Source organism: Polyodon spathula, chromosome 2 (assembly GCF_017654505.1).
Source record: "Polyodon spathula isolate WHYD16114869_AA chromosome 2, ASM1765450v1, whole genome shotgun sequence".
NCBI classification, from domain to species: Eukaryota; Metazoa; Chordata; class Actinopteri; order Acipenseriformes; family Polyodontidae; genus Polyodon; species Polyodon spathula.
The window spans coordinates 20,922,847-20,978,698 of NC_054535.1; the positions used below are offsets into that span (position 1 = coordinate 20,922,847).

The 55,852-nt window shown below is 38.8% G+C and overlaps 2 protein-coding genes across 2 annotated transcripts; both read right to left on the reverse strand.

Annotated features, from left to right (window-relative positions):
• Positions 1 to 282: 282 nt before the first annotated feature.
• Positions 283 to 13,062, reverse strand: LOC121331242 (serine protease HTRA2, mitochondrial-like). The gene is made up of 8 exons (XM_041278504.1): positions 12,539 to 13,062; positions 6,069 to 6,273; positions 5,110 to 5,304; positions 4,305 to 4,337; positions 3,894 to 4,002; positions 3,237 to 3,306; positions 2,521 to 2,616; positions 283 to 2,078 (listed from the first exon to the last, which is right to left on the reverse strand). The coding sequence occupies exons 1-8, from the start codon at positions 12,961 to 12,963 to the stop codon at positions 1,913 to 1,915; spliced, it is 1,299 nt and encodes a 432-aa protein (XP_041134438.1). The 5' UTR covers positions 12,964 to 13,062; the 3' UTR covers positions 283 to 1,912.
• Positions 13,063 to 14,854: 1,792 nt separating this feature from the next.
• On the reverse strand, positions 14,855 to 26,397 carry LOC121331247 (lipid droplet-regulating VLDL assembly factor AUP1-like). The gene is made up of 12 exons (XM_041278518.1): positions 26,164 to 26,397; positions 25,456 to 25,593; positions 23,695 to 23,845; positions 23,060 to 23,247; positions 22,885 to 22,957; positions 22,393 to 22,466; positions 20,143 to 20,209; positions 18,898 to 19,003; positions 17,953 to 18,099; positions 17,613 to 17,764; positions 16,073 to 16,161; positions 14,855 to 15,163 (listed from the first exon to the last, which is right to left on the reverse strand). Exons 1-12 carry the CDS (start codon positions 26,202 to 26,204, stop codon positions 15,112 to 15,114), a joined length of 1,278 nt encoding a protein of 425 aa, XP_041134452.1. The 5' UTR covers positions 26,205 to 26,397; the 3' UTR covers positions 14,855 to 15,111.
• Between the last annotated feature and the right edge of the window lie 29,455 nt (positions 26,398 to 55,852).

Below are 55,852 nucleotides of genomic sequence, written 5' to 3' on the forward strand. Positions count from 1 at the left end.
CCACAGCTCTTTTTTTAAGCTCAATCTATTTCTATGACCAATTGTTTTAAATAGTATGAGGAGAATTAGCCTACATTTATTAGTCTTTAAGGGTTGTCAATTTTTTTTGTTTTAATTACACATAAACCCCTTTCAAAACTTAGCTTGCCATTTGATGTGTATTCTAAAGTCTACACGCAAATACATTTCAGGGGAATTACCAAGACCAAATGACATATTTTGAATGCACACTTCTACAAATCTGTTTCTACAGTGCCTGACAAAAGAAGTAAAGTCGAAGGCTTGTTAAAAATTACAGTTTTATTTATGTGTTAATCACATTGACAGACAGAAAGTTTGGTTTCTACATTGGAAAGGAAACTAGACAAATTAATTAATAGATTAACCTGTTTTTATATCACCTCACTTAATATCATACCCCGTTTATTATCGCGATTTTTCAAAAAAACACTCGCAGTTTGATTTCATAATGGAATTTATATGGAAACACTCACATCAGGCTTGCAACAGAGATTCTGTAAGTTACAGAATTTAACTGGCAGACTTTTTAATGACCCTGAAGACTATATACGTATTCTCTTATCCACAATTCACTGGTATTATGTCCCACTTTGCAATACTGACTTTGTTACATTGGTATGATTTGCCAGTAATTATTGAATGGCTAACATAAAATTGTTAAAAAACAGAGACAATATGGATTAATAATGCAATCACTCTGTAATTCAAATGTATTAGTGAGTAGACACAACTTATGGTCTGGTGTTCAAGGAGAACCCTTACAAACTGTAAACATATAGTACATGTCTGAATATTACAAAATATCATAATTTAAAAATAAAAACACCAAAATATGTAAACATCTCTAGCTTATTCAGTGATTTCTGCTGAATTATATTTAGTGGTTTCATCACTTTCAATAACCAGTTTTAATGAGGAAATGCATAACAAGGTTTTGTATTTAGCTAAAATCCTTATTTTACCAGCTAAAAGTTCATTCAATTGGGCCCTTAGCGAGTAAAGTACATCTAGTAGAAAAGCCGCTACAAACTGCTTCAGACTGGGCTCATTCACTTTGCCCTTTCAACTGTTCATCGCATCTTCATTTTTTCCAAAGTAATGTTTGGGCTCCTCACGATGACATTCTCTTCCGACTTGTTTTCAGCTCTGTTCTTCTCAATGCCTTGCTTTGGTAAACCCTCTCCTTGGTTTCACATGCAGCATAATAACCCTAATGCTACAGTACAAACATCCCCATCCATATTACCCACGTATGCTGTTGTCCGCCAAAAGTAATTACAGCAATCGTTCCATTTATTGTTTGAGAAGTGAAGCAGACGACAGTTTTTCAATCAGCCCCAACGGTGGACAAACTATGTAATAAACGTAACGTTCCTGTTACTGCTGTTGAATTGCTCACAATTTACAGACTCCAATCTATTTTGAGATGCTCAGTTGATTTATACATCCTCTTCCCTCTTGCTGTTCAGCATGGGCAGAAACCACTATAAATAATGACGGTTCTGATTCAATGATTTATTTACTGTTGCAATATCATTATCATTATTATTGATCAGATGCTGGTTATTGCAATAGTGAAGAGTACAACATGAATCGCTTTGTCTCTAAATGTTGGCTGACAACACACATTACACTTGCATTAACAAACTACACCATGACCTAATGCATTAAGTGTTTTTTTTTACCCTTCACTGAGGGCATCAATAAAAATACTGTATGACCCAAACCCACGTACATCATTCTCTCTTACATTCAAACTCATTATTATAAATATATCCCCTTAGATGAGGCCTGAGACTTGCTATTACCCTGGACCTATCCTGATTTAACCATTTCAGCAAGCACGATTGATGGCAGAGATATTGGTTTCTCTTCAGTGCTGTGAAACCCTTCACTCTGTAATTTCAGGTGTCATACGCAGCATTAGCAGGTCTTGCCCACGCTTCACTACCATGTTAATACTGTCACAGGTCCGCACTGCATTGTAGATTTCTTCAGCTGTCTTCACTGTATGTTCATTGACCTCAATGACGATATCTCCAGATTTCATTCCAGCTCTGGTGAAATAAAGAGACACTGCATTATTTATGTATTTGTTTCTATAAATTAATTATAGAGTAGATCACTTCAATTTACATTTCCTGTCCCATTACCTTTTTATTAGGTTGGCTATGATTCTGATTGTGTTTTTGTTTTTTGTGTTAAGGCTCAGGAGCTGCTCTTCAGGTCTAGTTAATGCTATACAAATACGTAATGTAGGCTAGATCAGCCAAAATGTATTTACATTAGTAAGTGCACTGCCATGTATTGCCTGCAAAAATATCTGGCTCTTTCTCATTTAAAGACACTTTGGCTTTGAGGACTACATGTAATTTTTAAGCTGGTTAAAAATCTAACATTTTTTCAAAACTAGTTCAGAATATATTTGAAAATCACAATGTAATAAGCAGCCAAGTTTGAAATAGTTCAGGCTTCAGATTACTGCCTACAGTAACACACCTGTATGCAGGAGACCCTATGATGACCTTGTGAATCAGCACACCGTGGGTCACATCCGGGAAGCTGGGGTCACGAAGCTTCAACTGTGCAATGATACTGGAAAATAGGAGATAGACAGTGAAACACTGTTGGAGAGGGACAGTCATGTGACAGCCTTCCCTGAAAACTGCAGGGAAGCATAATGCACCACATACCATACTAGGTGTTGCTGACGGAGGTAAGAAGAATCCCACTGCACTGCAATTTAAACCACTCCAGGTTTAATTATGTGCTCAATGAAGCCTACCAAAGCTTGATATCTACAGACGGTGGGGTAAATAGGCTTGTAATACAACCTGGAATGAAGCAAATTGCTTTAAAATGGGAGTCTTCTTTAAAATCTCATAAGTCTGACTAGCTCATTGTATGGGGTTGTTGAATAACTTCCTTGATACAGTATAATTGAGGGGATAAGATAAATTGACATGAAGAAGTTTAATCACAGCGTTATCTAAAACGTTGTCATGCAGATAAAGTAAATTATGTGAATGCTTAAAGACTGAACCAGCTTGCTCCACTGTTTATAAAACTAGTCAAGTACAGGGCTTTGAGAAGGATGCGGTCTAATGCTCTGGTATAAAAAAATAAAAAAAAGGGGTATCCAAAAACAATACAGAGAAATTCAGTCAATGGTTTCTTTAGCCTTTGCAATATATATATATATATTTTTTTTTTACCTGGGAGTAAGCGTAAGCATCATTACACCAACATAGCGTCTTTTAGTTTCTGATCCACCAAACCAAGATTCTGCAAAATAATAATAAAACAAATATAAAATATCAATATGAATGCATTGTGTGTCTGACATTTGTATGAATATTTTCCTTCTTTTTTTTTTTTTTTGAAGAATCAGTTCTTACAGAAACCAGCGTAAGAAGACCACAGCTAGTCTGCTGCCACCTTCTGTTTCCTACAGATAGATTTTTCTTCAGATCAATGAAAGTTTCTTTATTTCAATGTAGAAATGTCTCTACCTTGTGGTAAAATAATCTATTATAGAAGTTTTTACGTGTCCCAACTGCAGAATATAAAGTCACTCATCCAGCCACAATCGTGATATCAGGGCTGTTGTTTTCAGAGACTTTTCAAATGATGTTCTTTTACTAATATTATCACATTCCTACAGAGTCCTGCTTTATTAAAGTACTTATTACAAAAAAGTATTATTATTATTATTATTATTATTATTATTATTATTATTATTATTATAACTATTTAATGTCAATATTTTGATTATATTGAAAGAGAAAAATCAAATAACAAATCCAATAGTCTGTCAATAGTATGGTTAATACTCCACAGCTCGTTTGAGTCCATACAGAACAGTCACTTACTTTTCTTCTCCTGTGCACTGGTGAGGAATTGCTGGATATGGTCTGAAGGAATAGCAAAGGAGATACCTGCCGTCACTTTCATGGTGTTGATACCAATCACTTCACCGTCCTGAAAAACAGCCAACCAAACACAAAATTGGAGAAATAATTTATAAAATACCTACTTATAGAAGATATTACACAGATATGCTGGGTTACTGTTTCTGGAAAGGTAATGGTACACTTAGCATAAATATTATAATAATTCAGCAAGTCCTTGAGTCTCGGAGTAGTAAAATCAGAGCCAGGGTTTATTTTTATTAAAATACAATTAAGAAGCTATCAATGAGATGACTATTTTTTAAATAAATAAATCTTAACAGGAAAGCATGATTTAAAATAAAAGATAACAGGACACTGGAGCGAACTTACCAGATTTATAAGTGGTCCACCTGAGTTCCCGAACTATTATAAAACAAAAAGAGAGAACTCATTACACAACATAACGTCTTATATTATTATTATTTCTAAACAGAGAAAATCTTTAACTCCCCCTCTCCACACACACTGAAGGAGTTGGGCAAAGGGATGCCAGATCCTCTTAAGACTGCCACACACCAGGCACGATGCGATTTTTCACTGGGCGACAAGATACTTTCACAGTGACATGACCACACACCAGAAGCGACAGAGGCGATGCGACAGGTTTGAAAACTGCCAGATTTACAAAACTACTCAAAATTGCTACTGACAAATATGATCAACACTGGTACACATTCAACAACATGATGTGGAAATTCTGTGACGGTACTTCAACATATATGGCTTTAAATCATTCACACCAGGCTTATCCAGTTCTTTGAAATGGACTCCCATATATTGTCTTTCAAATCTGTATCTTTATAATTGCGATGACCTTTGTCAAAGGTATTTTTCAATGGCATGTATTATTGTTTCTTTCGTAATTTTGGATATTGTTTGCCCTGCTGGTCCACATGCATTAAATCTGTTCTCCAATTGGTAAATTGCCTAGTTGTCGTGTGACAAATTGCAAAAATTAGGATTCAAATCGTTTTTATTTTGTGTCGATCCAGTGTTACCCTGCTGCCGATGCTACTCCTGCATCGCCTGTGGTGTGAAAGATACATAACAAAAGTATAGGTTGTACTCATTTTGTCTCATTACTGCAGTTTCACTTGTCACATTGTGTCTGGTGGGTAGCAGCTTTTAGTCTTACATCAATAGCGGCGTCAGTCTGAATGTAGTCCATGTTGAAGTTGGAGAGGCCAAGCTCCCGTCCTCCTCGCTGCACTGAGCTGACAATCCCAGAGGTGATGGTGTTGCGCAAGGCAAAGGGGCTCCCCATGGCAACCACAAATTCACCCTGCCGGACATCTGAAGAGCGGCCCAGAGAAAGGGTTGGGAGAGGGTGCTGTGGAGAAACAACATCCACGTTACAGAGATACAAACAGTGAGGCCTTGCTTGCAACATCAATTGCACGTTTTCATTTCCTATAGATTATCTGAAGTCTATGTAACAGGGCGGAGCCTGGACGCGAACCGGCGACCTTGCACACTGCAAGAGAATGTCTTAACCACACGGTAAAAGTGGGGCTTGTTTGCAGCCGTGGTTTTAGAACTTTTAACCTCATTTCACCTCACTGACAGGGGATTGGACAGAATCCGTAATGGTAGTGTATCACACAACACTGGTTGCTACATCTATATACGACCCTATTTGCTGGCCTGAATGCTCTTTCCATGCCTGCAGACATGACCGAGATGATTGGGGAATCTGGAAAGTCAGCATTTGAGTTTGTGTTGGGAGCAAACGAGCTTTCTGGAACAATGGAACTACTTGTAAATCCAGTCTTCACAGATCATTTTTCCTTGCATGTCACTGTAATAAAATCAATAAATTAACCATAGGAGAAAAGACAAGCCCGATCAATACTGATTCAGCATTATCTAGATCCACAGGTTACGAAAAATATGAATTAATGAATTAAACAGAGCAAACGTGGATGAATATTTGGATTAGACTAACATATCATCAATGATGAATCAAAACTGAAAAGGATCCACATGTGCTCTGTTTACTGCATAAATTAGTATTTTCCTAAAACCCTTCCCCGACCCCAGCTACAAGTCAGCTGAATTGGGCCCCCACATAACATGATGCTGTCTTGCACCTACCTTGGCATTAATTTTAATGGTGGCTATATCCGCTACTTGGTCCACATCCTGAACCACTGCATTATATGCATCTCCGTTGGCCAGCTTCACTCTTACTCCTCGTTTGTTAGCCACCACGTGAGCGTTTGTAATAATCAGCCCATCCTGACTGATGATAAACCCAGAGCCGTTCGAAATTGGAACCTCCCGGCCTGAAAATGGATGCCTGGCAATGAAAACAACAAGAAACACGTGTGGGTATTATACCCCTTTCACACAGACGAGTTATGTGTTGTTGAAGCTGACACCCTGGGATCCTTCAAGAAGCTGCTTGATGAGATTTTGGGATCAATAAGCTACTAACAACCAAACGAGCAAGATGGGCCGAATGGCCTCCTCTCGTTTGTAAACTTTCTTATGTTCTTATGTTCTTATGACGACTCAGAACCGGCACTGATGCAGCATTTTGGTCTGTGTGAATTGCCTATACATACACTGAGCCGTCAGATTTTATGCTATCTCCGAACCACCTCGCAAGCACTGAACTGTCTTAACTGTCTCCTGTGTGAAATGCTATGTCGGCACTGAAGCACTATAGTGGGCATGGACTATAAGTCAACATCCCACATGACTGTATACCAGAAGTGTAGTGCATTTGTGTTGTTAGTGTTACACACGTTCAATACAATTGCTGATCAAGAATGATGTAGTAAGGTTTTGAAGTCATACTCACACAATCCCTTTAGCTGTGTGGAAAGGTTACGACGGTATTATACCAGCATAGACTGCGCAATTCCGTTCTGTGTGAATTTTTTAAACATCTCCGAGACGGCTCAGTAGCGGCATTTGTGTGTGAAAAGGGCTTTAGTGTGCAACTGGATTAAATCAATGTCAGTGTCATAGCCATTATAAAGTTCAGCTATAGCACAGCCATAAACTTTGATTTAATCTAGGTCTGAATCTATAGTGGTTTTAAACATGGAACAGTAGAAAGTAACACCATCGTCAAGAAGGTAATCAAAAAATACGATTTCGGCGACAAAGGGTCAGGTGAATGATAATATTGAATCAGTGACACAATGCAATTAACACCATGATGTCTTTAAAATGGCCCTAAACCAGTGGATCCCAAACTGCGGTCTGCGGACCACTTGCAGTCTGTGAGTAAACTCCAAGTGGTCCATAAACAACTCCCAAAATTCGGTTACATAGTTCTTGCAAAAACCCATTTCTACACTATCACATGTTTTACTACTACAATATGAATTGCTAACCAACACAACAAACAGCTTTAACCACATTATATATAATTAAAAGGTATATGCAGTCTGCATCTTTCCACTTTATCTGATTTATTTTATTACGGGTATGCTTATAAATTAATTTATAATCCAGGGCTGGCAAACAAGCAATGTGATTGATCGAGCAAGGTTTCAGCTGTCCGTATAGGGGCATTTCCACCCTAACGGGGTACACATGTGTAACACAAAGTTTGAAAAATAAAGTTCATGATGTGATTTTCACGCCCCTCTTATGCTCTAGAGTCTCAATGACATAGAATTATTAAAAGTAAGATAACTTTTCATGTTGTAGACTTGAAGTTTATACTCTATGCATGGTAACACTGCAAATGAGGACAGACACAAAGCATGAAAGAGCCAAAAAAATTACAATTGTGTTAACTTTGTGCATGACTTGCTATTTTTTGACATTTTATTATGAAAAACATTCAAATATAGGAGTCCAAGGTACTCCTAATGATGCTTTAAATCAAAAGTTTTGTTGCTTGCACACAATTATCAGACACCTTTATCCAAGGCGGCTTTGTGAGGGTGTGCCGAGTGGCTGATGTTAAACAGGGAGGACGCACAAGCAAAAATTCAGTTAAAAGAAACAAATGTATTTGTGAACAAAAGTAAGCTTGTTCTTTCAACAAATAACTATTTACACTGATCCTATATCAAAACAAAACAAACAAAAAAAACATTGGCAGATAACACAATCCTTCTATACCAGGGGTGTCAAACTCAAGGCCCGTGGGCCGAATACGGCCCTTGGAGGTACTTTATCGGGACCTCCCCCCACAAAGTTCGTTCATTTCAGTGTAATTTGGCACAGCCCAGTTTCAGTCTGTAGGGTTATTACACATAAGAACTCCAAATCCCATCAGCCATCAGAAAAGTAGCAGGAAGCTCAGAGCTAAAGAAACAGAAGACAGCAAGAGACAGTTAATAATATCTTGTACTTGGTGCTTAAGGCGCGTTTTCCTTTAGACACTGTAGCCTACTGGCCGTCAAACGATAATATAACTCTCAAAATGTCCAAGAAAAGAAAGATTGATAAGGAAGGCAGATTATTTCAGGAAAGGTGGGACTTTGAATATTCATTTGTAGAGCAGCAAGAAAATCCCTTTTGCTTGGTATGTAAGGAAAGTATTGCGGTAATGAAAATTCAGTTTAAGGTACCACTATGAAACGAAAAAAAAGAAAAATATGGCAAGTTTGAAGGAAAGCAAAGGTAAGAAAACCTGGCCGAATTAAAAAGAACCCTTGATTTACAGCAGAACACATTTAAAAAGGCAAAAAGTGACGTAGCACTAAAGGCAAGTTACCTTGTGTCAGAGCTAATCGCAAAGTTGTCAAATCACTTTTCTGAGGGTGCTTTTGTAAAAGACTGCAAGCTTAAAGTCACAGAAATAGTCTGTCTTGAGAAAAAGCATGTGTTTTCCAATGTCAGTCTTTCAAGAAATACTGTGGCTGAATGGATGATCTGGCTACCGATCTTCAACACAGCTCACTGAAAAAGCAAGCGATTACGTAACCTTTTCTCTTGCTGTTGACGAGAGCACTGATGTTACTGACACCGCTGCGTTATCTATCAGTATTACCCAAGAGCTTTTGGATGCTGCAGCTATGCACCTCACAAGCACAGCAAACGATATATTTCAACAGCTTGAGACGTGTACACGCAACATGAAATTACTGTGGGAGAAATTAGTTGGATTGACAACAACAGACGGAGTGTGTCCCATGTGTGGTGAAAAAAATGGGCTTGTTGCTTTGGTGGCCAAAACAATACAAAATACATTCCAACATTACAATAGTTTAACATTACTAGCAGGGTATCTACAGGTTTCATGAAGTTAAATTTAAGACTTAAGACATTTTAAATGCCAATTAGAACGCAATTTAAGACCAATTTCGCAATAAAAATAAAATGCAAAAAAGTAAAAAAAAAAAAAAAAAAAAAAAACTGTATTCCAACCAAATATAACTTTGGTACATTGAGGTACAGTACATACTGACAGCAAGAATTTACAAGGTCATCAATTACTTAAGTTTAGGTACATTTTGTTCATATCTGTTTATTTACATTTGATTTGTTGAAGACCTTCATACCTTTCACACTTTTCAATTAGACCAAAAGGAGACTGAAAATTGACTTCAACATGCATGTTGCCTTTTTTATTGCCATTTCCCACTTATAAAAATTCTAATCACTTAAATTCATCTGCAAGTAAAACTGAATAAAACCAGAACAACAACAACAACAGTACAGTACAGGCTAGAGGTGAACTTCGGAGGGAGGATGGGAAGGAGAGACAGAGTGAGAGACAGACAGGTCTTGGAATACAGAGGAACTAGACACCTGTGTGCACACACACACCTCACGGCATGTGTGGCCCTACTCTTGATTTCTGCTTCAACTCGTTTTATATCATTTATTTTGTCCTTATAGCTCCTCCTTAACGTGTTGGATGTGGTGATGAGCTGTGTGACAAGCTGCCTGACTTGCCCTCTGCTTGCTCAGCAAACTTGTCTGAATCTCTTTCTAAACTTTCAGACACCTCCAGAAGTTTTCCTCTTTTTCTTCAGTTGGCAACAAAAGATTTTTAATAATGTGATGGCAACTTTGTTAAGTGTTCCCTGTAAAACTACTTTTTTTTTTTTTTTTTTTTACATACAATTACTCATTTATAATGTTGGGTGTTTTACTAGACCAGACCAATCTAGGTAAAGCAGCAGTGTGTCCCCCAGCTGGGATTGAACTCACAACCCTCCAGACAGGAGGTTTAAAAGTGACTACCCACTACTCCACATATATTTTTTATACAGGTATACAAATGTCAGTTACTCTGGATAAAAGAATCCGCCAAATCAATCAATATGACATTTGTTTCGTTTGCTATTTATTCATTTATCAGAGATCAGAGATTTAGACAACAAAGCTACATGCCACTCCTGTGTACAATTCCATTCTAAGGTATCTATCAAACAAAAAGGAAACTGGATATTTTCAAACAGGAAATAGAACATTTCTAGAATCGAGCAGAACCTTTAGGTTTTCAGCAAAAGCTGGTCAGGCATGGATGTGAGCTTAAAAAATGTACCCATTTCAACAACAGTGCAGTGGCACAGCGGGCTAAAGCCATGTGCTCTTCAAGGGCCTCATGTTGCAAGTTCAAACAATTTGTTTGTGCGATATGTGCTGTTTTAAAACAAATAAATTGTTTTATATAAATGGTGTGGATCTTAAACTGCTTGCGTTCCCTGGTTTATTTTGATGATGACCAACATGTGGAATCACATGATTGATAGTTATTTAGCTTTTCTGTTTGAACAGTTGCCACACACTCTTAAAAAAGTAAACGGAAGAGGAATGAGAATAACAGTCTTACCTTATTTTGATGACATATCTCACTGTGTATTTCCCTTTTTTTTCATATTTGATGTAAGAAAGTTTCAGACTTTTGGTACTGGTACAGATGGTAATTCTAAGTAATTTAGTTTTTTGCCGCTGCAACACGGTGAAAACAGAAAAACTCTTGGAGCTGTATAGAGTCTTGGTAGTTTCCAACAAGTTTTTCTAACTTGTACGAGTAACTACTGTTCCTCTCAATTACAGAGGAGCTCAAGCAGAGATCTGTTAACATTAGCTAAAAACAAGGCAATAAAATTGGCAACAATTTCAAACAAAATTCAATTATTGTTGAATGTTGCTATTACAAGCATTGCATAATTAATTAGGGGCCTTACATTTAATATGCAAACAACAACAAGTTAAGCCTGACATAAGACTTGTTAAGTGTCAGCAAAAAAAAATAAGACGTGTTTGCTTCTACTAGCAGCTAATGTGTAAGGCTTTTTTTGTGTACTCGAATATGTAATATGCTATTCAAATACTTTATTTTTGTGAAATCATGTATTCAACTACACTGACCGATCCCTGTGATTATTATAATTCAATTTTAGTATTGCTGTGACCATATTGTAACAGCTCAGTTGCATGTTTGCTTGTGAAAGAATTAGTATCATTTGTACACATACATTTTCAAATCATAATAGTATTTTCATTTTTTGACAAGCACACACAAAATGTGTGCATGTTAAATGGCTGAAGTAACATATAATGAAAGGCTTCGTTTAGCCACTTTCTTTTGAGATGTGGGCTCTCTTTGGTTACCATACACAGTTAGAAACATACTGAAAACATAAAATGCAGATAAAATTGCATCCGGGCCAGTAAAATTAGTAACTCGATGGCCCAAGGGGTCAGCAGTTAAAAATCTAAACGTAGAGTCCTGATCATTCTTATATTTTGCATTTTGTTTTGACACCCATTGCTCTATGATTATGGTTCAGCTAAACCCTAAACACAGAACGAAGAATGGAAATCCCCAGACTTTTTCAGATACTATTTATTACAGAAACATAGATGTATGGTATCTGCTGCGAACTATTTCACCTTTCAGTACAGGAGCTGGGTGGGCAGATACTGTAGCTTGGTAATGCACAAGCATTGGTGATAAGCTTTTTAAAATGCTAAGGTATACCCTCTGAACTATAAATTTAAAACAAACCAGAAAGTACTGTCTTAATAAATTTAGGCAAGATATTTCCCTTCAGAATATAGAATGCTCACAAATAAATTCAGAACTTTCAAATACAAAACAAAACAGACATGGTCTAGACTGGATCAATAGGACTACAGTAGCCCCAATGTAGATCAAGTCTGTATGTCAGTTTACAGTTTTACATTATAACCTGAGAAATGACCTATTCATCCAACCGTGATGAAACTGGTTGTGGACCTTCTTTGCCACAAGTGAAACCGGGGTATATTTTGTCTGTTTTGTCAGCAACACTGTGGATTACCCCAGAAACATTAATTTTTACTTTTCTCTATAGCTGGTGACCTACAACTATCATTAATATCTTTAAAAAGCCGTTTCAAATTCTCGAAAGCCGTTGCTTAACTTGACCAACGAAACTGAAAGAGTGGGTTAACACTTACACACAGCTGTAGTGTAGAATTCATCACTTTTTATACATTAACATTATAATACTAATTGAAAAACAATATTCCTTCTACAATGTGTTGCTTGTCAAAACAACAAATCAAATCAATAACTGTAGCCCAAGGTTAAAGTGTGTGTGTGTATGTATGTGTATATATATATATATATATACATATATATATATCGTTCGTACCTTCCAATAATCTCAATGTACACAACAGCGGGTGCGGATTTTTCCACGACGTCGGCAATAAAGTTGTATTTGAAGCGGGGGCTGTCTGGTTTGAACGGTGAAGCACAACAGACTGTCGGAAACAAGTGTCCCAATACTGAACCGCTCGCACCGCCTTCTGCAGTAATTTTCTCCAGCGGCGGCTGTTCCCCTCCCTGTAGGCTGGAATAAAGCAAAGCTGTTCCGCCGATGCCCAAAGCAACAGCGCAGGCTGTTCTGAACAGGCCTGCTCGGCTGGAGTCATTACACAAGCCGCTTCCTGCAGTGCCCTGATCTCTTCCACTGTTAGTGAGGGTTCGTAAAGGAAAAAGCCGCGACTGGAACCGAGAATCTAAAATACATCTCCTGACCACCTTTATTAAACTGCTGTTTACGAGCGCTGCCATGTTGTAAATTTTCCAGAGCGAACTACCATTAAAGACGTCTGTAAACAAAATAACCCGTGTGGTTTACAGCATGTGATTGGTGCGCTCGGCAATTCTGCAGTGACGTTTTTCAGTGTGCGCTGTAAAAGCTGTGTTGCAAAACATTTCATCATTCTCCACATACGTGAAGTGCACAAAGTAGGTTGGCTGTTTCCATGTGTGTTTAGAAGATAAGTATCCAAATATGAATAGATGGTAAACGGGGAAAATGCGTTTTACGTGTATAAGTCGCTATTTGGGTAAATATATATCAATGATATGATGCGCTATACAATAATTAATACAGTGAAGTCCCCTAATAGTTATTATGTACTCATTAATCGAGTGTATCTGTTCTATTTTCCCAAATTCTACAGGATATACACTCCCAGCCTATTGTTATCACATTTAATCTCATTTGGGTAGAATCTTATCCACTGCTGATTTTCTTAACAAAAATAAGGTGCTGCAGGCACGTGTGCTGGGATATTTCCGTTTTCTCAATGCTAAAAGAAACTTAAAATTCAATAAAAAAACGTTTCCACTATAAGTACCCCACAATCAAATGTCTTGAAGAGGCAAAACGTGTGTCATTTAAGTTTATTTTACTATTTCCAAACTTACCGAGTGGTTACGGTAGTTGTCCCAGTTTCACATATACTTAATTTGTGTGTGTGTGTGTGTTTATTGTGTGTAATATATATATATATATATATATATATATATAATGGCCATAGGTTGCAAGAGGGCCCAGACCCTAATACAGATCTGCTTTAAAATTTGTTTTGGTACACTATGAATTCATTTTTTTGGAAAGAGGCACTGAACATCTACACCAAGGAAGAGCCCATGACACACACTTTTACTGCTAAATTTCATGTAAACCTACAGATACCTTCATAACAAAGCATTTTTTTACAAAAGTGAAACAGGGTTAGTATTAGGCAGATGTAATGCAATTATCAGTCATACAAATTGCTGACACTAATTTATTGCAATGCTTAATTCAATATAAGGAATTTACAAAAATGTAAATCTCTTTAAAATAAAAAGCTCTGCATTTTAGATTTTTAAAACCACCCATAAATATGTAAATTATATATATATACACACACACAGCATTTACATAACCCAATGGGGGGGAAAAAAAAAAATTCTTAAAAAAACATAAGAGTTGCTTTTGTGGATGAGGGGGGAAAAAGTAACAAGAACCAGATATCTACAATTACTGATTTAATTTAATTTTTGCAAAACTCCTAAAATGCTAATTCAAACGTATTCATACCCTTTGATGCTATGATAGCATTGTCTACAAGGTGCTAGAAATTTCAATATGATAATGCAGAACTCTAGAAAATGTTGGATTGTAGGTGAACATTCTTAGAGAGTATAAAAGGGTTAGGCATATGATGATTGCTGTCATTTCCAATAGGTCAATATGAGAAAAAGTAAGAGCTATCTGAAGACCTTCGGTAGAAAGTTATTTCTTGTCATAAAGCTCGAGAAGGATACAAGATTTCCAAGCATTTCAGTATACAATATCAACTCTTGTTTCTATTATCAAGAAGTACTATCAAACGCTCCCTCGGTCTTTCACCAAGAACAAGTAGAAGAATTGTGAGGAAAGTTAATAACAAATCAGAGACTGACTGCCAAAGATATTCAAATTGACTTGGCTGCAAGTGGGACTGGGGTTTCCATTTCAACCATAGGTCAAGTATTGCATAGTGAAGGTCTCAATGGTCGCAGATCAAGGAAAATGCCACTCAGGAAAAACGTCACAAGGACAAAAGCTTAAAGTTTGCAAAACGGTATTTGAACGATGGATAGGTGTTCTGGTCTAAGGTTTTGTGGAGTGATGAAACAAAAAAAGTTGAGCTATTTGGTCTTTATTTAGATCTAATATACGGTAAAATGGCTAATATCTTTTGGTATGCTATGGAACCAATCTTTTTTTTTTTTTATTGTTCCACCCCCCACCCCACCCCCACACACACACGTCACTTCTCACACTTGTTTACATCAACTGTTCCACAGACATGAAGTCTTCAGTTTATTAAAATCCTTTGACAATAATGGCTGTTATTCCACACAAATTAATCTGTATTGTTAAACCCTCTTCTCTTTACATCACTGGGTATTGTCCGTTTGCTGATTGAGTCCGTGTTTTTCTATGTAACGTCTGCAAAGAAACCAGAAAAATACAGGTCTGAAATAGCACACAGTCTCCCTCTTGCATTACAAAACAGTTCCATAATGTACCACTGTTCATAGTACTTCATTTTTACAATTATTGTTATAGAAATATTACATCCAATACCAAGAGTAAACCTTAAACTATAAAAACTAATGCATTGGCTTTGCATATAAAAAGGTACACATGTTACAGGGTTTCTGGAAATATAACTCCCATTAGTCTGAGACATCTTGGGTTTTACTGTGAGCTTAATAAGGAATATTTGAGCTTTTGGCAAACCAGTGTGAGGAAAAGTTCCGATTCATCTGGAATCCATACCCAAAATACATTGTGACATTTCAGTCTAAAAATACGCATTTCAAGAATATTTCACAATTATTTATTAAAGCAGAAAAAAAAACAACATTGTCCACTGAAACTTGATAATTTTTTCTAGAGCGATTATAAACAAATGTTCACAAAAATCTAAAAGCTTACATAAAGAGTAATGCTAAATTGTAATTACATGTTTTATGTTCACCTTTCAATTACATTTTCATTCAGTGAAATAAAAGAAAAAAACAAATGTAAACAGACACATGAAATGTCCTCTTGTACTGGACAGTGCGACCTTTAACAGGAATATATCCGACCTTTGCAGCCAGTGTCTTTTAAAAACTTGTGCAGTGTGTTCAATCGTTTACCTGAAGCAAACTAAATCAGCTGCCAGGTTCCTAAATGCAGTGTAACAGGTAGTGAGTCAATAAGACAAATGTTTGCTGTACTTATTTTCAATGATAAAAAAAGTACATTTATACTATTCTTTACAATAGGATATTACACAGCAATGTGTTAATTTCAGAGAAACCCTGAAATCATAAAAAAATTAAATACAGTCTTAACCATGTATCATACCTTCTTGCATATTCGTAAAGGGCCTCTTTCCTATCTTGCAGCGACATGTGTCTGTCAGCTGTAGATTTCCCAAATGACTCAGCTGCAGGCTGTCAAGAAACAAAATAAATTTAGTCATTTCTTTTGATTTTGAAAATGAACAGGCTTGTCAGTCAGATTCCCCACCCTCCCACACCTATAAATTCGACATTAGAGCCACTGGTAACATGAAAAAGTAGACCTGCATCCACTGTACGCACATGGCAATGTTTGACATACATACACACACCAATACGTAACCCCAGATTCAAATACGCTCATTAAAATTGCATTTCATCAAGTGTCTTTCAATATGTTTAAAAAAAAATAAAGAAAAAAAAAAAAAAAAAAAGACAAATACACCACACGTACACCAAATAACTTGTACTAAAAGATACTTAGCAAATTTCCTCAAAACTCGACAAACGGTTCTATACACGCATACAAAACTCTGCGACAGGAATACGTCCCAATTGAGAATGAAGTGGAATGGAGAAAATGTATTTATTGATCAAGGGCTAACAAATAGTGTGTGTGTTTTTTTTTTTTTTTTTTTTTTTTTTTTACATACCGTAAAACTTCAAATAATTGGCAGGTCTCAAATAAATCACCTGTCTCCAATACACACTTGGTCTGCTGGCAAATATTGTAAATAAATGCAGTCTCTATTAATTACTATTAAACGCCGGGTCTTTGTCATTGCCATTGAGCTGAGGAAGAGGAGCTTGAGCATAATTAACTGCTAATAAAAGTGACAGTGATAAAAGTGACTTGGGATTAACAAATAGAAAATGTAATTTAAGGTAGGCCTACATGTAATGCATATTTGTTTAATGCAGTTATTACATAATTAAAGGTTTTGACACATTAAGTGTGCCAGATACAAACCTCTTGGTGTATTTTAACGTGTTTTGTTGTATGAAATGTACAAGTTTGAGATTAAACAATAAATTATTTGATAATGCTACTTAATGCTTTTAATGTTAATTTTTAAAAACATTTTTGTAGTTTATATTATGCTGTAAGCACAGCCTACACACACCCGTGTTCTGATATCTACAGGGCTGTCTTAGTGGATTTAACTGATTATTATTATCAATGGTAGATTTAATTCTGTTTTTAAATACAAATTTGTACTTCTGCTTGTTCATTTTCCAACTTTTGCATAGGCTACCGTATTCTTGTTAACCAGTGCATATAAAAAGACTAATAATACTTTCGCTTTATACTTGAGGGTGTACAATACAGTGTAATTTTGTTATAACACAAAATTGTTCCCACTGACACACAACCTCTTTTCCTGTGGTCCTGGAACATTTAAATTGAGTTACGGTGTTGCTACAAGGTTGTGTATTAATGGCTTCTCAATGACCGCATAAAGCATGCAAAGCTAAAGATCTAATATATAAATGCCTGTCTCCAATATACACTTGATCGGCTGGCAAATATTGTAAATAAAATGCTAGTTTTGAAGTTTTATAGTATACTGTTCTGGCATTTATATTTCAAGGAAATAAATTACCTTCAAAGCAGGAGCCGAGGCTGTGGCTCCAATGGCATTCAAGGAACTAGTCCGGATAGCGGCCACACTCGACCCACCAAAGGAGCTTGAGTTAATTTCCTCTGCTCCCTCCAACAGGTTAGTGATGGTCGTGTCAACGCAGTTTGTTTGCACTGTTTCAGACAGAAGCAATAAACGACAGACTTTTAAAGTTTTATTGTAAAAGAACAGCATTTTATTATTGGATGGAGGATTCTCTAGATAGATCGCTGGGGATATGTATCCCCATTGAGGAAAATAGGAACTCTGGTTAACTGGCTGCCCATTCAAAAGCTGCAGATGCAAACAAAAATGTATATACCAAGATCTCTCTTGATGACACTGAGGGGAACATGTGGAAGCACTTCCTTAACCTGCTGAACCATCCCAGAAATCCTCATGTCTTCCATCGAGTTACTAGCCATAAACCCCAAAGAGATAGTCCTGGGTCTTGCGCCTAGTGACTGATCTGCAAAGAGAAAGTCATATTTCTAGGCTTGCTTATTGGCACAGCATGCATACACACAATGCAGTTAACCTTTGCCATAAAGCAATTCCACCTACAGTTATATGTGATGCTATCCACCAAGTTAAATTAAAAGACTAAATGCGCAAAGCAATTTACTGCAGAGTCGTAAGCGCCTCTTTTTTTTGTAAGAAAAACAAAAAAAAAATCTAATGAAATAAACCAATTGAGGAATTTAAGAGTTCTTAACTATTCCTAAGCTGTCAATTTCTAGATTTATAAATTAAAAAGCTGTTTATTCTCTTTTCAGGTACAATTGCTAATGACACTTGAGGGTTTGCACATTTCCCCATTATGTCTTGTCTAATAGCCAAAAAATAAAATGTGTTCTCTGCCTAATCGTAAAGACAGAGTCAGTGAAATTGCTAATGTGAGAGACCATAAAATACTAGACACTAGAAAAACCTTTAATGGAAATCTACCGAACACAACGCATGTCCCAGGGTAGTGTTGTAATCTCTACACCAGCTCTCCACACAGTTTTTAAAATGGTTTACAATGACTATTGTGTTGTTTCATTTTCGTTTACTTGTATTTACTGCATCAGGTTGGATGTGACCATGTACATCATATAGCCTTGAACAGGTATAGTTTAGATATTCATTTAAGATTTGTACCCAAAAAGAAGCTTTCCAAATTCTGTCATCAAGGCTACGGCTCAGAAAAAAAAATGGTCTAATAAAGCCACAATGTCAGTATTCTTTATTCACAATAGACATTACCAGCAATATAGGTACTTACTTGAGTTTATAGTACGAGGTGCAATATGCCTTTTCCTCTTAAGGTGCTCGGCTTTATCTGCTCGAGTGATCTGCGTGGATACAACACCAAGCTCCATTGCTAACAGCTGTCAAAAAGAAAAAGGGGATGCAAACAGGCTTTTTCATAACAGTGACATCTGCGGGTAAAGGTTTGCCTACAGCTGTTAGCCTTCTCAAAGTTTTATCCTGGTTCCAAGTTAACATCCTCTACCAGTCTAAACTTTAACAGTAATGCAGATTCCCCAGGCTAGTGAAATTATATAGAGTTTAGTGAACTTTGACAGATTGGCACAACACTGCAAAGTATCTCTTCCCTCCCAGGACAGCGGATCTTGGAATGTCTATTCAATTTTAAAACTAATTCTGAATTACTCAATTAAATAATTAAAGGATATTTATGTTATGGTATATAGGTATATACTCAAATAATTAAAGGATATTTATGTTATGGTATATATGTTATTACAATATACACACTTGTGGCGAATGTGCCATATACTTTTTACAAATTGACTGGTGAAATACAGTGTCATTTTATATATAGCAATTTATTTTTATGAGCTTTGCATTAACAGTACAAGCCAAAAAACATCCCCACACACTGACCAAATACTGGGACAATGAATGGACAACACAAATAAACTGAAATAACTGAAAATGAGTGCAATTAACAAGCCACTTGGTTCCAGGATTCTGCTTCACTACTTTGCTCTCACAGTACTGCACAGACTGGCAGCCTCTTGGGTAACTATCAATAAAATACAGCAAAGTCATGATGTTGCAATACTGCATGCTGTAACAATTTGTGAAACTAAATCCCAGTCTTACTTCCGAAGCATTATACTCATATATGAAATCCTTTGTTCATAATGAAGTACATTTCTATAATTGTGGGGCGTATTTTTTCCTATAGAGACACAAGTTACCCTGTATTTGACAAACAGATTTTTTTTTTTTTTTTTTTTTACTGTCTACAGGAAGAGGAACAAAACCCCTTGGCAGCAGCAACGCTAATCCTTTTCATCTTGACTATCTGAAACATGATTGCTGGTAATACTACTACAACAATAAATCAAAGACAAAAGAAATCACTGATAACATATTGTTCCAACTCTAGCAGCTATGTTTGGAAGTTGGTAGTGGTCTTGACAGGTTGCTGTATGTCAAATACGATGATAAGGTTGGAGTCAAGATGGACAAACTCCCTCACGGCAGAACTAGTTACCTCCTGCACTTTATTTCCAAACTCTTGACTGGAGTCTCCATCTTGTCTGGATACAGTAGGGAGCCATCTGAGGAAACAGGCAGTACAACTTCACCAAAAAGCAGTGCCGCAGTGTACACCATGCCCAGAGCTTGTCTAACAATGCAACTGTTCTACTACTGAGTTTTTACATCTTATGACAACTTGCAATTTTAGTTTTCAGATGACAAAAAAATAACATTTTTTTTATGCATAATTTTAAAAAATGAATTTTCTATATGTACAGTGGTAGCTAGAGCCAGGTATTTAAATGTCATGATACACTCATGGTGCGACAATGTAAAAATGTCAGCTTTGCAATCCTGTTTTTTTTTTCCTGACTTAATTAAAAAAGCTGCACTTCATCATTCCTGCCACCAGGGTGAACATGGGAGCAGAAAATGCAGTAAACAAACCAGCAGGAAGCATGGAGGCCAATCCTTCATATTTTCAGTGTTGCTAAAAAGGCACATAGTTTGGAGCAGGGATGCCACAGTATAGACTACCACGGTTTTTAAAACCATAACCAACCTAAAAAAAATGAAAAAAAAAAAACGCACAAGCCGTGCTGCCTTGCGTGGTGTTCACCATAGGAAACAGTTGTGTTGAAACTAAACAAGCAAAATGTTGGACAGTAAACAAACTCGTACAAGTAATGAAAGTGACCTCTTTCCCCTGCAAAATGGATAAAATCATCCACCCAGGGATATTCTGGGTATGAAAACAATGAAAAGGGTTTTGTTGTTGAGGATGGAAAACCAGTATGCAGAGCATGCATGTTTCAGCAGTAGCTAGAAGTGGGAATAAATCACCTGATTGCCCACACTGTGGGCCATGGTCCATGCCAATTAATAAAATAAACTTGTTATGTAAATCTACCGTTACCCTGTTACTCCATTCCACTTTTTTTTGGCTCCACTTGTCATCTCAAACTACTTTCTAATAATCTAATGTATTCTTATATTAACACTGCTGTTCAGAGATCGGTGCCACAAACGGGGAAATTATATATATATATATATATATATATATATATATATATATATATATATATTTTTTTTAAAAGAAACCCCCCTGTTAAATTATATAAAGAGCATTTATTTATTTTTAATAAAATGATTTGCAGAATAGTGTACTGGTAAATTAAAGCCTATACATAATTTATTTACACGTATGAGTCAGTTGCCATCTGTAGCTTTCTGTTTATTATGGATGTTTCCTTTTTACTGTCATCAGTAATTCCATCCACATTGCAGAATGTTTTCATTTCAAATGGTGAAGCATTTAACATGTTCTTGTGATGCTGCAATTTTGTTTGCCATAATTATTTTCATACCACGAGTCTCTCGTCCAGCTCCTCAAAATACTTCCAAATGTGGCTTTGCCTTGTTCTTTTGTTTAGAGATGCCATTTTATTAAAAATAACAACCTTCAGAACAAACGCTTGTCATTAACAGTCCGTGTGGACTTAACCATGCCACTCCTGCTACAGCATGAATGAAGCGCCTGATTGACAGGAACCCAACACACCCCTGTGTCAATCTTTCTGTTGTACCAATTAGAAAAGCTACCTGGATGCAATTGCCAAACCCCTTCCTTTTTATGATATCTGACCTTACTGTGGCACCAGAGCAGGCAGATACAAGACCGACTGACTGTATAGGATAATAAATGACTAAAATTAATACATAAAAAAAAATACGCTTGGTGAAATTTGTCACGTGACCGATTATACGTCTAGCATCAACGTTTAACCACTTCTTTACAGTGAATATGTTTAAACGTTTAAAATTCCCCATCCCTAATATCGCATTGACTTCAGTTTTACCGCGGAGAGAACAGCAGTATTTGACATTTTCATACCTAACGAGCTACCACTGTAGTTTGTTTTAATTTTAGTATTTGGTAGTATTCGTCTGTGTTACAAAAAGCAGAAGAATACACTGTCAAACAAGACTTTGTGAACTGAAGTCTCTCCTCCTGGATTACATCACCACATATTAAGCAGTCTTTGCCTCATAGGACATCATTGCAAGTGAAATGTAAACTGGCATATTTTGTTATACATTGATCAAAAACTCCCTTGCATGTCTAATGTTTTCAGATTTGTAGCACTGTTCAAATGCAGCAGTGAAGAGGAAGCAGGTGTCCAAGGGGAATAAGATAATATGGCTGCCAGGTTATTCTGCTCTCCCCCCACCCACACCAGTAATAGTCAGTAATAGTTAGTACCTTACTTGATACACGGTGAAAGGGATGAAAAAGGTCCAAAGTAGTTCTAACATCCAGGAGGACTCTTCAACATTCTAAAACAATTCAATAAAACAGGGTTCAGGGCATGTTAACCAATGACATGCTGTGTAAAATGTTTTCATTAACAAATCATTCACTATTGTCAAAAATCAACTCGTGCTGGCAGAGAAACACACTGGGCAAGGCAAGATTGATTAAAAATCAGATTGATTTCATGAACAGATGTATGGCTGGCTATTTTTTTTTTTCTTTTACAAGTTTTTTTGTACACTAGTGTGCATAGAAATACACTTGCCATCAATCTCCAACTCAAATGCTTGAATCATACTTTGAAACCAAAGAATCTAGGGCCAAAAGCCTGACAACAAAATTGCTGTCCAATTTCCCATTTAAGATACCTGTGTTATGCTCTATATGCAATACTTCAAAGCTGATATGTACATTGTTGTTTGTAAATAAAAGTACTATTACCGCTGGTATAAAAGGCCTCTTGACAGACAGAGCCACTGGCTGGACAGAGTCTGAAACAGAGAAGGGCCAGGAACTGAAACAGAAAAGAAAACAAGGAAAATGCTGTTACTTCCTACATCCTGTCAATTTAAAAGAGAACACTGTGAAAAACCTGAAGAGAGACATTTATATTTACCTAAATTTGAGGAGCCCAGTCTTGCCGTTTGTGGTTTCCTCTTCTGGGAATAGCAAAAGAGGCAGGCTGCCCTCCATTGAGCAGTACTGTTTAAGAGACTCTGTCCTTTCAGACCTGCTGGATGTGAGCCCAAACTCCATGAACCCCCGGGCCCAGCAAACGAAGCCAGGAGAGACATCCAACATGGGCTACAAAACAAACACTAAAATTAGCACAACTAATAAAGCAGCACAACATTAGATACATTAAAAAAAAATAATAAACCTAGAAATGGGAGTTTTTGTGAATAAGCTGATTGAATGGCTTGTAAACATGCAGTAAAATGGATGTGGAAAAGTTTTGATCACCATATTAACAAGCAGTCTGAACAATATTACATTAAGGTAAGATATATTAACCCTTTGCCTACAAATTTAAGTAATACAGTATTGGGGTGCCACAGTTAACAGTTATTTAAAGCAATTCTTTAAAAAAAAAATAACTATATAACATATTGGTGCCTGGAGTATTTCTGCTGTTGGTGACAATACTCACTATTTAGCAAAGCACTTTATTACTTGTTTTATAACCCATGCAGAAAGAATCAAATAAATATTTAATATAAAAATGTAATTAAAAAAGCATGCTGTACTTACTGTGTTACAAGATGTCAGGAGGTTGATTACATTGTGATCAAATTGTGTCACGTGATTGCAGATGTACACTTTTACATTCTTGTCCCTCAGTCTAGGATCATTCTGCTTAACAAACATTCCCATAACAGAGCACATAACCCGGACAATAAATCTGGAACACAAAAGGGGTCACAGAAGGGATGTTTATGAGGAGAAAACAGATACTGTCACCACTTGCCTTGTGAATGCAGGTTTTAAATCCAGAAGAGCTTAAAAGGGTGTTTTTGTCTTTACAAATGAAAAGCCAGAGTGACAGCCCCTCCTAATATTTTAAAAGGGGTCATATTTAGATCCACTGTTCAGATAAACTCAAAGCAATGCACTATCTCTGAATCTTAAGTCAACACATAGTGGTGTAGTAAGACTAAATAATGCAAGACCACTGGATTGTATAACACTAACCTGTCACACTTGAGAAACCTGTTGACAGACAATCTCATTGAAGCAAGAACATTATGCACAGCAGTGACTTAACACTGGCCCCTAGTCACAACATTGTAATCTGTCTTATTGAATTAAATAACATTTGACATTCGCTATGTTCTAGACTACTGTTGGTTTCTTTAACAATATAAATAAATTACATCCATAACCATTGAATTCATCACAAAAATCCTTTAAAAAACATGATTTTTAAACACTTAGGTTGTAAGGCTCAGTCCCTTTTCCAGATATTTGTCATGTAATTAAATTCAATTCCATCCCATGGGAAAGCACCGTCTAAAATATGTTGCCAAAACATGCATAATTTGACCATACACCTGTCAGATGTGGTACATGTTGCTTTATACATACTGTGACAAAGAAAGGCCTTCACAAGAAGATACTTTATATAAAACTGAATACCTATAAAGGAATATTCTTGTATGATAAATAAGTAACTATTTTTGTAGTACTCGTTTTTAGGGCATAAAACTACCAGAAACTAAAGTCAAATAAGAAACATAATCTATTCCACCTCTGGTGTGACTTAGTAGTAGTAATCATAATAAAGCTTCCTGCTAAAATAGTAATAATATAACATACTTTACTTACCATAAGCAATTGCATTTATTGTGTGTGGAGTAGTACCGAAGATGTAATGTGTGTCTGTATAAGCAAGTGTATCAAGTTGCAATAAGTGGGTACAGCAAGTATCTCTAAGGGGTCCGGTAAACAATGGTATTATTGCATGCAGCCAGGGAAACAGCATCCACATCACCACAGAATAGAAACTTCAGTTACTGTTCAAATCACAAGCAAGGCTGCATTAGAAGGCTAATCTGTCATTAGGCAGGATAATCAAACACTGAGAATTAATCCAAATACCACAAAACGTTATAATTTATGTAGGTTAAAACGATCCCATGATGGGAAGAGAAAAGACTGTAGCCAGCTATACGTGGAGGAAAAAATAATTAGAAATAAGCAAACAAGTTTGAGAGCGATTCCTGATCTAACTTTGAAGCACCCAGATCCAGCAATAAACTCAACAACATTCAACAATATCAATGTTTCAACAGGGTTACAAACACCTAGGCTACAGGTGGTATTACAAACCCTTACTAGCGCTAGACTAACTTACCTAAAATAACATTAGTTAGTTCAAAATTGTGGCCTACTACTACTACGGGCCTGAGAAAACCCTCAGAGAATTGCTGCAATATAGAAAACAAGCTTTACAGTTCCTTTCTAGTTATGCTGTGGATGTGTGTACTGTGTATGACATCAGGAATAACTTACCTTTTTACAAGGCTATCTGGCAGAGCGCAGCTCACTAAAAATACATGGACGCCAATAAATAACCTGAGAAGCATCAAGCACAGTCCGACTGGAGCGTACAGCAAGAACAGGAGCAGAAAGAGGCCATCCTTTGGCAACCTAAAAAAATACATAGCGATTAAAATTCAGAACTTGACTAATAAAACATATAGAACTTGTAACACTCATACTAGTTTACTTTCCACTTTACAGCGCTAGTTCGACACTTCATATCATTATTTGCACATTACAGATCGCCATTTAGTTCAGGAAGTCATAATATCTCACATTCATTAGCAATACATGTGTTTGTTTGTTTGTTTGTTTTTAACATTAGCGGAAATACACTGCAATCATTGCAAGTTACCCAAACCAATCTATCGTACCGTATATCACACGCAAGTTAAATCTCTGCCGATAAACACTTAAATGACAACAATGTATTCGTTAAGTTTCGATGTAAACAGCACAGTATACTTATAGTTATACTGCCGGGTTTGCTGAAAGAGCGTTTGGTGATACCAATACTATTAATAAATCAAAACCTAGCCAAGTCAGCCCTAATTAAAAAAAACAAACAAATAAACAAAAAACAAACAAACAAACAACAACTAAAAAACAGTATATCAACTTGGCTGCACACGAGCCTTGTTTGATACTAAAAATAAATAAATTAAATATGTTACATACCTCTGGAAGTCAAATAGTTGCTCTATTCCTGGTGTTGCCATTATTTAATGTTCCTGTATGTCGATTCCACTGGTTGTAAGATTATTTCATGCATGCTATTTTATTTATTTATTTTTATTTTTTGATTATTCCAACACTACTCTTCGCCGCTAGTAACCCTTCCTAAAACAGGAGCCATGTTGGAAATGCGTGGAGCTTTGTCATTGGCCTGCAAAGAGTTATGGACGATGTAGTCCAACGTGTCTAGTTCCTGTTAGGAACAGTCCAAGGACTGAAATCGCGTGTTTTCACTTGGTTCATTGACGCACGCGAGGGTTTGGTCTTGTTTATTTGTAACTTTTCAGATTAAGCGCATAATACAAGTCACTTGACCCGTGGTATAGCAGGGGGAAGCAGGTATTATGGGTTCAAATATCCGTCTTGATTATTCAATTTAATATATGTTGTTATTTTTCTATCACCCACGGTTATATCATGAACATCCAGAACTTTAGACACTCAATGAGGGTTTCTGTCTGAAGACATGTTCGTGCAGTTTTTGGTGAACACTAAGGGTTCACTTATTTAATTGACAAAAAATAACATATACTGTGTTAACACTGACAATAACAAATAAGCAATGTCAAATGCAGCATACCGATTTAAACTTGAATAAGTTAACTCAAATAACATGTTAATGTATTTTATATGTTGTTTGTGCCCAATACGGAGACTAAAATTACCTAACTGGATTTGTAACTATAATCAATACTCATATGGAAGGAATCTGGTGTAGTGGTAAATAAAAAAGTGGGTAAACTCCCGTTTACCGGTGGATTTTCTTGGTGTTACTGCATCTTGTAAAGCGTTGTGATTGTGGTCCACTATGAAAGGTAAACACCCAGAGGGAAATTCTACTGCGCATCTTTATCATTTTTAGTTCTCCTGAGAAGAAATTGAGGTCTCAGTTTCATATCATGTATGTCTCTATCATGTCTGAAATGTTTCTCCTAAAAGCGCTATTGGAGAAATAACACGAGCAACAAATGAGACAACAAAATGAGATGATTGAGAGACACATGAGTATTAGAAGAGAAATAAAATTGAGCAGTATGAGAAATAAGTGATATCTCATTTTCCTATCAATTACATCTCTTCAGTGTCTTCTCCTAAAAGCGCAATTGGAGAAATACAATGAGCAGCAAGTGAGACTTGTTTGAGACCCATGAGAAATACAATTGAGCGACTGGTTTCAGGTAACCAATAGTTAACTAATGTGCACTGAATACAAAATCATTCAAGTGACAAATAATACTTATAGTTTAACCTTCCTTCCATTTCCTCAAGAGTTAAAGAAGTTATTACTTTTCCTGTAACGTGTTTTGAGATTCTTTGGTTAAGGCTCTCAGAAGTTTGAGTTTGTTATTAAAAAATCCAGCTTATTCTCTTTTGTATGCTTTAGAATAGTACCCAAGACAATTGATGCTTTTACTTCACAAATGTCTACTCTAATAGTATTTGTGAAAATAACAGAAACTTTTCAACTGCACCTCATTATCTTCTACTTATATACATGACAAAATGTTCTTTCTTGCTCACAAAAACGAAACCTTCACTCAAATCTGTGTTCACCATCTTTCAACATAAACCATCATTAAACAAATATATGCATTTATTTTGTTCCTTTGAAAAAATAAAAATCTGTGAACAGATTGGTCCTCAGCCAAAGTTTTGCTCGTTAAGCTTTACTAGGTCATTTTAAGACAAAAACAGTGACAAAAATACAGAAATTATGAATTTATTTATGAAATATAGGTCAAAACGTTACTGCGTATTACCTTGGGCATTTGGCTATGTGCACTAAAGTCTGTGTGCAGGATGGGAATATGTGTTTATAATTTTTTTTTTTTTAAATAAATAATACAACGTATGCTTCCTCCTCTGGATCTGAATAGCCTACTGTAAGAGTAGACTTGCATACACTGACCACCCACTTTGGTGAGTATGTCCAAAAAAAAAGATCTCCTTTTCTGTTCTTTTTTTCTGTGTACTGTCTGAAGGCTGTGCTCCATGCCGCTGAAAGGTATGCACTGCTCTGGTTGTGTCACTGCACACGGGCCAGACTAAACACCCGGCCCAGTAACCTCGGTGCTTACGCCCCTGGTGCTCGGTGCCTTCAGTGCCCTCGGTACCCTCGTTGTTAGGATGCTGCCTGCATTTGTGTCCTTGGTGCATAGGTGCCTTGGAGCCTTAGTGCTTCGACACCCTCTGTGCTCCAGAGCCTCAATGCCTTCAGTGCACAGGCGCTCCCTGCATCGATTACATCTGTGCTTCAACACCCTTGGTGCTCCAGAGCCTAGACGCCTCGGTGCTCAGACGTTCCCTGCATCTATACCCTCGGTGTCCTCGGTGCTTCGACAGCTCAGAGCCTTGGTATCTATGTGCTTCAGCGCTTTTCAGTCCCAGAGCCTCGACGCCTCTGTGCTTTGACACCCTCTGCTTCAGTCCCCTCAGTGCCCCTGGACCTCGATGCATCGTGCTCCCCTAGTGCAGACGCTCTGTGCATCGCAGTGTCGAAGTTCTACCCTTGCACGTCCTGTGGAGGATTGTTTCCCTCACAGGACAAACACCTACTGTGTGTCATGTGCTTGGGGATTAGCCCACAGGCAGCTCACCCTGGGTAATGCTGCATGAGTGACTCGTAATAGACTTCATCATTATATGCTACAGCCAGATCAAATGATAAGGATGATGAATTTAGGTACTAAAGTTTATTAGGGTTAGGGTTAAAGTTTAACCTAACCCTAAACCTAAGGTTTGTGGGGTATTGGCCATAACTTTAAATACACCCAACAATAACCTAATTCTAAACTTAAGGTTCATGAGGTATTGGCCATTGATCACCAATTAATTCTCACAGGGTAATCACTATGTTCAGTGTTCTCCCCATAGATATAGAAGGTTTGAACTTAGTTTTCTGGAAAAGATTCATATTTATTGTCAAAAAGGTTCCAAAAAGTGCCACAACCCCATTCTGGCTACCAAAAAAAGTGCCAACCCAGACAGGAAGAGGAAGCGCAATGTAAAGGACGTTGGAAGGAGAGGAGGAGAGTGCTGATGACAATATGACAGAAACTGACACTGACAACACTACAAGGGATGTGAGAGGAAGAATTCTCTCAGCTGTGTCACATTGGTGACCTCAACGTTCTGCCTGAAACTGACGCCAATGACATAAGAGAGGAAGTCAGCGCAATGTTAGACATCACAAAAAAAAGCAGCGAATGAGGAGTAGGACCTGGATGACCTAAACAATCAAGAGGAAGTGTTTTAGTTTAACTAATATGTACAGTGTTGATATTAAGTACCTGTTTGTGTACTGCTTAATAAAATACATGCATTAGTAAACGCCCAGGTTTATTGCAGTATTACCACTTTGCTGTGAAACCTGTTTAATATTTTTTTTTTAAGGTAAAAATGTGCTGTACTACATATGTAATATGACAGATGTTAAAGTTCAAGTATACATTTTTAATTGATAAGACCTTTATTGTTACGTCAGTAGATGCACCATATACAGGGTGTGTCCCATGAATGTTGAACACATTTATTTTTCCAATAACTTAAGAAAGAGTTTTAAGTGTTAATTTTCATAACTAACGAATGTTAATCAGTGTTTTACGATGTGTTGAATGTAATATTTGACTTGTGCGTAGTTATCTCTGTGTTTTGAATCTTGTGCAGTTGTTCTGAATTCATATTAAATGTGTTCATGATTCATGGGACACCCTATATAACCACCAAATACCACACACAGTACATTTACATATAGGTTAATATTTTATTATTCACCGCCAGTTTGACACCATTACCTCCACCAGAGTATCCTTACCTACAAGGGTAGTTACATAAGACTCTGGTGTACCATACCCTTTACTAATTAATTCCACACAGACCATTATTTACACTTTATACATGTCGGCTCGCACTAGACAACAGTTATTATCAAAGGGAGTTAGATTCTGATCTCCAACAATCCTGCAACATTATCTGTGGCTTGTCGGAAGGTTTCCAGCTAGAATGGATTCCGTTGATCAGATGTACTCACAGTTTAAAGGATGTGTCTGGGTTATTCCAAACACGTGGGTCTTGGGTCAAGTCCTCTTAATTACGTACCCTTCTGATTACAAATCACCTGGATTATCTCAGTGCAAATGCACTTGAAAAGTTATTTAAGTTCATTTAAACAACTTTGGTTAGAATTATGGTACAGGATGCAGGTCTCAGAATCGGAATGGCTGTTGATTAGAAGCAATTTGTTACAGGGCCCATTAATCGTCCCATTACTTGGTTAGAGTTTACAATGCAGAGTCGGTCAGCCTTCTCAGGACATGATTTTAGCCCTTGCCGTATCTGATTCTATTCCCACTTCAGAGCAGATTTTCAGATCTCAGACACTTTCACATTTTAGAACCATCTCTGTCCAATTTTCCGAACTCTTGAACTAACAAAATCATGTTTGTCCCAGTATTTTGAATTAAACCCAGACCTGTTCTAATTGGATCGTTAAATTCCTGGGTGGTGTTTAACGTCACGCAACATGTCTCTTATTGGGAAATTTTGTCTTTGTGCTACTCTTTGGCCTTGCCCACAGCTCGTGTTTATAGTTCACTTGAATTTCCTTTGTCTTGTCAACTTGATTGATCAGACCTCCTAGCTCAGGACTGGCTTTTGTCAGTCCAGCAAGGGTCATGATCTGATGAAGGCCATTTGGTCGCTTATCAAGAGCTGATCTGAAGAGGAATTTTTACAACTCAGTTTCACAAAGCAGCATTTGTCTACTTTGAGCAAGAGATAGGGAGAGAAGAGAAAAACATTAACTTCATTAACTTACAACTTTCTCAAACAAGTTTAAACAGTATATTACTTCGAACAATAACCTGATTTGACTGCATTGTCAGTTTGATCCATTATAGGTTTTAGTAGTATAAGTTTAATAAGACAAACCTGAATTTGTTCACACTGGGCTAATCAAGCTCGTTGTAAAACCTGGAATGGGTGAAACTGCTATGCAATAACAATAGGAGTCTTATTTCCATTCCTGATGTGTGTGTATGTGTGTGTGTGTGTGTGTGTGTGCGTGTGTGTGTGTATGGTGGGCCGTGGAATTTTATAGCTGTTTGGGGGCCTCAGAAGCAAAAAGGTTGAAAATTGTACTCGTTCATTTATCAGAAGAGTTAAATATAAATCAAAGGAATCGTTATTCTAGGGAATTTCCCTTTCAGCTAAAGGCTTGTCTTGGTTTGTCTTGGGACTGTCACATCAATGTAACGAAACTTCACTGTGGTCACTGTTGTCAACTTCACAGGTTTCACACACAGGTTTCACACTAACCATGGCAACCAGAACAACAACAACAACAACAACAGCGGCGCAGAGCCTTCTTACAGGCTTAGCTCCCCCCATATGTAGATGAGAGGGGAGTGATACATATATCCCATTGGTTCTCAGCCTCACACTTCAAGCCAATGTGAACACACGGAACTCATGCACATAGTGGCTCACAGACAGGACCAATCACAGGGAGGCACAGACCACGCACAGCACGACTGACACAGAAGACCAATCGCAGGGGAGTCACAGACCATGCACTACAAGACTGATATGGACAGACAGGTCCAATCACAGGGAAGACACAGAGCATGACCACATGCAGGCCAGGACTCACACAGACACAGACAAAGGTAAACAAAACCAGCAGCGAGAAATACAGAGCGGGAAGGGGACACAATAACCGCAGGAATTACAGTACACAAACAAAGTACAACAACGGGAATTACAGTACAACACAAATGCACAGATTGTTTCACTGCTCCCACCTTAGTCTATTTTTATCCCCAAAAAGTCAGCAGGGTGTAATGCAACTCATGGCCACAATCGACCACCTCCCCACCCCTTATGGCAGTCGGTGCTGTAATGGAGGTGGTCTCCTCTCCTTCTTCCAGGGTGGTCCTTAGTCTTTTGTCAAGGGCACCTGTTTAACCCCTCTGATGACCCCTTTGCTTCTGTAAGGGGTGCCCATTCAATCCCTCTGATGACTCCTTGGCTTCTGTAAGGGGGTGCCCCTTCAACCCCTCTGATGACTCCTTGGCTTCTGTAAGGGGGTGCCCCTTCAACCCCTCTGATGACTCCTTGGCTTCTGTAAGGGGGTTCCCGTTCAACCCCTCTGATGACTCCTTGGCTTCTGTAAGGGGGTTCCCATTCAATCCCTCTGATGACTCCTTGGCTTCTGTAAGGGGGTGCCCGTTCAAACCCCCTTCTACCCCCTAAGCCCGCGACTCTTATCCCATCAGGGTTCCCTTACAGAAGGTGGTACTGCTGCTCTCTCCAGTGGTGGTGGTGCTGGCAGCAGAAATGGTGACAATGTCTACCCAAGGGACTTATTTGACCTGAAAAAAGAAACAAGGACCAGGGGTCACAAATGGAGATTAGACAAAGGGGCATTCAGAACAGAAAATAGGAGGCACTTTTTTACACAGAGAGTTATGAGGGTCTGGAACCAACTCCCCTGTAATGTTGTTGAAGCTGACCCCCTGGATCGAGCGAACCAATCAAGCAAGATGGGCTGAATGACCTCCTCTCGATTGTAAACTTTCTTATGTTCTTATGTTCTAATGTTCTAATGGCACCCTTGGCAGCAGCACAGGACAATCCAGCAGCAGAAAGTACCTAATTTTCACTAAAGCCATATTGTATTTACAAGCCTTGAAAGCAAATTTCTGTGACATTTCTGGTTTCCCCACTGTGTTGGGAACACATGTGTCACTAACCCCTCCAGCTCACTCTGAGCATCTTATAGGATCATTATCTATTTTGTGTTAATTGTCTAGCCTACTAAGTAGGCCACGTTAATAATAATAATAATAATAAAAATAAAATAAATAAAAAGCTACAATCATTTAGTTTCAATTTAAAATAATCTTTCATTTGCACTGTACACCAATGTGTGCAATGCAGCAGCATGATTTATTTTGTGTTGTCTTGGGTAGACTAAATTAAAAAGAGAACGTGTGCTCGGTATTCATTTGATTTTACTACTGTACAGTATACTGCATAGGCCTACTGTACAGATTTATATTTTTACTTAATGTAATGTGTAGCAGACCCAAAACACATTTGTGTTATTTCAGTGCAATGATTTAAATTAAAAATGCATTGAGCACTGTAAATGTATGTGTGGTTTTATTGTATTGTTTGTAAACACAACACCTCCTTGTTGGTCAAAACATGTCCGGTTTAGTGAGGGGGTACTGTATGATTATTAAAAACTTTTTGGGGATGAAGGTGGGGGCCCCACCATAGAATCTGATGGAATTAAATTGCCTTTCATTATATATATATATATATATATATATATATATATATATATATATATATATATATATATATATATATATATATATATATATATATATATATATACAGGCACCTCCAAAATTATTGGCACCCTTGATAAAGATGAGCAAAAAAGGCTGAATAAAATAACCAAAACAGGTAACGAGCTATATTGTAATTCTATCGAGTTAAGAAAATTCAATGGACCTTGGCCCTGTTACCACATATGCAGCTCACAAAACCAACAATAAAATGTACATCTCGTATGGGAAAACTGAACCTGCAGTGAGCGTTAAAAATGATGTAAAGAAGTGTTGCTGCGTAAAAGGTACTTATAAAGGTAAAGGTATAAAACCTGCTGCATTTTCTCATATTTTCACTAGTTTAAAGTATGCTTATTCTGTTTCTGCTCTTTTGTTAGAAGTGTGCACATTTTGTGTAGCACAGATGCATACTGCTAAACTGCATAAGCAGAAAGAAAAAGGAAAATAAACAGCCGCTTATTAAAGTGTGTCTATATATATAGACACACACACACACACACACACACACACACACACACACACACACACACACACACACACACACACAGAGTGGCTCTCAAAAGTATTCACCGAGTTTTTGCCAATGATTAACACAAAAAAGTCCATAATGTCAAAGTGAAAAATAAAATCTACAAATTGTTCTAAATTAAGTACAAATACAAAACAGAAAATAATTGATTACATAAGTATTCACCCCCTTGAGTCAATATTTGGTAGAGGCACCTTTGGAAGCAATTACAGCCATGAGTCTATTTGAATAAGTCTCTACCAGCTTTGCACTGAACACTGCAATTTTTGCCCATTCTTCTTCGCAAAATTGCTCAAGCTCCGTCAAGTTGGATGGGGACCTTTGGTGAACAGCAATTTCCACATATTCTCAATTGAATTGAGGTCCAGGCTTTGACTGGGCCACTCCAGGACATTGACCTTTTTGTTTTTAATCCTCTCCAGTGTGGCTTTGGCTGTATGTTTGGGGTCATTGTCTTGCTCCCAAGTCCCAGGTCTCTTGCAGACTTCAGCAGGTTTTCCTCCAGGATTTCTTTGTACTTTGCTGCATCCATTTTGCCTTCTATCTTCACAAGTTTTCCAGGCCCTGACGCAGAGACGCATCTCCATAGCATGATGCTGCCACCAACATGCTTCACGGTAGGGGTGGTGTTCTCAGGATGATGTGCGGTGTTAGGCTTGCGCCAAACATAGCGCTTAGCGTTGAGACCAAAAAGCTCTATTTTGGTCTCATCAGACCATAGAATCTTCTTCCACTTGGTCTCAGAGTCTCCCACATGCCTTCTGGCAAACTCTAGCCGAGATTTGATGGTTTTTTTCAACAATGGCTTTCTTTTTGCCACTCTCCCATAAAGGCCAGTTTTGTGAAGCACCCTGGCTATTGTTGCCGTAGTCACAGTGTCTCCCAGCTCAGCCATGGAAGACCGTAACTCCTTTAGAGTTGCCATAGGCCTCTTGGTGGCATCCATGACTAGTGCCCTTCTCGCCCGGATACTCAGTTTTTGAGGACGGCCTGTTCTAGACAGATTCATAGTTGTGCCATATTCTCTTCATTTCTTAATAATGGACTTTATTGTGCTCCGGGGGATATCCAATGCCTTGGAAATGTTTATATCCTACCCGATTGGTGCTTTTGAAGAACCTTATTCCGGATTTGCTTTGAATGATCCTTTGGCTTCGTGATGTAGTTTTTATTAGGAAATGTACTAACCAACTGTGGGACCTCCCAGAGACAGGTATATTTAACCTGAAATCATGTGAAACACCTTAATTGCACACAGATGGACCATTCAACCAATTATGTGACTTCTAAAGACAATTGGTTGCATCAGAGCTTATTTAGGTGTGTCATAGCAAAGGGAGTGAATACTCCAAGAGGGGACTTTATATAGTATATAGACTTTAATATATAGGTAATGGACAAAAAAATGAAAACACCTGGGTAAATGAGGGACATCAAGTATATGGAAAGCAAGGGCAAGGGCAAAAAACATCCCAGCATGCTTTGAGTTATGTTTAAAATTGCTGGACAGGCCTAGCATGGATGCAAGAGGAGACCTCAGTGACTTTGAAAGAGGGGTGGTTGTTGGGGCGCGTTTGCAGGAGCTTCAGTGAACAGCTCAACTTGTTGATGTTTCACGAGCAACGGAGTCTTAGCCGATTTTGGCATAGAACTCCGAGGGAATGACATCATCAGCAGAGGGCAACAGTGGGTGAAACGCATACTCCAGGATTGTGATATCCGTGTATTAATTCGAAGTGCAAGGCAAAACAGCTGAGCAACTGCAGATCAATTGACCGCAAATTTCAACCTGGGGCACGAGCAGCCAGTTTCATCAAAATCGGTCCGCCAAGAACTCCACAGAGTGGGGATACCATAGCTGGGTTGCAGTGCACAAACTGCTCATCACACCTGGAAATGCACGTTTGCGAGTCGAGTGGTGCAAAGAGCACAGGCAATAGACTACTGAGCAGTGGAGAAATGTGACATGGTCAGATGAATCATCCTTCACCATGTTCTCGACAAATGTACGAGTGCATGTGTGGCACCAACCTAAAGAACTCTACAGCCCTAAGTGCTTGGTTCCAACAGTGAAGGATTCCGTAATGTTGTGGGGTGCATTTTCCTGGCATGGTTTGGGTGCACTCAATCCCTTAGAAGGCAAGGTCAATGCTAATCGCTACTTATTGGTACTGAGTGATCATCTTCACCGCATGTTGCAGCATTTCTTTCCTGCCGGTGAACGGGGGGGATGGGACGGGACGGGGTGTCTTCCAGGATTACAATGCTCCCATCCACACTGATGTTATTCATATGTCATGGCCTTCTCAGTAACCAGATCTGAACCCAATCGAGCATTTATGGGTGGGTGACTTCAGACCAGAAACAGGAACCAGGAAATAAACAACAGAGAAGTGAAGTTGGGTGGAGCTGAGCGCTTGGTTTTGCTCAGCATTTAATAATGAACAGATGGAAAATAAAAGGTTGTAAAGAGACAAACAAAACGGACTAGACAGACAAACATGGTGAGTTGATATTTTAACTATTACTATGATTTTTAGCTCCGTCTCCAATCCCGTTCTCCGTTCACCGAACAGCGCATGAAGCTCACTTACTCTTCTGGCAGACGTAATGGCTAATAAAAGCACCACTTTGAGGGAAACAGGGCGTAAGGACCCCCAGCACCAGCTTGGATGGGCAGGTAGGGTCTTAATCCCCTCTGGTGAAGGTGGACCCTTGCACCAGCACAGTGACCGTGTGCCCGATAGGAGGTAACGTGTCCAGGCCAGCTTCTTGGGCTCTGGCAGTGTGCAGCAGGGACTCCGCTGTTCTGGACCCAGAGGGAGCAGACGGCGGGTGGTTCCAGGAAGTATGAACCACTTCCACAAAGTCCTCACAGAGAGGAAGGGCATGCTGAAAGAAAGCTCTCAAGGGCTTGAGGGTCTAGGTGGGGTCGAAGACGGAAAGCGGGAGTGGGGGAGCTGGGCCTTCCCGGTAGCAGGGGGCAGTCTCCCCTGAGCCTGTAGCAATGTCTCCAGCATGGTCTGCTGGGCTGTCACAGCCTGAGCCATACCCTCAAAATATCGCTCTGCAGAGCTCTGGTATTTCTCGGGAGACTAGGAAGGGGAACGCCTGCATCTGCGAGGAGAAGGACAGCGGTACCTCCACTACGATTGCCTACTTCCCAGTGAGCGCCCTCTCGAGCGGTGCCAACTCGATGGTGTCCACCGCGATTCCGCAGAGGGATGCTTACGCCTCTGCACTGGTGGTGGGGTAGGGGAGGGTGAACCAGGGGTATGGGGGATCTCCCTAGCCACTGTAGTAGGCGGGGTTCCGGAGGTCCTTTGAAAAGGGCCCTGGACAACGATCGCATCCTTCCCTGCCCCGAGGAATGGGAAACTGCTGGGGAGAGGGCTGCCCTTCTGCGCTTGGTTTTGTTGGGGAACCATTGACAAGGTAAGCAGTCCGACTCTCCTGCCAGCATCCTAAACGCCGGACACAGGTATGTGCCCATCCTCCCTTGGGAGCTTAGCTGCACACTGGTGCCTGCAGAGCGCATTGACATGGCACGCAGGCATCGGTGCCGAGCAGTAGGCTTCGGTGCTGAGCTGTCGGCATCGGTGACCGTAGTTGCCGCCAAGTAATTGCCATCGTGTTGGCATTGAGCTGGGGACGCACTAATCGGCATTGGTGTCGGTGCCGAGGTGAGCTTGCTTGGCACCGAGTCAATCGGCGTCTGGGTCGGCACCGAGGAAGAGCTCGGTTGGTGCCGAGCTGTTGTTGTCAGCGCCGAGTCAATCAACTTCAGCGGTAAGAGAGCCCGAGGCTGAGAAGGGCACGAAAGGCCCGAGCTGGATTGTAACTGGAGCTGAGTCAATCAGCGTCAGGGACAGCGCAGCGTGCCAGCGGGGTCACCCTATAGCAGCTGCTACAATAGCTCACGCAACTCAAGAAAACTAAGAAATCCACGAGGTAATGAGGAGACTAAAAGCTTAACGCTAATCTCCATAGAGGGGTGGAAAACAACTCTATTCAGTAGAGTCTACTGAAATTAGACTAAGGCAACTAGCAATCTCAAAAATACTTGCAATATTGTAGCTTACCATAACAAATCTGATTTGCAGGTTTTCACCGTACAAAGTAGCCAATTTCCAGCACAAAGCTCAGTGATTGATGGGTCAGAGAGGCTCTTCCCCTTCAGTAATGGTTGTTATTCCACTTGAAAGGGAAACCCTCATTACGGTTTTCCATGGAAATGTCGAATAAAATGTGGCTGTAATTAAAAACTAAAACCACCTCCATCAATCAAGCTTGTCATGCGAGTAAAAGTTCTTAAAAGTCGACTTTTTTTTACCATTTTCCGTAGCGTTTGTCGCATATATTTTCAGTTTTTGTATAAGTTTTACCGAGCTTAAAAGTTGAATGGAAAAAGTAATGCTAGAGATCATGCTAAGACCCAACAAAATATTGAAATGAGTATACTGCGTCTCTTTTCGTTAATATATTTTCTCTTAGTACATAAGACAAAATGTATACTTTGCGAATTGTTGCAAGGAAAATGCAAATTGTGGTATGTTTGCGCTGCGACTGGCCCATCTGAGTACATCTACACTTTACTGTTTACAGTTCTGGTTTCCGTGGTATGCTGCTGTGATAATTATTGTTATATTGTTGAAATTTGTACTATTTGTCTGAGAAATATGTCAACTTAATAAAATAACACCCTTTCCAAACCAGGTCCCTTTAAATTGCATTTGCTTAAAAGATGCATTATCTGACTGTGGTAACAGCTAAATAACTAGACTAATAACTAATAATTATCAAAGAGTAATTAAAATATCTTATAATGTACAGTAAAAGATTAGAAGGATTGTTCTGCATTTATACTGTTGGCAAGAGCTGCAGATTGGTGTTCATGCTTCTGCAGGACTGTAAACTGCCCTCCCTTTAGGTTTTACATTATCAAATGTATGCAGGGGTATATTTTCTGCACAAAAGGCTTTGGTTAATTTGATGTCCTTAAAGCTGCTACCTCCACTATGATGAAATTGTTCAGGATAGTCCTCTGGGAGTTGATTGAAACTTAATTTTGCCACTTTTTTTATAGTTCTTTGTCAGTATTCACCTTTATTTGAAGTTTGCTAACCGCTTTATCTTTGCACTGCAAACAATTCAAAGACGTGAACTGCTCCTTTCCTGTTTTCAGGCTGAGTGGAAACAGATGACAAAATTCACAATAATAATCATAATCACAATAATAATTTATTAATAGTAATAATAAAATAAAAACGCAGTGTAATATGTTACATTTCAGTGAAATATTATGTGTAATATCCAATTTCATGAGTTGGAATTGAACCTGCTGCTGGAGTCGACACGCGGTTTAGGCCAGCCCAGGGCCGCCTTATGTCATGTGTGAACGCTCGAAAAATGAAAAGGAGGCCCCGGGCCGGGTGAGATTTAGACCAGCTTTTTGATGCGGCCTAAAGTACCAATGCCGCCTCCCAACGCAGGCCCTGGGCCGGCCTTAACGCGTCAATGCGGTAACGTAGCTCAAACCACTCCCCTACTAGGTCAAGCATAGTAGATCAAAACAATGTCAGTTTTAAGGGGTAGTAGCTAGAAATTAACCCTTAGCGGTCCATTTATTCAGCGCTTGTCAGATGCGTCAGGTCCAATTTATTTTCACATGCGCTGTTCTAATTTTTTTTTTTTTTCAGAGTAAAGCAGATTTAAAAGGTATTGAATCACAAAAAGACAGTCCTGCATCTTCAGCCAAGCACCACCCCTCGTTCACTGTATTTTTCACATACCTCTTTATAGACGTAGATAATCTCCCGATCACTCGTTTTATCACCAAACTCCTCAATAATGCAATTCAAGTCATTATTTTATTACTATAACATCCCAAAAAGCTCTGCAACTGTCTGTGGTATTCTTTGAGCGCTGGATGCAGAAGCAGCTGTCTCCTTTATGTCTGTGTTTTCTCTGGTGAAAACTTGCAAGTTTGACTGAGAACTTTCAGAAATACTGAGCAGCAGGCCAGAAATAAACCCACAACGGATCTTGGATTTTATGGAACCGACGGCGATCTCCAGCCCGTTAAACAGCAATGAGGAATGCACTGAATGCACAGACACTTTTGACAATGATGATGCTGGGTCAGTCATGAATGATAAATATTTCTTCATCGTACGGCTTTCATTAAAACGATAAAACTTCGCTCTCTCGCACTCTCAATCTTTGAATCTGATTGAACCTAGGCTAGTTCAGGTCCCAGTTGTAAGTATAAACACAGCACGCCTGTTAGCCAAGGAAGATATTTCTATCAACCCCAGTTAACAAGCTCTTGGTTTTATACTTCCTGCATAGCTTCCAAATTGAGTTCTAAAGGTTTCCTGTCACAGTATATTCTGATTGCAGGTACTGCCAGGGCTGGATGCGGTCAGGATTCAGAAATCTGCTCGGATATACAGTGTTGTAACCAGCACACTAAAGAGATCTGATGATCTTGTAAGAAATGTAAATCAACAGTTTCTGTACTGTTCCTCACGGGCGATTTGGTGAATATTTCTACTCCCACAGGTCCCTTTATTAACACAATAAAGAAGTTGGTGAAAGGAGGTCAGGGTGCAGATTTATCTATCATGCCCCACTGTATAAATATACATAATAAGTGCAAAACTTTAAACTTACTTTTAGTCTCATAATCACTGGAATTCAATTTAATCAATTGGACAATTCAGTGTTGGAATTTCCCTTGTCCTGGGCACAACCCTGTGTTTGACAACCACCTTGTTGAAATTTGCCTGGCTGAAGCTCTCCAATGATTCAATATCAAATACCTCAACTCAATTGCAAATATCAATACTTCAGAGCAATTGCAAATATCATGCAAAGGCAAGAGAAAGAAAAAAAAAGTTAAAATTTCAATTTTTTTAACAATAAATGAAAAAAGACCACATATGGATATACAAAATTTCAGGAAATGTTCTAAAAATTGAATCAATAAGCATTTAGGAGAGCCACTATCAAGAAAACATGTTAAAACCAAGCCTTGTCTAGGACAACTGGAAGCTGCTAGAGACTGGAAAATGCTGGCAGATGTTGGTCAACGGCTTATTTTTCCACCTGAGATTGCCCCCACTAACCTTCGACCAGACATTGTCTTGTGGACTGGATCAGCACGCCTTGTTCATATGATAGAGTTAACAGTGCCATGGGAGGATGCTGTGGATTAGGCATATGAGAGGAAGAAACTTCAATATGCTCAACTAGCTGCTGAAGCGGAACAGCGAGGATGGAGAGTCCAGGTTTACCCAATGGAGGTGGGTTGTCGAGGATTTTTGGCACACTCTACAACCCAGTTTCTCAGAGATGTTGGGTTCAGTGGCCAAGAGTTGCATCACACAGTGAAGAACTTATCTGAAGCAGCAGAAAGGAGCAGCAACTGGCTGTGGTTGAGACGGAAAGATTCTGGATGGGGATCTCAAGCACAATAGGAAGAAAACAGCGCTGATGTACGGGTAAGTAAGGTGGGCTGAGTTGAGTGGAGGACGGAGAGGGGTGATGCTGGGACGCCAGAATCACTGTGAGGCCTCTTGAGGTGTAGTGGACTAGTCGTCAAAACACAGAGGATGGAAGGTGCCCACTTGAAGACTCCAGAGATGTACCCTACTTAGCTCAGTCCAAACGGTTGTCATGCTGATGCGCTGGGGAGACTGCATTGTGGTTGATCCCTGGAGACAGCATCGCAGCCGTTGTGTGTGCTGATGCCCTGAGGAGGCAAAATAAGCTGATCCCTGGAGCCAGCATTACACTTCAGCCATCAACACCAGTCAGAAGGATATCTACATCAACAGATGGAAAGCAACACAAATGGATGGAGATGCAGATGGATCACATTAGTTTACTGTAAAGCTACATCTTAGTTGATGCTTATCTTGGCAAGAGCCGAGTTCAAATGGAAAATGGAAATCATACTGACTAATTTCATTACTGCCTGGTCATACAATACCAGGGATTTCCCAGCTGTTAGAGCAGTAGAAGGTTAAAATATGTGTGTGTGTTTGTGTGTGTTTGTGTGTGTGTGTGTGTGTGGTGTGTGTGTGTGTGTATGCGTGTTATGGCATGCTCTGGTGAGTTGAAAGATAAAATATTTAACAGCAGTTATGAAACCTGAATCTCTCATTATAATTTGGTATAACTATATTAGTCTAGTTTTGCAATCAGTGACATTTGTTTGTAGTTGAAAGGGAAAGTGAGTGTTCTAACGTCAATCTTTTTCAGCAGTTAACCATGAAAAAATGGGGCTAATAATGTTTAAGATGACACTCTTAATGACAGATGAAAAGAAAAGCACATTTTGGTTTTGATGGTGGATTGATTTTACCATTATACCGTATCTCAGCATCAACTAAGTGATAACAAATATATCATGAAAGCTGAGACTCAGACTGTTACCCACAGTTAGAGATTAACTGCACATGGTAATAGACCTGCTACACTTTACTCCAAAATGTCGAGTTCCAGCAAGCTCAATTCTCAATTCCTGGCTTTACAACATAAAAGCTTTGACCATAGTGTATATTTTAATTCAATTCAAATAATTCAGATATAATGAATTCAAAGTCAAGACACTTTCACAAATACACAGCTGCAAAACAAAGCTCTGTTTTAGGGCTCTTATTCAAAGACTAGGGACCCTTATATGCTGATTATACACGTCTGTCCATCAGTCACACTAAACCGGGTGAACATAATAACTGCCTTGATTTTGTACCAAACGTGTACCATGCACTCCAAGCCTCCTATAGATGTCTGATAGAATTTGGCTATAATCCGATAAGCTTTGCATTTTATGACTATTTTTAACCTGTACAGTGTACATGCACTCACTCACTTTCTTACCTTAAGCAGCCCAAAAGCATTACATAATCACTTTACACTTTTAGCTTTTTGTTCTAGAGAATGCCAAACATGACTGCAATGTTTATAAAAAGTAAGTGAAGAATAAACCCAGAATGCAAATATTCTGATCCTATTTGAAACAATGTAAAAAGGTTATTAAAGATTCTAAAGTAAAAGTGAAACTTTTTTGTACCTGTTTTTTTTTTTGGCACTCGGATAATCAAGTGTGCATACATTAAAAAAAGTTATGAAACAGATCCAACAGTATTAAGGCAAAAAGAAAAGTGCAATTAATTTTATTATGCATCACGTTCAACTTGCATGTTCCTAAAACACTAACTTCCTTTGTGAACTCTCCTTGTAGTCAACCACAACAACTTAAGCAAAACAACTCCTACATGGGTTTTTCCTAGTCATGAAGTGTACATTTATTGACAAAGACGTAAATTCCTTCAGTCTCTTAGTTTACCCCCCCCCCCCCAACTATAAACTCATTGTCACAGTATCATATTAACTTGTACAGAGTTAATGGAAATATTAGAAGTATATAAATGTGTACCATATGCTGTGCACAGTATGCTGTTATCAAGCTGCTGCAAGGGAAATTAAGCTTTATTTCTTGAGAAAGTGTTAATAAAACTGACACCTGACCTGGAGCAAGCAGAATTTGTCTGGTCAAAATGTTAGAGATAAGCTTTGCTTGCAAAGGGGTGTAAACTGTATAAAACAGCAAGTGCTTGGAGGTGCATTCGAGAAGCAGAAAAATCCCCCATGTACACATACCAGCGTCATGTCCGATGCTTCTGCCAGAAATTAACTGCTTATTGGTGACTAGTGGCCTCATTATTGTTTCTCATGATAATGATTAACCTGCATAAAGTAACTTGATTATTGGGATCAATAAAAGGAAACTTATTAAATGTTTGTGTGCACTCCTTCACACAAATACATCAATAATTTAGTTTCCTTACAAACTCATTCATAAAGGGAGTTTGTATGAGTTTAAATAACATACCATGGATACACTGTAGGTCATGGCTATTCATTCATTTCTTATTCATTTGTGGCCACTTGTGGTAAAGTGGTTTATTGTATACAGGTGCAGGAGTGATGCAGTGCGTGAAAAAAGCAGACAGAGATACTTGTAATCCAGTTTTAGAAATATTTTATTTTGTATTTCCAGATCTTGCAACCAAACAATAGTTCCCCATCAGTACACATCAATGTGTACAGCACAAGGTATATAACAAGAACAGACAGAGCCAAATAATAAACAATAACCACCCCACAATAATACCAACCTGGTCACCAGTCCTGGGTGCGTGCAATAGTGCTCATGGTGGGTGATACAGGTTTATATTTGTGACAAAGGTGCAGTGTTGTCCAGTTTAGTTCTGGCCCTTGGCGACAGCTTCAGAACTGTGTTAACTGTCTGGTAACATAAATGACAATTACAAACAAACAAAACACAACACTCACGATTTCAGTTTTTGATACACTTTTACTGTCCTCCTGGTTCTTACTCACTACAAACCAATGCGAAGGAACAGATTACGATTCTCTGTCCCCCTTATATGCTGTCACGCATGACCCCTTGGTGAACAAGTGCAGCCGCCTTTACAGTCTGCAGCATGCTACGTCGTTTCCCTTCCAGGTTAATACGTTCTTGCAACAGAGTCTCGCCTTCTTCCAGACTGACCAACTTCCCGACCCAGCAAAAGAACTGTCAAGCCAGCCCATCCAAAGAACACTCTTCCTGCTGCTTAGTGCCCTCACAGGTCGGGAGGGAGATTTACAACCAAGATTCATTGTATTTTTGTCACATCATGACTCTATCTGTCAAGCTCATCTGTTCTCTATATAGGGCTCAAATGTGCGGTTTTAAAAGAAACACATGCCTTAGCAAATATATATTTTCATTTTAAAACATATCAGGTGCTGAAGAATGTTCTGGTTGCAAATATTGGTTTCAGGAAGGAAACCAATCTTTCCTTCCATTAACCAATTTGTTTAATTCATGGAGCAAACAAAAAGAAATGCTCACTAGGGTGGATAAAAATGCATCCTGTACAATAAATGATGCACACAAATGCACTGGAAATACTTTTTTTTCATTTATAGGGTGGTATTTACTTGGTCAACGCAGCACTTCTCTACCCAGATGGTGCACTTAATTACACATATCATGTGTCAATCAAATCTACCTTCATTGCCAATTTCATCAGCTAGAAATATAGAATTGAGACAAGATATAAAAAAAGCTAATTTTGATCTTTTATTTAACACCACTTGATCAAGAAAAAGTGTGCGATCACCATTTTTATTTTAAACTAATGACATACTTGCATACAGCTATTCATTTGATAGAATCCAGTTCGATGGAAACCTGTTTTTGTACTATAAGATTTGTGTATATTTTTGTGTGAAATTTTGTTTCTTTTGTTGATGGAAGCATAGCTTGAGAGTAAGAAAAACAAACTGAGAACTTTTTCATAGTGGACCACCATCACAAAGCGCTTTACAAGATACAAGACTAGGGGGTATGACCAATGTCTCACCTGAAAGATGGAGCACAAGGAGGTAAAGTGACTTGCTTAGGGTCACACAGGGAGTCAGTGGCTGAGCTGGTATTTGAACCAGAGACCTCCTGGTTACAAGTCTGGTTACATTTGAGACCTACCATATGTTGTAACTGGAAATGCATTACAGGTAAGATATTTGGAATTATTTGGTTAAAAAAAAGGCTGCATACCCAAAAAGTAAAAAAAAAAAAAAGAAGCAAAGGAAAAATAAAGATTAGAGGAGTTGATTTGAATAAGAAAGAAATGCGATTTTAAAGCCTTGGGTCATGAATCCTTTACCTAACATTTTCAGCATGCAGGGATTCAATCACATGCTTGAGTAGGTCAAATTTAGGGAGAAAAATCTGTTAATACTGATCTATAGATTTTAGTAAACCCCAGAATATTTCAATAAAAATAGTTTCAAAAACAGCCTTGTGTGTAGTGTCGTGTACAATGGTCAATCGCTACATATGAGATATAGTCAAAACAAAAACTATAATGCACCAGTGAGTTTCAAGTTCTCATTTGTAGTAGAACTCTGATGTCATACTAATACTAACTGTAATTATATGATTCTGTCATATTTATTACCACAAGGAGTTTCTCATTGTCAAAGGCGTGCACGAAGGGAAGGGTGGGGGGCAAGCAGGGACACTGGCCCCTCCAATAATCATCTCCAAAATATAGATTTCTGCTTATTAATGTATTGCATGTGCCCTTTCTGTCTCTGCCACTCACAAACTGAACATATTTCCTCATAACATGGTCATGGACGTGCGTGTACTCGGTTTGCACACGTTCCCCCATAACGTGCAGTTAAGGACTGCCATGTGTCTGCCCCTTAATGTTTGAGTCCAGCTGCAATAGTATAATTAGTGAAAAAAATGCAAGTTTTTCAAATTATGCTATTTTTATTTCAATGCAGAGTTCCTGAAATGCTGTACAATTTATTTGTACATCACACTGAGCCTATTTTAATGCTCGGGAATCAGACAATGCAATGTCCTTGAACTCATGAAGGTCTGTAAAGAACAGGACCTGGGACTTCTGTATCCTGATGTGTTCGAACTACTGGTGCTTTTGGCCAGGCTACCTGTTACAGTTGCAACTGCAGAACGATGCTTCAGTGTTAAAAAGCTCCTTAGCGCCTGCATTTTCATTGAAATGGCGAGTGTAATGCTATTTATTTATATAAGCACATCAACACACGGACACACATATACAGTATTGTGACGGGGGGTGCAACGGGTCGGAGCTGTGGTCGATCTTCCCAATCGCTGGTTGCGTTGCATAAAACGGGACGAGACCGGCGAAAAAGAAAAGGTCCAACCGTCTTGGAATTCCAGAAAGATCACTCGCTCCGCCCGAACGCGGGAGTCAGCAGCCGCCGCGCACGTAGCCCAGTCAGAGTTACTGTGTACGCCGATTGGGTACAGCGGCGACCGGAGCCGAGGCTAAGGGCGGGGTCGAACAGTATTTAAAGGACTGTACGAGCTGGGCTCGCTTGCTCAGTCCTGGGGAATAGCGAAAGGTTAGGTGTTGATAAATTGGTTATTGTGTATAAAAGTGTGTTGTATTGCAAAGAAAGGAGACGGTGTTTCGGATTGGTACCCGGAAGAACGACCGGGACCTCGTCACTAAAAATCCTACCCAGGACCGGGAGCCCCCTAGAGGTCAGCGCGGGAGCGCCAGTGGAACTTATATCTTTTTTTTAAATCTTTTATTGTGCCCGGGACTTTGTTAGTTGTACCTTTTTATTTTCTCCTCCTCCTTTATCATTGTTGATATTGGTGGGGAAATTTATTTTCACTATTTTTATTTCATTACTTTTGTTCTATTTTTTTTTTTTTTTTTTTTGATTGAAATACTGGTCGGTGGCCATATACGGTCCGACAAATAAAATCCCTGCTGCGGGGAAAACTAATCAAGCCTCCTGTGTACTTTTTGCCAGTCCCATCATCACTACCATTTGACTCAACCCACTAACCTCCTACAAGTATATACACACATATACAGTACATACTGTATATGTGTGTGCCTGTGTTGATGTGGTTATATAAATAAATAGCATTACACTCGCCATTTCAATTAAAGTTCAGGCGCTAATGTTCCCCCCCCCCCAATAGTGGTGAAATTTGTATTCCTGCACATGCCCCTGCTCATTGGTTGTTAAATGACACAACACTGGAAACATTACATCATTGTTTTAGGCCTCTGACAGAAAGCAAGCATATGCATTAAAAGTTACAGCCCATAGATGATTTATCTATAGGCACTAGCACACAAGAAAGCAAAGTTGTACTGATACAATAAAACATAGTAAAACTTTAGCAAACTTTAATGCAGCATAGTAAGCACAGATGTATATGATAACGAATCTTTATAAAACATTGCAAACCATGATAAATGCATATTTTAACTATGGGGAAAACTTCAAAACTACCATTCAAATTTACAGTGGTACATTTTCCAAGGGGTAACAGGTGTCCCAAGTGACTTCAACCACCTGAGAAGTGCGTTATAATAATGGAATGGCCTACAAGTTGATGTGAAAACAAAATTGTTACAATTATCAGCATACTTGTTGTTCATACCGATGCACAATGAAAATGCAACAGTTTTACATCAATAGCTCATTGGGCACATACATAATGTTACTTACATTTTAAATAGTGAGCAGATACGTTTGTTGATTGTTTCAGTACTAAATACCAAGCTCAAGTCATGTGATTTCATAAAAACAGCAGGTGCTCAGTGTTTGGTATTTGAGTTGAATGCCCGTTTGAGTAATGAAGATCGCCTGGTTGCTAACGGAATGATTGAAGACAGCCTGTCTTTGAAAGAAGTTGCCCGGAGAATGAGATGTTCTGCTTCACTAATCAGCAGAATAGTCCAGAGAAACCAGGAAACCAGCTCTGTGAGTGACAGGCCACGTCCTGGAAGGAAGAAATTCACCACACCTGCCCAGGACTGCCACATCCGACTGATGGCGTAATTGTTTTCAGACTGTAGTGGCTACAGCACAAAAAATTCCAGGAAGAAATAACGTGCAACAGCAGAATGACTGTAGCTTGCCGTCTGCATGAAAATGATTTGCATGCTCAGAAGCCATTCAGAGGTAACATGTTGACAGCTGAGAGACAAAATCGCCATCTTCTGTTGGCCAGAGAACATCTGAGGTGGTGGCAGAGAGAGTGGTGGAGTGTTTTATTCACAGATGAATGCTGTTTTGCCCTTGACAGACCTGACGGAAGACAACGTGTGTGGAGACATCATGGTGAGCGTTATGCTGACTTGTGTTGTTCAAGCCAACTGATGGGGCAGTGGAAATGTGATGATGTGGGGAGGAATCTCCTTTAACACAAGAATGCCTTTGGTACAGATTCAGGGCAACCTTATTGCTCAGTGATACATTCACAAAGTCCTTGACAACAGTTTTTCAGTTCCTGCAAGCCAATCCGAAAGGGCTGATTTTCTAGCAGGACAATGAAAAACAACAGTGCTAGGATTACGATTGCATGACTTCAGGGCAACAATGTTGAGGTCTTACCGTGGCCAGCTTTTTCTCCTGATCTGAGTCCAATACAACATCTGTGGGACCAAATTGCCAGTGTCATGCACAGGAGACAACCGCAACCAGCCAACCTTCGCCAGCTGGCTGCAGCTACACAGGCAGAGTGGCGGAACATTCCAGTGCAGTCTATCCAGAGGCTGATCAGCTCTATGCGTCAATACTGCCAGGATTGTGTTAATGCTCAGGGAGGGCATACTTGATACTAACTTTGTGTCACGTGTTATTCTGAAAACTTATCGTGATTCTTTGATCTGTATTTTTGTTCACATTTTCTGTGACTTTGTTTGATATCTCTGTTTAAAATGTTTGATTAAATCCATTAGGCCTGACTGTTGTGCTTCTTTTAGATATACATATTCATAAAAAAAAAAAATGTCTGTCACGTTTAACAGCTTGATTGATTTCTCAAAGACCTGACGATCAGACCAAGCTTTGGGTCCTGCTATTGCCATTCTCACCACTCTGCAGTCAGCAGGGTCTGCAGCTCTCTTACGATCACAATGTCACTGTCTTCTCCCAGTGGCTCTCTCTTCTGTGCCTCTTTCCTGTTGCAGTAGCGGAACCCCACCTCGCTGCACAGTCTCTTGGACAGGGCGTCAAAGTTACTGTGGTTCACCCCTGGTCGATACTGGATCTCCAGCTCGTAGGATTGAAGCATCTCCAGCCAGTGGGGTATTTGCCCCTTGGGTTCCCTGAAGCACAGCAACCACTGCAGGGCGGCGTGATCAGTGCGGAGCACAAACCGGCAACCACAGAGGTAGGGCCGGTAGTGTTTGATGGCTTCCATTACTGCCAGTAGCTCCCTCCAGGTCACACAGTAATTGCGCTCCGCTTTACTAACGGCAATGTTGTAGAATGTCACAGCCTGTTCTCCTTCTTCAGAGGTCCTTTGGGACAGCACCACGCCCATACCCTTGTTTCTCAGATCGGTATCCAGGGTGAAGGGGGCTGACACAGAGGGGGCGGTGAGCACAGGAGTGCTGGTATGGGCATGTTGCATATGTCATTCATAAAGGTTCTTTCCAGCCTTCAAAGACTTTAGATCATGTATTTTCTGTATTTCCCCTTGCAGCGATATGATAGAGAGGTTTCCCGTAACACAGAGAAATGCATTATAAAATACAAAAGTATTTTAAAGTTGGCCAGTATCAACGAATAAAAGCTTACCAGCTTATCAACACAAAAATAAATGTGCCTTTCTTTGCAGTGCCAGAAAAAACTAGTGAATTGCACACTGATCTCTTTGATATGATTTACAAATGGAAAAATAAAATCCCTGAATAAAAATATTTTGATTATGTTTTTATGTTTTCATAATTTATGAAAACAGTAGCAAAGTAAAAGTTAGAGCACAACTTATATATATCTATATATATATATATATATATATATATATATATATATATATATATATGATCCCTGTAATGTGTTATTTATTATGCCAGGCTTTCTTTTAATCTTTGTGATTAAAAGCTACAAAGCTGGTGAAGTTAACCTGCATTAGTACTTAGGTACGTTATACAGACAGACTCACAGGCATGTATTACACTAAAACAATGTTTTATTTATTTATTTATTTACTTTATTGACAACAAACTATCTACGCAATATAAAGTAATGGGTTTTCTTTATGTAAACCAGTGTTATTTTCACATGCTTAAGTGGGTCAAATTTTGGGAGAAAAATCTGTTACCACTGATCAATAGATTTTATAAAACCCCAGAATAATTCAGTAAAAACAGCACCTAAAGATGCCAATAGTGTCACTTTGCCAAATAGTGTCACATCATTATTTAAACTATCAATAAAAATCAACCCTTCACAGATTACATGCCCACAGTATACTATGAAACACGTAGTGCATTATAATGTAATGTACTAAAGTACATGCACATCATATTAGAAAATACATATGTAATAATATCTATTGGCTCTCGTTACAGTACTAGTTGTCTGTTTTAATTTAAAGTAAGTAAATAGTGTACCCCATAAACCTGCTTTTTATGCGTGGAAAAAACGATTCAGTTTGGTTGCATCTTTAATTAATAAGAAAGATTAAGAACTATATTAGCCTATACGAGTTGGAAGACGTCTGTAGCACAACATGTAACTCATTAAGTATGACAGGTTACAATAAGTTCTGCTTTACTTATTTAAAACATAAAGATGTTTTAATAGTTTTACATTCTAAAGTGAAGTTTTCAGAGTTCCGCCTTGTACTTCTTTAAGGGAATTTACCCTCAGACAAAAAAAATTCTAATGCACAAGTTCTTTCATTTTTAAAGACTGGCTCTATTTGGCAATGAAAATTACAACTTTACAGTAGGCATGTGCAGATGAATTCGCATGCACACAAACTACAGAAAGGACACTTTTCTGCCGATGGGACTTTTTGGCATAACACCTGGTCTCTTTTAAACACCAGGTTATGAATAATAATGCACGTCATGCTGAAAGTAATAGACAACACACACACATGGCTGTACAGTGAGCTTACCGATTTGTTTTTCAACAGAAATGAAGAGACCCTGAGGCTCAGGATAAATGATAAGAAAACTGAATTTTAATTTATTTTAAAAGGTACAAGTAATGAATACCCAACTTTTTTTTTTTTATAAACTTATATATACAGCCTCCTATATATAGGCTATCCTTCAGCATAGCAAATTCACAGAAATCAGTTACTGTCATCAACTAGTATTGAGAGAGTAAACCATACTTCCTTGCACCAATAGAGACCATAATTACAATGACAGGAAAAAAAAAAAAAGTTTCTGAGCTCAAGATCAAAATTTCAGAATGAGTATGATGAAGATGAATGATGGCTTGAAAAATCTCAAAAATATAAGTCCTGAGAATTATCAGCTGGCTGACTTCATCTTTCAAAATACTGCTTGTCTCATATAATCGTGTAGCACTGACGACAGTATAATACAACAAGCTTGCAAACTGAAGGTCATGGGTTAAAATCCCACATACAGTGCCTATAGTAAGTATTCACCCCCCTGTATAAGGTCTTGTAATTTTTACTGTGAAACAACAGTTCATGAAAAAAAAACTGATATGTCTTGGTTTGATAAATATTCACCCTCCTCTACCAGGTTTGTACATCTGGATCATGCAATATTCGCCCATTCTTTGCAAAATTGTTCAAGTTGGGTGGGGATTATTGGTGGACAGCAATCTTCAAGTCTTGCCAGAGATTCTCAATCGGATTCAAGTCCGGGCTTTGACTAGTCCACTCTAGGACATTCACTTTCTTGTTTTTATGCCACTCCAGTGTCGCATAGGCTGTGTGCCTAAGGTCATTGTCCTGCTGAAAGGTGAATCTCTGTCCCAGTCTTAGGTCTTTTGCAGGTTTTCCTCAAGGATTTGACTGTATTTAGCGCCATCCATTTTGCCCTCTACCTTGATAAACTTCCCTGTCCCTGCCCATGAAAAGCATCCCCATAGCATGATGCTGCCACCACCATGCTTCATAGAAGGGATGATGTTACCTAGTTGTTTGCACCAGACATAACGCTTTGCATATAGGCCAAATAGTTCATTTTTTGTTTCATCTGACCACAGAATCTTTTGCCACATCATTTCAGACCCCCACATGCCTTTTTGCAAATTCCAAACAGGATTTTACACAAGTTTTTTTCAGAAATGGCTTCCTTCTTGCCACTCTTCCATACAGCCAGATTTGTGGAGTACCTGAGCTATTGTTGACACATGGACAGTTTCTCCCATCTCAGCCATGGAACGCTGTAGGTCTTTCAGAGTTGTCATTGGCCTCTTGGTGGCTTCTCTGACCAATGCCCTTCTTACCTGCTCAGTTTGGGAGGATGGCCTGCTCTAAGCAGATTCTGGGTGCTGCCACATACCTTCCACTTCTTAATGATCGACTTGACTGTGCTCCAAGGGATAGTCAATGCCTTTGAAATCTTTTTATATCCCTCCCCCGATCTGTGCCTTTTCACAGCTTTATCCCAGAGTTGTTTTGAAAGCTCCTTGGCCTTCATGTTAGCATACTTGCTTTGAATGCACTACCCAACTGATGAATACTTCCTGTAGGCACTGTAGTAATAGACCTGCTACACTTTACTCCAAAATGTTGAGTTCCAGCAAGCTCGATTCTCAATTCCCTGGCTTTACAACATAAATGCTTTGACCATATATTTGAATTTAATTCTAAAGTCCAGGACACTTTCACAAATACACAGCTGCAAAACAAAGCTCAGTTTTTAGGGCTCTTATTCAAAGACTAGGGACCCTTATATGCTGATTATACACGTCTGTCTATCCGTCACACTAAACTGGGTGAACATGATAACTGCCTTGATTTTGTACCAAACGTGTACCATGCACTCCAAGCCTCCTACAGATGTCTGATAGAATTTGGCTATAATCTGATAAGCTTTGCATTTTATGACTATTTTTAACCTGTACAGTGTACATGCACTCACTCACTTTCTTACCTTAAGCAGCCCAAAAGCATTACATAATCACTTTACACTTTTAGCTTTTTGTTCTAGAGAATGCCAAACATGACTGCAATGTTTATAAAGAGTAAGTGAAGAATAAACCCAGAATGCAAATATTCTGATCCTATTTGAAACAATGTAAAAAGGTTATTAAAGGTTCTAAAGTAAAAGTGAAACTTTTTTGTACCTGTTTTTTTTTTGGCACTCGGATAATCAAGTGTGCATACATTAAAAAAAGTTATGAAACAGATCCAACAGTATTAAGGCAAAAAGAGAAGTGCAATTAATTTTATTATGCATCACGTTCAACTTGCATGTTCCTAAAACACTAACTTCCTTTGTGAACTCTCCTTGTAGTCATCCACAACAACCTATGCAAAACAACTCAGACATGGGGTTTTCCTAGTCATGAAGTGTATATTTAGAGACAAAAACGTAACTTCCTTCAGTTTACCAATGTACATTAATTGGTATACTATAGTCTCTTAGTTTATCCCCCAGCTATAAACTCACTAACACAGTATCATATTAACTTGTACAGATTTAATGAAAATATTAGAAACATAAAAGTGTGTACCGTATGCTGTGCAAAGTATGCTGTTATCTGGCTGCTGCAAGGGAAATTAAGTTTTATTTCTTGAGAAAGTGTTAATAAAACACTGACCTAGTTCAAGCATAAGTTGTCTGGTCAAAAAACTGTATAAAACAGCAGGCACTTGGAGGTGCATTCGAGAAGCAGAAAAACCCTCCATGTACACACCTGCTTATTGGTAGCTAGTGGCCTCATTATTGTTTCTAATGATAATGATTAACCTGTATAGTGTAAGTTTTGATTATTGGGATCAATAAAAGGAAACCTATTAAATGCTTGTGTTCACTCCTGCATTAATAATTTAGTTTTCTTACAAACTCATTCATAAAGGGAGTTTCTATTAAAGTTTAAATAACATACCATGGATACACTTGGTCATGGCTATTCTTTCATACATTTATTATTAATTTGTGGGCACTGTATTAGGAATTATTATGAAATAAAATGTGTACAGTACTGTACATCCCTCCTTACTCTTTTCTGTCCCCTCTGACCTCTCCTCACTCTCTGTTAACACCTTTGTATTTCATGCCCTCCAGCTAACCTCGGTCAACTCCTGCTAATTGTACTGTACCATTTCCCTGGACCTCTCGCTCACTTTCATGATGGACTTGACAATCTCCTCTCATCCCACCTCTCTCTCTGTCTATCCCAACTGTCCTGTTAGGTGATTTCAATATCCATCTGTCACAAAGACGGCCGAAGCGGGCGGCGTCAGAACCAGGAAAAGGAATGAACACAAAGACAGATGATGTGAAATGATGATGGCGCTTGCTTGCGCCGGTTTATTGCAAAATAAAAGGGTTTAAACAAACAGAAAACAACAGGACACGGCACTCTACGCCAAAACAAAAAGACAAACAAAACGGGCTATACAGACAAACACGGTACATGGACAAACACACTAACAAACACGGTGAGCAGATAAATAAACAAGTATCGTGCTGGTCTGACCAGCACGCAATAGCAATTGATATGTACTTCTAATTCTTCTCTCTCTCTCTCTCTCTCTCTCTCTCTCTCTCTCTCTCTCTCTCTCTCTCTCTCTCTCCACTCACCGAACACCCAACCCGCAAGTGAGTAAAATGTGCATCTATATATACTGTTGTGCTGGGATTTAATTACTAATTAATTTTTCACTTGAATCCCAGCACGTGAATTAATTATGTGCAACCTCGTGCTCACATATTAACTACTTTAAACGTACGTGAAGTGATGTACAATCCCGTGCCTAAATACAAATATACATTTTAAACACTCGTGTTACAGACCCGTTGATATCCCGTGTACCAATGACTATACACCAACATTTAACAAACCACACGCAACATATAACAGAAAATACACAAAGGAGTGGGCACTTTGTCACACCATCTGTACACCCCAATCCACTCTGCCGGATTTCTTCCTCTCCTTCAATCCTTCCCCTTCTCTCTCTCCATCCCCTTCTACCCACAAAGCTGGCGGTCAACTGGACCCCCACCCTTCTCCAGGGCCTGCTGCTCCTCCACTCTCTCTGTCACCCCTCTAGACCGCATTGACCACTATTTCATTTATTTTTCTATCTCCCTTCTCTCCCTACTCCACCTACCCTCACTGTCACCTCCCGCCATAACCTTGACTCCCGTCTCGACTGGACTCCCTCTATCCCCTA

Coding starts and splice junctions, on each gene's coding strand:
- LOC121331242 (XM_041278504.1), bottom strand. CDS start 12,963: ATGGCAGCGCTCGTAAACAGCAGTTTAATAAAGGTGGTCAGGAGATGT. Junction 6,274..12,538: donor TACATTGAGATTATTGGAAG/GTACGAACGATA, acceptor TTTCATTGCCAG/GCATCCATTTTCAGGCCGGG. Junction 3,307..3,893: donor CAGTGCACAGGAGAAGAAAA/GTAAGTGACTGT, acceptor ATTATTTTGCAG/AATCTTGGTTTGGTGGATCA.
- LOC121331247 (XM_041278518.1), bottom strand. CDS start 26,204: ATGGCAACACCAGGAATAGAGCAACTATTTGACTTCCAGAG. Junction 23,846..25,455: donor CCAGATAGCCTTGTAAAAAG/GTAAGTTATTCC, acceptor TTTGTGTTCCAG/ATTTATTGTCCGGGTTATGT. Junction 18,100..18,897: donor ACCTCGTACTATAAACTCAA/GTAAGTACCTAT, acceptor TTCTCTTTGCAG/ATCAGTCACTAGGCGCAAGA.